The following is a 72,089-nucleotide window of genomic DNA, read 5'->3' as shown; positions in this document are numbered from 1 at the left end:
TGGAATGTTGTGAGCAGAATCAAAACAGAAATGATGAACACTGCAACATTTCCAGCAAAATATAAATAGGATGGAGGATCTGTGTATTCACATTATTTGTAAAACTCTCCTTATTCCTGTGAAGCGTGTGCTTTACATCGAGGCTTATTATGCTAAGCATCGACGCCACAGTACTTCAACCAATCAGACAATGTTTATTTGGGGCATTTGATTTATTTTTACTCAGATTTTGGAATATTTTAATCGAAATTATAGAAAAATTGAATATTGTTAGTACATATAAAATAGAAAAAGATGAATACTTTTAGCTAGAGATAATTTGGATGGGGGTTCTGTGTATTCACATTATTTGCACAACTCTCCTTACTGATGCCATATTTTGGAATTTCCGTGACCTAAATGGTTCGCGAAAATTAATATTTTTATATATAGTATAGTAATCAGGGACATATAATACATAATGTATTATATGTCTCTGCTTGTATCAAATGTGGATATTATTTTAATTTCATCAAAGATTTACTAAACAAATCCTGGATTTCATTGATAAAGATGTGCGTGTAACTATACAAATCCTTGTTGTAACTAATTCATAATTGTATATATTTTAATTAATTTTATTGTAAATTTAGTGTCTCGCAATTTTATGAAGGCTGGCTATCGATCTTTGTTTTAACTGTAAGACCAATGTGCGACACTATAATGAAATAATCATTATATTCATCTTTTATATTTAATCTCAATTACCAGATTTAAATTTCACACCTAATTGAACATTGCAGATGTACGCTGACCACTATGTGTATATACCAAAAAAACTGCTAGGTGTGAAAATAAGATGTGTCAATTGTATGAGGACCTGTACGGGGGTCCTTAATTCTATAATTGTTCAGTCTTTTTCTGTGTTCTTTATATATATAAGCACTTCGTCATTCTCTATTCGTTATCTTTTTCTCTATGTTTCTGTAGTCATTATTTATTTTCCTTTATTCGGCACTTTTAACCCATTATTCACTATTCATCGACCCCATCCTGACCCTCTTTTTTAATGAACCGTTAGCAAATACGTCTTGAAGGTGGCAGCATACATCACAGTCCACGACATTATAAACTAGTAAGGCACACATACTGCTGGTGATCAACCTTTGATTTATAAACTAGAATAAATATACTAAAAAAATTTAAAGATAATATATATTTTTTACAATTTCGTTGGTCCGTTTTTTTTATCGACAAATGGTTCAGTTTTTTTCCGCAGTTTTAAGTAACGTTATAATATATATATTTTATAGAATAGCTTAAAAGCAGATACATATCTTTATTTCGTGTCAAACCATTTCTTGGAACTTGTGAAGCTTTTTATGATAAATGGAATATTTTTTTCCCCGATTGACCTATTGATATCCATAATTTGTTTTATAAACCAATTGAAATACCAAACACACGACGAAAAAACAGTCGCCGAAAAAACATATTCATAGTCAAACTGTTTGTACACACGTGCGTGATTAGCGGTCCATGGTTGAATGATCATGAATTTCAATCGATTACACAGACTGCAATCAATATTGAACGTGGCATGTGTCGATAAAACATTAAATTTTGTAATTCTTAAAGATGTTATTAATATAAAATATTGAATTATTTATTTTGAAATAGTTTACTTCTATAATTCATTCCCTAGTGCCAATTATATCATATCGTCTGGTCCCTTGTACTTGCATCACTTTTTATTAAAATTGTCATACTACTAGTATACGAAATCATTCAATTTTGCATAAAGATGATAACTCTAACTTTAAAAAAAAAAACGTTCAGAAATATGAAAAGGAAAAGATGGACTTCTTTCTTGGCCAAAATACAAAACTAGTAAACGGTGAATGTATATGTACTACTGTAGACTTTGTTATGACAGAGACATATAATACAAGAGATTGGCAACTCTAGTAGAGTCTGTATAACGGCCAATGAAATCACTTGGCCACCGGAAGTGCTTGTGATTATGATGTGACCTGGGATGAAGGAGGATCGAGGTGAGAAAATTCCGCCATTGTTGTTAAAAGAGACGATACGCTTACAGATTTGTTTTCTCGTTTATGTCGATTGCTTTCACAGCTAAAGCATGTAAGTATATTCAAAAGATACATTTAACTAGTTCTACCAATTTGTGTATACTATAATGTGCTGAGATGATGATAATAATCAAATGCAGACCATTGGCAATTTAAATTCGGTCCATTCAGCTTCCCCTCTTTATTGCTGTAGAACCGGTGTGGCCCACCATTTTTTTTCCATAAACTTTAAAATTTACGATTTTATATACAATTTTAAAGTGTTATTCTACTCCCGATTGTTATCCCGTTAAAATAATACTATTTTCGTATATTTTTTATCAAATAGTGTTTTCATAAAATACCATCAAAGGTGATTTATTTTTTTCACATTGATACCCAAATCCAGCTATGCGAGAATTACCTTTTTTTCATAAAACTTAGAAATTATCGAATAAATATGCAATTTAATGAGCCTGTATAAATTCCAAATGTTATCTTGTTAAAATAAGATCAGCGGGGCATATATGTGTATACCATGGACATGTACACATTCCCAATATATTCTTCTTTTCTTTATAAATTTTGCCCATTATTCTCTATTCTTTATTTATTTTAGCACCCCATCATTCTCCAATTTTGATATTTTGATAAAATGTTTCCTCTTGTCTTTACTTTTCTGATTTCAATTTATGCAGTTATTCCAATACTCCTATTGTATGAATGTAGGCCAGTGTCAGAAAGTCACAGGGCAAAAGTCACAATTCATTTTTTCTGATTATTTCTTTGAACAAAAAACCGCTTATTTCTATTCTTGAACAATTGTATATAAACCAACTTTGTAAACAAAAATTATCAAAAACAATTAAAAAATGATCAAATAATTGTTGAAAAAAAAAAATGTCAAAGTGGTTTGCCACTTAAATGGCTTCATGGTGCCAAGAAATCGTTCTTTTGCATGATTAAAATTAAATAAATCTTCATTTTTCAAATATAATGACACATTTCTTAAACTTTAATATGAATATATGTATTAAAAAGTAAATATTTCAAGATATTTCTCTTATATATACAAACAATTGTCAACGGATTATTTGTGACTTTTTGTCCTACCAAATTTGTGACTTTAATTTATGTCCTGTGACTTTCTGTCCGTTTACCTTTTGTAAACACCTTCCCATTGGCGGATCCAGCCCCTTTTTTTTTGATGATCAATGAATTTGAATGGGGACATGTGGTTGGAACCCCCTTTACCCTGGGTTGATCCGCCCCTGCTTCCAAACCCTCATGAGATAGAAGCAGACACTAAGTAAAGTTGATGTCAGCAACTTACATTGTATGTTCACTGTACGATGTTTAACAATTGACAAATATATCAAATATTTGTTCCTAATAGCAAGCTTGAAAGGTCCATACATGGCAAAATGAAATTTAAAATAGATTAAGCATAATAAAAACCTGCAGAATGTTGTATGACATACATGTAGGAAGTAAAGTTTAAAAGTAAGACAAATAGATGTTGTATAATAGGCTCTACAAATTCAAATTTCTTTTCAACTCTAAAATTATGGTTTTTTTTTAATTTAGAATGCCAATAGAGGAAAAGATGTAGTAAGTTAACAAAAGGAGTTAAAAAGAAAGGTAATCCTCGACCATGGACAGCTGTTGATACCATTATGGAGCAGATATCTGTTGCAGTTTCAATCCACACTGAAGATGAAAAGGATCATCCAATTATGACACATCTCTGGTCGAGTTTGTACGTTCTGGGGAAATTTCTATTACATCAGAAGAAGTCAAAGGAGAACTCTTGTTAGATGAAAATTCAGACCACACTTATGCAGCAAAAGAACAGCCATTTGAGAATAAAAATATGTACGTTTGAATTTGATTGTCATGCTGATTTTTTTCTTGCACCACTGGAAGGCACAGAGCAACTGATTACACAATACATTTGTTATTGAGATATTTGCAGTGAATGAGACACACAATGAACATGAAGAACCTTGCCTTTCTCCCATTCTCCCTTTCAGACTTTATGCAATTTATTACAAGTTAGCATCAATGATACATGTACATATATCCTTAGCTGTACAGATACCAAAATTTGCATACAGTTGAACTGTACCAGATCAGTTGCAGGGAAATTAGCACGAAGCTCTCAGTTATCATTGACAGTACGTAACATTATAAGTGAATGTTTGATAATAAAAATATTAATTATACCTCGAATGAGTTTTGTTCTCTTATATCTTGGTTTAATTATTGAAAAAGGATGGAATGATGTGTAGTGATAGTCTAGATATATTGTATACATAAATACTTGTTCTGATTCTCAGTCTGACTGGTCCTTTTCATTTCAGAATAATGGGATGTATGACAGTGGTTTTATACAGAATGATGTAATTTGGTTTATCCAAAAGCCACACCAAATTAATTGGTTTATATGATTTATAGATGCTTACTGTGGGGGGAAAAACATAACAAACAAAAAACAAACAAAAACATAAAATTGTACGGCTTGTGATAATGGTGAAATATATTATCATGCCTTTATTATCTTTGTGTCTTTCCAAAGTAAGAAGCCTGTAATTCACTTGTGGTTTGTTGCTGTATATCATATTTGGATTATTTTGTACATAAATCGGGCGGTTAGTTTTCTTGTTTGAATTGTTAAACCTTTTTCATACATGTAAATAGACCTTGTATAGTTCGCAGTGCGGTATAAATTTTACTCATTGCTAAGAGCCTTATGGTTACCTACAGTTGTTAATGTCTATCATTTGGTTTCTTGTGGAGATTCAATATTATATTGCATATACTGTACAGAAAAGAAATGTCATACACTCGCACATCAATATATTAAAAATATGCCATGAAATATTTTCCACTGGACGTTAGGCAACCATCAATTAAATCAGCCTGATCAACAACAAAGGTAGGCGCATTTTCGTGCAGTTTGTATAAAGTAAAACAAAAAGGTTTTAACTTACAAATCAAGTCAAATAGTTGTAAAACTATTTACACATGTGCATGTCCGTTTCAAAACTAAAAGGAGATTTTAACTAGTCCAAAAGTTAAAAAGAAAGAAAGAAGGGAAACGTGTACATTTCGAAACATTTAGATATCAATGTGGCATTGAAAAAGGGGTATGCTTTGAAGTCAACTTACCAAGCTGACAGAAGTATAACATAGTAAAATGTTTCTTCTTACAAAAATTGTTACATGAAAAGGCAGCAATGTATACCTGCTGCTCTGAGTCTTTATCGTATATTTATCAGTTCCTTACACTTAAAATATGGTTTAATCTCTTTCTATTCGAGGTCAAAAGTGAGACTTATATTGCCATTTTCTATTAAATGATCATTAAATGTAAGTCCTAAATACACAATCCGTGAAAAGGAGAGACCATAAATAAACCGACAACCATACAAAAAAAAAAAAAACTCAATGTAAGCTCATAATGTAGATTTTGAAAAAAAAACACACTTAGAAAACAATTTACCAACAATCATAGAAAAAAACTTAATACAAGACAATTAATAATGAACACAATAAGTATTCAATTTTTAATGATCTATATAAATTATGAATATAAGACGAAGTCGATCATGATTAACGACAAACAAACAAATTAATTATTTTTTTCTACACTGACATTAATTAGTTTTATATATTTTGTAAATAGTATTTTCGGAAATAGTGTGGACACCTGTGGTGTAACAACTTCTTGTGTACCAGGTGTCAAATAAAACTCTTCAGTTTTAACAGGTTGTGATTTACCTGACCATCGAATAATTCAAGCCTAATATACATGTTACACTGTGAAATTATGTCTCCGAGACAGGTGTATATTTAATAGAAACCTACTGTGAAAGTATCAAATAAAATGAACTCTGATACAATTTATTAAGTGTTAATTATTTAATATTGTTTTTTTTTTAATTCAATATCAAATTATGTCTCTTTTTCAATAATGCAAATAATACAAATAAAAATTAAAAGGACATTGAAATAAATAATTATGAATGTATGAACTCAAATTATTTAATTAATTATGTTAAATTTAACACTGAAACAGTTAATTTATGCTTAAACATTCACCATTACCTCGAGTACTTTTAATACTTTGATAATAACTCTATTACCCAAAGAAATCTCGCGAGATTTAAATGTGGCCGTGTGATATTACGGGATTTCGCCGAGTTGCCAATCTCTTGTATTATAGGCAGCAGTCTTTTTGCGCCAATTACTGTTTTTCAGGGGTATCATTTGCGCCAAATTTTATTTTCAAAATGTATCAATTGCGCCAATATTTGGAACTCATTTGCGCCAATTTACCTGTACATATATCTATCATAAATATTAATGATTACTATATATGTATTCTTATTTTTGCCCCAAAAGGTATCACATGTTAGGAGATATTTCACCATAAAGACGAGTTTCTGAAGAGCATTAGACAGTCAATGTACAGAGAGAGAATAAAAGTTATTGCTTTGCTTAACAAAGATATGCCAATATAGACAATAGAAGTTTTTGCTCTTTATGTTTTAGCCACAAATGTTGATGACACAGAGCTTTGTTCCCCCCATGCGTATGGGCTTTATTATTATAATGAACTATTATTCACTATTTTATGGATTTTATCCTTCAATGTTTGTGTTTTTGGACAATAAAAAGAGGTTAAAAGCTACTACATACATTAAATTGAGAAGTACCCATGCAGCAGCAGTTATAAAAACATATGTTTCAGAAAAGGAAACATGTGCCGTGTTACACTGCCGGTTCCAAGTCCGAATAAAGGAGTAAGGAAGTAATTTTATTTTAACTGGCGCAATCGTATGTTTTATTTTCGGCGCAAATGAAACCATCTAATTTTACAACATGTGGCGCAAACGTAGCATTTGAGAAAAAAAGTTGTGGCGCAAAAGGACGCATTTTTGGCGCAAACGGATCTCTCCCGTATTATATGTCTCTGTCATAACAAAGTCTACAGTAGTACATATACATTCACCGTTTACTAGTTTTGTATTTTGGCCAAGAAAGAAGTCCATCTTTTCCTTTTCATATTTCTGAACGTTTTTTTTTTTAAAGTTAGAGTTATCATCTTTATGCAAAATTGAATGATTTCGTATACTAGTAGTATGACAATTTTAATAAAAAGTGATGCAAGTACAAGGGACCAGACGATATGATATAATTGGCACTAGGGAATGAATTATAGAAGTAAACTATTTCAAAATAAATAATTCAATATTTTATATTAATAACATCTTTAAGAATTACAAAATTTAATGTTTTATCGACACATGCCACGTTCAATATTGATTGCAGTCTGTGTAATCGATTGAAATTCATGATCATTCAACCATGGACCGCTAATCACGCACGTGTGTACAAACAGTTTGACTATGAATATGTTTTTTCGGCGACTGTTTTTTCGTCGTGTGTTTGGTATTTCAATTGGTTTATAAAACAAATTATGGATATCAATAGGTCAATCGGGGAAAAAAATATTCCATTTATCATAAAAAGCTTCACAAGTTCCAAGAAATGGTTTGACACGAAAAAGATATGTATCTGCTTTTAAGCTATTCTATAAAATATATATATTATAACGTTACTTAAAACTGCGGAAAAAAACTGAACCATTTGTCGATAAAAAAAACGGACCAACGAAATTGTAAAAAATATATATTATCTTTAAATTTTTTTAGTATATTTATTCTAGTTTATAAATCAAAGGTTGATCACCAGCAGTATGTGTGCCTTACTAGTTTATAATGTCGTGGACTGTGATGTATGCTGCCACCTTCAAGACGTATTTGCTAACGGTTCATTAAAAAAGAGGGTCAGGATGGGGTCGATGAATAGTGAATAATGGGTTAAAAGTGCCGAATAAAGGAAAATAAATAATGACTACAGAAACATAGAGAAAAAGATAACGAATAGAGAATGACGAAGTGCTTATATATATATAAAGAACACAGAAAAAGACTGAACAATTATAGAATTAAGGACCCCCGTACAGGTCCTCATACAATTGACACATCTTATTTTCACACCTAGCAGTTTTTTTGGTATATACACATAGTGGTCAGCGTACATCTGCAATGTTCAATTAGGTGTGAAATTTAAATCTGGTAATTGAGATTAAATATAAAAGATGAATATAATGATTATTTCATTATAGTGTCGCACATTGGTCTTACAGTTAAAACAAAGATCGATAGCCAGCCTTCATAAAATTGCGAGACACTAAATTTACAATAAAATTAATTAAAATATATACAATTATGAATTAGTTACAACAAGGATTTGTATAGTTACACGCACATCTTTATCAATGAAATCCAGGATTTGTTTAGTAAATCTTTGATGAAATTAAAATAATATCCACATTTGATACAAGCAGAGACATATAATACATATGTATTATATGTCCCTGATATAAGTAACAAAATAAACGAATAAAATCCTTATTAAAATGCTAATATTCTGATGATGGATATTATAATAAAATTGTCAATTGAAATTATCTTTGCAAAAGAAAATAAAGGTATATAAACTTGGGAATTTTTTTTGAAACACATCACAGTAACCTTTATGTAAGAAACAAATATGCACAAAGAAAGACAAAAATAATACTGAAGATATATTGTTTGTAAATCATAATTTCATAAAAACTTTTTTCTTCTAATAAAAAAAACTATTTATTGTACGAGCTAAAAACTTTTGTTTGTATTTACAGTTCATATGAGCAATACATCTTTTCTCTGTGTTCATTCTGTCAAAGTTAATATGTTCACGTGATGTTTTAAAAAGTTCATATCGGAAGTCTGTATATAAAAGACAGACCATTAAAACATGTATTTCGTTTTCCACACAGTTCGAACTACAAAATTTACAAAGTCTATCATTAAATGGTATCTGCGGTATGGAATATCGTTCCGTCTTAACGGCTGGCAAAGTTATGATTTCGCAGAAAAAAATATGAAGATGTTAAATAAAATTATTTAAACCTTTCTCACAGACTTTTTCCCAACGTGTACACTTTGATTACATTTTTGTGACTTTCGTCCTACTTATAAAAACATGTGCGACTTTTCCCTCAGCATACATGTAAATCATGGGATTCGTAGAAATACTACAAAGGACCTCCTTAGTGCACTAAGAACAAAATTGTACACTAATGACCTGATGGAAAGATACTATCACAACGGATATGGCATCTAGAAAAAGACTTTGTACGGGCGATTTGAACTCTGACTTACTTACTACGCATAATAACAAACTGATTGACACATTAAATTTGTTCAATTTAACCAATGTTATTGAATTACCTACTAGAGTAACGGACCATAGTAGTACTCTGTTAGATCCGATTATTATTAGTGACTCTATGTCATGTTCCTTTTCAAATGTTCTAAAAACTCCATCTGCAATTAGTGATCATGATGCACCTGTTGCATTTCTCGAATGTCCAATGTCCGATTTTAAATCTTTTAAAAGAGAAGTATGGCTATACGATCGGGCTGATAAAGCCAAATTTGCTGAGAAATTAGACGAAATAGACTGGAATACTATGCTTCCCGAAAGTAAAACCACTAATGAGATGTGTGAATGTTTTACAATAGAATTTTTGAAAATAGCTAAAAAATGCATTCCTACTAAAATAGTAACACGTGAAATTCGAATCCGAGACAGATTAAGAAAAAAAGCGATTAAATATAATTGTGAAAATAATATTATGAAGTACAAAAAACAACGAAATAAGGTAAATAATATGAAAAAAATCGCCAAAGAAAATTTTGAAACAAATTTGGACTGTCTAATATCAAAACAACCCTCAAACTCAAAAACGTATTGGAAATTAATGAAAACGTTAATTAAATCCAAAAAAGGTTCAGAAACCATACCCCCTCTCCAAAATATTATAAATGATAATGAACTGAATGATACTGTATATGAAGATGAGGAGAAATGTAATTTGTTGAACAAATATTTTAGTATGATTTCAAAATTAGATGAGGATCATGTTGATTTGCCCGAATTTGATACAAAAACTAATAGTAAGTTTTCAGATATTCAAGTAAATATAAAAGAAATAATAGATATTATTCAGATATAAGATCCAAACAAAGCATCTGGTCCTGATGTGATCAGTCATAAGATGCTAAAGCTGTGTCCAGAAAAGGTAGCAGTTCCACTCCATATTATATTTAATAAATCCTTAAGAGAGGGAATATACCCAACTAGCTGGAAGATAGCAAATCTGATACCCATTTTCAAAAAAGGAGATTCATCCTTGCCATCAAATTATAGACCGATATCCTTAATTAGTTGTGTAGGAAAAGTTATGGAAAGAGTAGTGTTTAAGCACTTATACAATCATTTAAAAGCTAATAAATTAATTTATGAGTATCAATCAGGATTCCTCCCTAAAAATTCAACTGTTCATCAACTCTTAGAAATATATAATTGCATATTAAACTCTTTGGAAAAAAAAGATATAAATTGTTTTGTATTCTGTGACTTCTCTAAAGCTTTTGACAAAGTTTGGCATAGGGGTCTTATATATAAAATGAAAGCTTATGGTGTTGACGGAAACGTATTGAATTGGTTTCAGGATTATCTACACGACAGAAAACAGAGAGTAGTATTAAATAACTCGTCTTCTTCCTTCTGTAATGTCTCAGCTGGTGTCCCCCAGGGATCAGTTCTGGGCCCTCTTCTCTTTGTCTTATATATTAATGATATTGCTGATAAGCTTACTTCACTGTGTCGGCTATTTGCTGACGACACATCATTCAACTATTCTGGTAACGATGGAGAACAGATTAGATCTGTTATTGATCGCGACTTGAAAGAGCTGGATGTTTGGTCTTCTAAATGGCTTATGTCATTCAACCCAGATAAAACCGAAATTATGATTTTTTTCAAATATTGAGACTCCAGACCTCAGCTTTTCCTTAAATGGTAAAAATATACCTTTAAGTACATCTCATAAGCACCTGGGAGTTAATTTCAGTAGTGACGCAAAATGGAACAATCATATTGAAAGTATAATTACAAGTGTAAAGAAACACTTAAATGTTTTACGTAAACTTAAATATCGATTATCTCGAAATAATTTAGAAAAACTATACTTAGTTTTTATTAGACCCATTTTCGAATATGCCACGGAAGTGTGGGATAATTGTGGAATAGGCTACTCAAATAAATTAGAAAGTTTACAATTGGAGGCCGCAAGAATAGTAACAGGTCTACCAATATTTACAAAAACTGAAACTTTATATTTTGAGGTTGGCTGGGAATCTCTTTTTGAAAGAAGAAGAAGAAGAAAATTACAGATGTTTTATAACATGAACCAAAAGCATGCACCAGAATATCTATGTAATCTTGTACCTCCTTGTGTACAAAGTACAACCAACTACCCGTTGCGAAATGGTCAAGATATTATTGTTCCATTTTGTAGACTTTCCCTTACTACTGAATCGTTTATTCCCTCTACTATACGTGAATGGAATAAACTTGATCAAAAAATTCGCAGTGTCGACTCTATTTCTAAATTTAAGAAAGAATTAAAAAACGATAGTCTAGTATGTAAAATTGAAACGTTTTATTTGTACGGCCCAAGGAAATTAAATATTATCTTAACGCAATTGCGATGTTCCGCTTCATCCTTAAACAATGACCTATTTAGAGCTAACATTATAAATGATCCCTCTTGTCATTGTGGGTCCGATATTGAGGATGTCTACCATTACTTTTTCGTTTGCCCAAAATACACATTATGTAGGAAAAACTTATTCGATAACCTTAACTGGCTATCTGAAAACTTTGTTTTAGATACAAAACTATTAATTTGCGGACACTTGGAACTTTCGAACGAACAAAATATTCAAATTTTCAAACATGTTCAGAATTACATAAAAAGGTCAAACAGATTTCTTATGCCTTGATAGAGCGTTATTATTGCTGACACAGGACGTCATCGTTGCCATCAATCCACAAGTCATCGTCACAGAAGTATACGATTTTTCAAACTTTCTTTTTCCTTTTTTACTTTGTCTCCTCTTTGTTCACCTATGAAAGCTAGTATTATATTGTATAAACTGTTTGTTTTATATGCATGTCCGTTATATTATACTATTATTGTAACTTTATATTGTATTATGGAGAAGACTTCATAAGTATGATTTACTTGTGTCTAATCCATTTTGCTTTAATTCAGCAAATAAAATATGTTTAAACTAAAAAGACTTTGTAAAAAATCATAAAATCAAATTTTATAATTATGTCATTTTTAATTAGAAAGTTATCTAATATTTTCTCGACACGTGCTTCAATCGGTTGATTGCCACCTTTAGTGTAATCAGTAGAAATTCATGTTCGCTCAACCCTGTCCCGTTTATAATCCGCTTGTATATACCGATTTTAACATGTATACTAGTATATATGGTATTTCAAATTGTTCTCTTGGTTTTTGTTCGTTTGTTTGTTTCTGCCGTGTTTATTCTGTCTGGTAAATTTTTTACTTCTAAGGTAATAGCGTCTTCTCAAATATTTTCAGTTTTGGGAAATGTTTATCCTTTTTATTTTTATTTTAAAAATACAAATAATTGTAAACACTTCACGGAAAGGTGAGGTTTAATACTTGGTTGCTTAACGTCCAGTGGCCTATACTTCACTTTTTTTTCTGATGTCAGAAACCATGCCTCACCGCAAGGTTTTTAAAAGGATAGAACACAGGCAAATGCAAAAAGATTCTAATGACTATCTTTGCTGCCTAGGTCTCTATATAATGATTTATGTTTTATGGGATACTAAACTCCTGTTCTACAAAAACAAATATATTCAGTTTAAGTGAGGTTTTAGTCTGATCTAAGTTCTGATGTGATTTACTGAGAATGTTTCACTTATTTATAAGAGGCAGTACCAAACATGTTTATCTTTAACATGTGGTCAGGTTAAATACATATAGGGTTAAACACTTTCCTCGACATGTTTAGGAGAGGAACATATTTAGGGTACGAACTTGTTTACAAATGCATTACAAGTATAGATATGTGTAATTTGATGTTCAGGCCCCGGCTAAACACATTTTTAGACTGTAAATATGACTTATTTATTTCTTACAGCTACTTCAATTTCAACGTTTGTGGATAGGTGTTTCATTGACAGCCAAACCACATCTCCTTTTGCTTATTTTTGTTGTATATATTTTTTTTCATTTTCCTTGTCTTTTAGAAAATATTCCATTATAAATTTTATTTGATGCCGAAAATAAGAATACGAAGAGTTATTTGTTAAATGCTATAACTAAGCGAAGTAAAACAACCATTAATAATTGTGTATAAGAGCATCATATATATTTATAAAAAAAAATCAAATACAATATTTCCAAATCTTAAAATCTTATATTTCCACAGTTGTCCAGTTCTTTAGCGTCTCTTAATAATGACAGAACGGGCTTTAGAGTCATATGATTAAGTTAACTAAATTATTTAGTTCTCCCATGCACATTGTGAATTATATTTCTTACATCACTGCTTATTACATTATACAATAAAATGGTATTCATATTCAATTGTTGAATAAAGATGAATTGTTAAAAAAAAGCATTGACATCAGTTTTAAAGTTATCGTTCATAGAAGACAGTTATGATTTATATTCTCTTTTAAAAACGTAATATAGTATTTACCCCTTGGAGTTTTTCTATATTACTTCTGTAATCGAATTTGAAGAACCCCACGGACGCCACATACTCTCATATGTCTCTCAAGGTATAATGATAGTCTGTAAAAGAAGAGGGACGAAAGATACCAAAGGGACAGTCAAACTCATAAATCTAAAACAAACAGACAACGCCATGGCTAAAAATAAAAAAGACAAACAGAAAAACAATAGTACACACGACACAACATAGAAAACTAAAGAATAAACAACACGAACCCCACCAAAAACTAGGGGTGATCTCAGGTGCTCCGGAAGGGTAAGCAGATCCTGCTCCACATGTGGCACCCGTCGTGTTGCTTAAGTGATTACAAATCCGGTAAATAGTCTAATTCGGTAGGTCATATTCATGAAAGGGAAGGGGATTGTAGTTACGACGTAAGGAACATATCCGATATCATTTGTGAAACGGTTATTCCATAACGGTCAACCAACTCGTGATGGCGTCCGTAAAATTTACGAAGGGATGATTTCAACTTCACCATTTGGAACTCTTGGTTTAATAGCTTCCTTGTGAGCAGCAAACCTCTATCAAGAAAATCATGATAGAAAATGCAAGCACGGGAATATCGTATCAATTGGGAGATATATACCCCGTATGCAGGTGCTGCTGGAATGTTGCTACTTAGAAATGGAAAGTTCACAATTGGAAAGCTGAAATCATCTCTTTTGTCGTAAAGTTTTGTTTTCAACCGACCCTCATTGTCAATTTCTAGATGTAAGTCAAGATATGAAGCCGACTTAACTGTATCTGTAGTATCTTTTATCTCTAGTTCGATTGGATAGATGCGTTCCACATAGTCACCAAATTTTGAATTGTTTAGTGAAAGAACATCATCTATATAGCGGAAAGTAGAGTTAAAGGATATTGCTAACTTCTTATCTTTCTTCCTAAGAAGTTCCTGCATGAAGTCAGCCTCATAATAATAAAGAAACAAGTCGGCGAGTAGAGGGGCACAGTTTGTTCCCATTGGAATGCCGACAGTCTGTTGAAAAACACGTCCTCCGAACGTAACAAATATGTTGTCAATCAAGAAATCAAGCATCTTGATAATATCAGTTTCAGAGAATTTTTTATTTGAATCAGAGTGATTCTTTACAAAGTAGGATTTATCCCTCCCTAAGACAAGATACTTGTATCTACGTTGGCCATTCTTTTTTATGAAGCAAAGTAATATCAACTCTTTCAATTTGTCTTTTAGTTTGGAATGTGGAATACTTGTGTATAGGGTAGAAAAGTCAAATGTTTTAATACTGTTACAAGATGAAAGAGAGTTAGATTGTATGTACTCTAAAAGATCTTTTGAATTTTTAAGTATCCACATCTGATTCACGCCACCTCTAGAATAGGCAGTTTCACAATAACTTTGAAGGCCGTCTTTGATTGCTGATAAAATAGATGTTAATAATTTAGAAAGAGGTTTCGTGGAGCACTTGGAAGACCCAGCAATATACCGTTGTTTGTAAGGACACTTATGTAGTTTAGGTATCCAATACAGTGATGGAAGATCCAGTTCTTCATCTTTGGTTGAAATTCCAAAGGAACATAGAACAGACCTATGATTATCCCGGATTTCCTCTTTGGTAAGTGTCGTGAGGGTATATGTTGAGTTACCAAGTGAATTGTCAATACCTAATTCGTTTATCAAGCAGTTGATGTAGTGACTTTTACACACAAAAACGATGTTATTTGGGGCTTTATCTGCAGGGACAACAACATATTTGTCATGGAGGTCGGATAGGTGTTTTGCAACATTTGGGTCTTTAAAGATTGACGTAGCATGGGCATTGATGGACCCATTCAGTTTCTTAATTCTGATTTGTATCAACGACCTCACTGCCTTAATCCATTCGGAAAGAGTGTCTACGTCTTCCTTCTCGCGCTTAGCCCATTGCCGGGCATAATCCTCGACTGAATCCATCAAAATTTTAAAGTCTAGTGTTGTAAATAAGGAAATGAAATCGCAAAAGCTTTGTTTCTCACTTTGTATCTCAAAATTGGCTTCTTTAAATAAACAAAGAAGCTTACATAGCAATTTCCTTAGAAACAAAATAAAACAAAGGCAAAGTAAACACCAAAATTTTGAATTGTGGTTCCATTTTGCAGGCTTTCCCTGAATCGTTTATTCCTTCTATAGTTCCTGAGTGGAATAAACCTGATACAAAACATTGCAGTGTCAACTCTATATCTAAATTTGAGAAAGAATTGAAAACAAAAACCAATATCTTTTGGTAGGAAATTAAATATTAATTTTTAACGCAATTGCGATGCTCCGCTTTATTCTAAAACTATGAAATTTTTCCAGCTTATATTACAAATGACCTGTTTTGCAAATGTGTGTCAGATATTGTGGACCGGTACGTCTAAATAACAACACAGGACTTCCTGTACGAATAGGGACATAAAAAGTATACCCAAGGCAAGTTATAGATATAGGAAGATGTGGTGTGAGTGTGAGATATAGGAAGATGTGGTATAGATATGCATTCGGCACTTTATTTATTTCAAAAAATATTCGTGTATTGAAAAATTTGTGTAAATTAATTAGAAATATCAATATAGACGTATGTTCTCCAGGTTGATCCCCAATCTCTCATTCTTGTTGCTCGTTTTGTGCAAACTTGTCATGCGCAAGATCTGTATGTTATTATATGTAAAAATATCGTTCCTTGTACCATTAAACTTGGTTTTATAAGAAATAAAGAATCTTGATAGAAAATTTAATTTTTGATCTTATACTTTTTGTTTTGATAAAATCAATTCAATATTTGAGAAGCTATTTACAAAAAACGTTAAATACACTTTTCGTTTTGTTTCAACTTTATAATGAAACTCGTCCTCAATTTCACCTAATTTTACATAAAGTATATATACTAAATAAAATGTTCTCTTTAACTATTTTGCCATCTACCAATTTCAATAGACATTTTTTTAATTGTGTTCAAAGTTCTAAATCTACAAAAGAATAACTATTTTTGTAACATTGAATACCAAATAAAGCTTCGCAAGTTAAACTGTTTTTTGGCATAATATACAATTACTGTCTTTTGATGAGGTAAATGTGTGGTTTTATTGACTTTTGAAAAACTGATATTCACTGAGGCCAACGGCCGAAGTGAATATCCGTTTTTCAAAAGTCAATAAAACCACATATTTACCGAAACAAAAGACAGTAATTGTTTTATTCCATATTCCGTTAGAAATGTATGTAAAGGAAAATATTTTCCAAAATCAATTGTACATCAAACGTTTTTTACCAAAATTATACACGTAAAATCACGCGACGTTTTGCGCGGTGAATATTCTTTTTCGCAGGTGAATATGCTTATTTATTCAAAATCCAATTCATATAGAAAAACCTACTAAAGTTTTAGCCATATGGAATAATTGATTTTATTCCCCCTTTTCTGAAACTCCTGATAGAATAGAACATCACAAAATAGCTTATACACATGCACATTTGTTTAAAAAAATATTTTTCGCCATTAAAACTCATTCTTGTCCCGTATGACATTTCCTGAACGAGTGAAAATCTGAAATAATTATTTTATTAAGCTTATATCTTTATTGCGGTAGCCTATTATTGAAAAAGGGTATAATTTTAGATTTCATGAAGTAAGATTCATACCACCAGAGACATTCAATATACTAGTAAACAAAAGAAACGACACAAGGCAATACATTAATCATATAAAATAAAATTAGATACAAAAGCTTTGCTCATTGTGGGAAGCCGTAAGGTGAACTACATGTATAGTTGTTAATTTCTATGTCATTCGTCTCTTTGGCAATCATACCACATCTTCTTTTTTTTATATAAATTTGCGTTCATCAGCTTCATGTGGACCTTGGTGGAAAGCAATAGTTTGAAGTTGTCTCATTCACAATCGAACCACATCTACTTTTTATTCTGTCCAAAACCGGGAATGATAGCTGCAATAGGCAGCGATTAAAAAACAACAGCATAAAGCATCGTAGTGGCCATCTTAGTCTGTTAACTAATTTTCACGTTGGTAGGAATAGGGGGGGGGGGGCTTTACTTTTTCAGCAAGGTTAAGTCGAAAGTCGAGCTGATGAAGTCAAGAGTGGACAATATTTCTGTGCTCAAGTCTACCCTTTGGGTTCGAAGAAAGGGATTAAGAGTAAATATTGATGAGACAACAACCCAACAACACAGACAATCAAGATATTGAAAGTTTTTTTTACAGTCTTTTGGGTTTTTTTTTTTATTATAGAGAGATCCCTATAAACCTTATCAAGCCAAACAAAAACGTTCCATGTATAAATATAGTAAGGAGCTAATTTCATATTACCTGCCATTAAAAATATCACAAAAGGCAAATACATATTTTGTGAAAAGTTTAACCATACCATTTTTATAATATCAATTCGTGGAAATCAAACCAAGTACATGAAATAAAAATCAGTACAAGGAAAATACTTCTCTATTTATTAACGATTTAGTAGATATATAATGAACGTTGGATATGCCTTATATCCAGACCTGTCCAGAGACAAATTCAAGTTCCAAATGTTATACTGAATATGAACCCTGTTCTAGACTGATAGTGTCGAGAAAGATTTTTAACGTGCTAGTTCACAAGGTAACACTCCGCATTTGGACATCATTTAGCCACTCGAGCATACCAGTCTCTTTTTACAGATATATCATGTAATGGAGGAGAGGTGTAATTAAATTATCAATTCCACTTGCTTAGCGGAGGAACAGCAATTTTAAATGTTGACGTATTTGGATTGACCAGGCCGGGATTTGAACCCACGATTTCCCGCACTAAGTGCAAAAACATAACCAAGAGAAATCTGAAATATAGTATCATACTAAAAAAACTAAAGTGCTATAAATAATCCAATCTAAAAGAACTCTCCCTTTTATTTAAGCCATCAAAATGCATTTAACCAGTTGATATTATTAAAAACTGTACTTGAAAAACGATGGTCGATTTAAGCATAGATTTCATGCACGGAAGACTTCTGCACATTTGGTACTCTTGCACAATTAATTGAGGCAGCTCTGTTTTTTATTCAATATATCCTCATTTTGCATTACCATTCCAAGTTCCATGTCCATTCTCTCAGTCGACCTTTTATATTTGCTATGAAAAGCCTATCTATTGTGTTCTCGTTATGAACATACATGTAATATTTAACACAGGACGTAAAACAAACAACATTTATTAAACAGACTCATTAATAATTAATATCATGAAAACCATATACGAAGGCAAGATTTGCACAATCCTATAAAGTAATATTTCCATGTATCCGTTTCGATAATTATTGAAACTATAACGACCCTTTTCAGGGTTGCGTTCAATATCGTAGCAGCTACGTAGTGCGACGTAAATTTATGACTATTGAACGAGAAGCTAGCTTAGCTGCTATTAATATCTATGTAGCAGCTAGGCTAGCCACCCGTTCAAAGGTCATAAATCTACATACCCCTATATAGCCGATAAGATATTGAACACAACCCAAGGTCGTGTTCAATATCGTAGCGGTTACGTAGATGGGTCGAGTTCAATATCGTAGCAGCTACGAAGTGCTACGTAGATTTTGACTATTGAATGTGTAGCTATAGACTAGTTGTTACATAAATATTGATAGCAGCTACGTAGCCGCTACGTAGCTGCTACGATATTGAACCCAACCCTGGGACGCGTTCAATATCGTAGCAGCTACGTAGTGCTACGTAGATATTGACTATTGAACGTGTAGCTATAGACTAGTTATTACTTAGATTTTTTATAGCAGCTACATAGTCGCTACGTAGCAGCTACGATATTGAACTGATCCCTGGTATCAATATCTATGTAGCAGCTAGGCTAAATACAAAGGTTGAGTTCAATATCGTAGTAGCTACGTAGCGACTATGTAGCTGCTATAAAAAATCTAAGTAATAACTAGTCTATAGCTACAATTGTTAACGTTTGTAAGATACCAACAAAACTGACGAATCCATCTTAGATGACAAAACGTATCAAAATTTAATCCTATGGGAGAAAAAATAATCCTATAGGACAAAGTTAATCCTAAGGGAAAACAAAATATCTTACAGGACAAAATTTATCCTAAGGGAGAGAAAAAAATCCGGTAGGAGAAAAAAATATCCCATGGGAGAAAAAACATCCCACAGGACAAAATAAATCCCTTAGGAGAAAAAAATATCCTAAGGGACATTAGTTTCTGTCAAAAAGTCTTTCATGATAATCCTATAGGATAAAAAAAATCCTATCGGATTTAACACTTTTTTTGAAAATCCTACAGGAAAAATGATTTCTTTACCAAATTACTTAAAACCTATACTTAATTCTTCCCTAGATAAAAAGCTTTGTTGTACCTGTAGAAACTTATTTCAAACGGAAAAGAACATCCTTATTTTTACGGAAATATTGTTTACCGTTCCCGGAAATTTAGAAACGATCCTGGTATACTTATCGATCCGTCAAATAAACTTGTTTTAAAAAGTTACCAAATCAACACTGTATATTGTTTTCATGGGTATCAATATCGATTTTATTATCAGTTAAATTAAAAGCAAATTAAATATTACTATTATGTTATATACATATACAAATTCATAAATCTACGATCTGTCGATACCTGTATCGTCATAACACAAGGTTATGTTTTTCTCTAACTGTTTATGACGTTTTTACACTAAATCCATTGGATGTTGGATGTGTACTGAGATTGATAAGTTAGTCTCAGATGCATTATTTTTTCATTAGTTGTTAGTGGCTTTGAACTAACGGTCAGTAACTGCGAGTACTATAAGGTATGTACTCAGTGTCTTTTCTTGTTTTTAGGATGTACAAGTACCAGGCCCCGTCCAATCGTATTTTCAGTATTTGTATTTTTATCCATCTGCTGAGTTAAGATTTGTTCAAATGATTTGATAGTTCGTTCTTATATTATACTGTTATACCAATGTCCCAGGTTAGTTAGGGTTGGGATCCCGCTTAAATGTTTAACCCCGCCACATTCTGTGTGGATGTACCTGTCCCACGACAGGAGCCTGTAATTCAGTAATTGTCGTTTGTTCTTGTGTTTCAAAATTTGTTTTTTCGTTCATTTTTTGTACATAAATTAGGCTGTTAATTTTCTCTTTTGAATTGTTTTACATTGTTATTTCGGGGCCTTTTAGAGCTGACTAGGCGCAATTGGATGTGCTTATTGTTGAAGGCCGTACTGTGACCTATAGTTGTTATTTATTTTGTCATTTGGTCTCTTGTTGAGAGTTGTCTCTTTGGCAATCATATCACATATTCTATTTTATATTTCCAAATTGCAAAGAATCAAACAACTGTTAATATAAACAACATTGATTTAAAATCAGAATGTTTGTTTCGCTAAGTTCGTATATTAATGTGAAAAGAATTCTCGTCATAAGAATGTCATCTTAAGGAGGTTCGTTACTTGGTTTCAAAATAACAAGCTTTTCATAACACTAGTATATATTGATAGGAGATTGACAAAGGAACCAAAACAGCAAAAATAAAATAAAGGTCAATGTGCTTCTTTCAATGTAAGCCATTGAAATTTTAGCGGGAAAATGTTCTCTGTTGGCTTTCATAGATTTATCATTGACAATTTTAAGTTATCTAAAGCTGTTAAAGATAACAACGATTTTATAAGACTTTTACAGATGGCTTATAATCATACAGGTTAAAGATTTATAAAAAGAAAAATTGGGATCAATGAGCAAAATGTGATAGTACATTCAAATGGATAAAACCAGAAATTCTGACGGAAATTTCTAAACATGACAAGCGAACGTCTTTAATATGCTCACTTCACAAACATTTTATGCAAGTGTAGATTTTGTCTAGTTCATCTCGCAACATCAGTATTCGAAAATTCCTAATCAGAAAAAATCTACTACAACAGGAAACATCTTGACATTAAACATAGTTAATGTTTCAATAAGTAAAAATAAACACAAATATGATGCTAATAAGTTAAGTGAAATAAAAAGAACAAGCAGAAAACAAGCATACATCTGCGGGAATGTGTCGCGCTGTTTGATATTGCAGAGTTGTAGAAGAAATCAAGTAGTTGTTTGGATGTTGATCCTTATGACATATTTGGTCTACAGTTTTACTATTCTTGATTCATGATACTTAGAAAAAATTTCAAACATCTTGCAAAGCGCGATCTCCTAGAAGTTTTTAACTAGTCTAATAATGTCTATCAACAAAATGCACTTCAAGAATCTTATATTTTTTTAACCTTGTAAACATCGTTACAATGATGATTCAATTCCTTTATCAGGGGACTATCATCATCATCGGCTGTTTCGGCACTATTCAACACCAATCTCCAGAGGTGCGCCGGCTCAGTCAGACTCTGAAACTGGATGGCCTACGCTGCACCCGATATGTCAGCTGATGTAACTTTTGCACTGTCACTGAATGATGCTTTCACCAAAGCTGTTATAAAGTCTCTTCTATCATTAGTTCATTATTTCCACTAAATGTCTTCAAATCATTTAATATCTCTAATTGCCACTTTTACAGATATCATCTCTCTCCCCTATCTTCACTATGATGACACTTCCACTTGTCTATACAATTCTAAAATAATTTTCTCACTATCTGCTCCTCCCAACCCTAAGGTTCTTAGAGCTTGTCATATTGTCTATTCCGGAAAGACCACTGCACACTTCTTCATTAGCAAACCACCAAGTTCTCCATCCCTGCTGTTGGCAATTTGATACAAGGTGCTGGACTTTTACCCTCTTCTTTTCGTGTACCTCATACATCATTTCTTCACAAAGGACTGTCAGTTCCAGCAAGACTGTCTGAACAGTTCCCTGTGACCATAAAACCATATCTGGTCTTAGCGATGTTGCTGCTATTGCTGCAAAAAAGCTCATACATTGCTGGATATATGTAGTACTAGTAATCTTCCAGTCTGTTGCTCTTGTATGGATCCCATGGCCTTCAGGTGTGCTGACATGCTCTCAAAGGTGATGTGTTATATTTACCTTTTTTTTCTTCCTCCTGATGAAGTACAACCTCGCTGCTAATGTGTTCAGTGCACTATATCATGTCTCCATGTGTTCCTAAAATATTTCAGTGCCACTTGACAAGATGACGACAACACACGTTGTAGAGATGCTGGTTCGTCTTTGCAAAAGGTGCACATTGGATCTTCTATCAACCCCTATCCATAGGGATTCGATGGACTTGGTAGTACATCATACACTGATCTCAGATTGAAGCTGAAACGGTATCCCTTCATACTCCAAATATCGCTCCAGGCAAAAGGCCCCGCTTCTAGTTCCTTGCTAAATAAACCATCTACCTTGCTGCTTCATGACTTCCGCCTTGCTATTCCTGCTCTATTATAATATCTGTCGAACTTCCTGCTTCCTGCTTGTCCGGATCTTCACGTTGGCATCTTTGCTGTTCCTCCTTTGTAACTTTAAACTCTTAAGTCCACGCATTAAGTGAGTGGTGATTTCTGTTTAGTCACTGCATTGTACAAGTCAACGCTGCTGACACTTCTTATTACGCCAAACCAACGTCACTATTTTTTTCTTCAACTTTGGACACGGAAAACTCATATACCAAGAACGGCCATAGTGTTCTTTGCAAGACACCATGTTGATACATCCAAGCTTTGTATCTTCCTGGCAGACAATTTGGTCTGTCTTCTACAGCCAATCTACCTATACCAGCTGCCTTTGTATTTATATGGTGGTTTTTCTGTCTACTGGTGCCAAACTTTTCCCAAAGCATTTTATCTTCAACTGTTATTAGAATTTCCCTGCTAATTCGAAAGTTTCATCTCTCACTTTGCCTTAACTCATAACTAAACTTCTTGAATTTACTGGGTTTAAATTTCATTGTTGCCCAACTTATCATTCCTGCCAACTCCTGTAAGGTCCATTTTCCCTCTATTTTTGGGTTTGCTGTAACAGTCCTGTCATCTATAAATGCTCTTATTGGTGGTTGTCTTCTACCTGATTACATTAATGGTCCTCTTCTTGGTTTTTCCACTGACTTCATAATGAAGATTCACAGCTGCTGCAAACAATATTAGGACAATGTACATCCCGTTAATATTCCTTCTCATAGTCTTGGCCAATCTGTGTTGAAATCTCCTACTGTAAATACTTCTCAATGTGATAAAAGTATTCCTGTAGCATTGTCCTTTTGTGGTTGGCACAAAGTACCTCTGCAATGTCAATTTTACCAGTTTGTGATAAATGAATCCGTACGCATAAGCAAGATATAGCCAAAGTCGCTTTTCTTCTCCTTTGATTCTCTTGAGATCTGTGTCAAAACACTAGTATGTTCAATACATCCGTATACCTCGGGCATGTCTCATTTCTGAACCGATAAGTCTATGCGTTCATTACTTAGCAGAAACCTTGTTGTTCTTTGCTAAAACTGGTAGGATTTTACCCTCGATGTTCAGTAAAGAGATGGTTCTAAACAGCTTAACTTTTATGGAGTTATCTCCCTTCTGAATAAAACATCCATCTGTTTTATACCATACATCTATCATCTTTCTTCTTTTCCAAACTACTCTCAAAGACTTCTACAATCGTCTGCCGGTTAGCTTGGGACATTTCTTGTACCCGATACTGAATACTATATGGCCATGGTACTGATGCTGATCTTGCTTTCGTCAAAACATCCTGCACTTCGTTAAACTTCAGTTCTGACTCATCAATTGCAAATAGTTATATTGGTTCCTCTGGTGTTGCCAGTTTCTAACATTCTTCCAGATCTTCCTCCCGCCTTTCATCACTTTGTGTCTTTCTTTGGTGTTCTTCGACTTCATCCTTTGAGTTTCCCAATAAACCAGATCCTCTTGCTCCAAATAATCTCTTCATATGCAGAAAAGGTTGTGCTGTGAATTGAACTCTTTCCTTTGCCCCTTTCTTTCTGTATGTTACCAGTATATGTGTTTTTGCTCTTGTTAGTGTTTGAAATTTTCTTAGGTTTCCTTCCCTAACTGTTGTTACCTTTCTTACTCCATAGCATCTCTATACCTCTTCTTTAACCTTCTGAAGTCCACTCTTAGTTCCTTTTTCTTCGACTGTCTGCGATTACTCTGAAGTTGTGTTCTTTCTCTTTTCCCAGATGTAATCAACCCAAAATCTCTCCTTTCCTACGAAGTAAGTAATGGACGTCACTGCTCTTACCTTTTCCTGCTAATATTGCTTTTAAGATGTTTTCGAGATCACCAGCGAAAGCTTTCCATATCACTGTGTCTGCACTAGTTGACTACTTAATATTTTCCTTCCTTGGCTGTAACATTTCTCTTCTGACTGTTGGTTTTATCAGGTTAATCTCTTCTCCTTCTGTGAGGTGTTCTATCTCTGTAAGCTGATCTGTGTCTTATCCTAACCTTAGTTCGCATGGAGGTTATGATCACTGTGATTTGCTTTCTGAATGGTCTGACTAGATATCACTGTGCGTCGATTGCCAGAATGTGGTGGTACACATTTCATTCCACATTGATGGATCTTCAAATATCTAGCATTCTTGCAATATCGAATTATGGTTATGTGATGGATGTATAGAGATATTTTCGATATCAAATCGAAATCGATTCGACTATGTCGATATCGTCGATATCGACATCTGGTGTGTCTGAGTTTGTCATAGATGTCTTATGAAAATTTACTATCATGTCGACATTGTTGATATTTACATCTGGGTATGTCTTGTTGTGTCATGGATGTTTGAAGCAAACATCAATATCGATACGATATCGTGTCTACATTGCCTATATTGAAAATATTGATTTATTGGCACATCTTGGATATGATTGACTTAAATGCATCATCTACTAGTAACCAGGACAACTTTGTGCCTTAAATTGTATATGTATCTGATGTTGTTCGGAGCGTTTTCGCATACAGATTTATTTTAAGGAATTAAAGCTTTGCCATAGGGATTTTTATATGAATTAAAGAAGGGAGGTGGTAGGGTCACCATACCCAAAAGTTGGACCTCAATTAAAAATGTCCATCACTATACCAACTCGGGTCTTTGCATTCATGCAACCTTAGCCAAGAGCCTATCTAGTGTTCCTAGTGTGGACAGAAGCTTTGCCGAAGTGACATTGCTATGAATTAAAGAAGGGAGGTGGTAAGGTCACCCGACCCCAAAACTGGACTTAAAAAAAAAGTTCAGTAACTTTACCCACCTGGGTCCTTGAACCCAGGCAACCTCAGCCTAGTGCCTATCAATTTTACCTATTGGGGACGAAAGCTTTACCGTAGGGAATTGTTTTATGATTAAAAGAAGGGGGATGGTATAGGGTTACCCTACCCCAACTTTGGACCTAAATTTAAAAAGTTCATTAACTTTACCCACCTGGTTCTTTGAGGCCAGGCAATCTTGGAAAATTGCAAATCAATTGTATCTAGTGGGGACAAAAGCTTTGCCGTAGGTTTTTTTTTATGAATTGAAAAAATGGGCTAGTAGGGTCACCCTACCCAAACTTTGGACCTTAAACAAAACTTCCGTAACTTTAACCACCTGGGTATTTAGGCCCAGGCAACCTTAGGCAAGTGCCTATCATTTGAACGTATCGGGCAAAAAAATCATTGCCTTAGGGAAAACTTGATGAAGGAAGAAGAGGGATGGTAGGGTCATCCTACCCCAACTTTGGAACTAAAAAAAATCCGTAACTTTACCCACCTTGGTATTTAGGACCAGGCAATCTCAGACAAGTGCTTATCAATTATACCTAGTTGGGAAAAAATCTTTGCCGTAAGGAATTTTTTTATGAATTAAAGAAATGGGATAGGTCACCCTACCCCAACTTTGGGCCTCAATTAATAGTTATCAAAAGTACCAGGATTATAATTTTATACGCCAGACGCGCGTTTCGTCTACATAAGACTCATCAGTGACGCTCAGATCAAAAAAGTTAAAAAGCCAAATCAATACAAAGTTGAACAGCATTGAGGATCCAAAATTCCAAAAAGTTGTGCCAAATACGGCTAAGGTAATCTACTCCTGGGGTAAGAAAATCCTTAGTTTTTCGAAAAATTCAAGGTTTTGTAAACAGAAAATTTATAAAAATGACCATATAATTGATATTCATGTCAACACCGAAGTGCTGACTACTGGGCTGGTGATACCCTCGGGGACGAAACGTCCACCAGCAGTGGCATCGACCCAGTGGTGTAAATAGTTATCAAAAGTACCAGGATTATAATTTTATACGCCAGACGCGCGTTTCGTCTACATAAGACTCATCAGTGACGCTCAGATCAAAAAAGTTAAAAAGCCAAATCAATACAAAGTTGAAAAGCATTGAGGATCCAAAATTCCAAAAAGTTGTGCCAAATACGGCTAAGGTAATCTACTCCTGGGGTAAGAAAATCCTTAGTTTTTCGAAAAATTCAAGGTTTTGTAAACAGAAAATTTATAAAAATGACCATATAATTGATATTCATGTCAACACCGAAGTGCTGACTACTGGGCTGGTGATACCCTCGGGGACGAAACGTCCACCAGCAGTGGCATCGAACCAGTGGTGTAAATAGTTATCAAAAGTACCAGGATTATAATTTTATACGCCAGACGCGCGTTTCGTCTACACAAGACTCATCAGTGACGCTCAGATCAAAAAAGTTAAAAAGCCAAATCAATACAAAGTTGAACAGCATTGAGGATCCAAAATTCCAAAAAGTTGTGCCAAATACGGCTAAGGTAATCTACTCCTGGGGTAAGAAAATCCTTAGTTTTTCGAAAAATTCAAGGTTTTGTAAACAGAAAATTTATAAAAATGACCATATAATTGATATTCATGTCAACACCGAAGTGCTGACTACTGGGCTGGTGATACCCTCGGGGACGAAACGTCCACCAGCAGTGGCATCGACCCAGTGGTGTAAATAGTTATCAAAAGTACCAGGATTATAATTTTATACGCCAGACGCGCGTTTCGTCTACATAAGACTCATCAGTGACGCTCAGATCAAAAAAGTTAAAAAGCCAAATCAATACAAAGTTGAAAAGCATTGAGGATCCAAAATTCCAAAAAGTTGTGCCAAATACGGCTAAGGTAATCTACTCCTGGGGTAAGAAAATCCTTAGTTTTTCGAAAAATTCAAGGTTTTGTAAACAGAAAATTTATAAAAATGACCATATAATTGATATTCATGTCAACACCGAAGTGCTGACTACTGGGCTGGTGATACCCTCGGGGACGAAACGTCCACCAGCAGTGGCATCGAACCAGTGGTGTAAATAGTTATCAAAAGTACCAGGATTATAATTTTATACGCCAGACGCGCGTTTCGTCTACACAAGACTCATCAGTGACGCTCAGATCAAAAAAGTTAAAAAGCCAAATCAATACAAAGTTGAACAGCATTGAGGATCCAAAATTCCAAAAAGTTGTGCCAAATACGGCTAAGGTAATCTACTCCTGGGGTAAGAAAATCCTTAGTTTTTCGAAAAATTCAAGGTTTTGTAAACAGAAAATTTATAAAAATGACCATATAATTGATATTCATGTCAACACCGAAGTGCTGACTACTGGGCTGGTGATACCCTCGGGGACGAAACGTCCACCAGCAGTGGCATCGACCCAGTGGTGTAAATAGTTATCAAAAGTACCAGGATTATAATTTTATACGCCAGACGCGCGTTTCGTCTACATAAGACTCATCAGTGACGCTCAGATCAAAAAAGTTAAAAAGCCAAATCAATACAAAGTTGAAAAGCATTGAGGATCCAAAATTCCAAAAAGTTGTGCCAAATACGGCTAAGGTAATCTACTCCTGGGGTAAGAAAATCCTTAGTTTTTCGAAAAATTCAAGGTTTTGTAAACAGAAAATTTATAAAAATGACCATATAATTGATATTCATGTCAACACCGAAGTGCTGACTACTGGGCTGGTGATACCCTCGGGGACGAAACGTCCACCAGCAGTGGCATCGAACCAGTGGTGTAAATAGTTATCAAAAGTACCAGGATTATAATTTTATACGCCAGACGCGCGTTTCGTCTACATAAGACTCATCAGTGACGCTCAGATCAAAAAAGTTAAAAAGCCAAATCAATACAAAGTTGAAAAGCATTGAGGATCCAAAATTCCAAAAAGTTGTGCCAAATACGGCTAAGGTAATCTACTCCTGGGGTAAGAAAATCCTTAGTTTTTCGAAAAATTCAAGGTTTTGTAAACAGAAAATTTATAAAAATGACCATATAATTGATATTCATGTCAACACCGAAGTGCTGACTACTGGGCTGGTGATACCCTCGGGGACGAAACGTCCACCAGCAGTGGCATCGAACCAGTGGTGTAAATAGTTATCAAAAGTACCAGGATTATAATTTTATACGCCAGACGCGCGTTTCGTCTACATAAGACTCATCAGTGACGCTCAGATCAAAAAAGTTAAAAAGCCAAATCAATACAAAGTTGAAAAGCATTGAGGATCCAAAATTCCAAAAAGTTGTGCCAAATACGGCTAAGGTAATCTACTCCTGGGGTAAGAAAATCCTTAGTTTTTCGAAAAATTCAAGGTTTTGTAAACAGAAAATTTATAAAAATGACCATATAATTGATATTCATGTCAACACCGAAGTGCTGACTACTGGGCTGGTGATACCCTCGGGGACGAAACGTCCACCAGCAGTGGCATCGACCCAGTGGTGTAAATAGTTATCAAAAGTACCAGGATTATAATTTTATACGCCAGACGCGCGTTTCGTCTACATAAGACTCATCAGTGACGCTCAGATCAAAAAAGTTAAAAAGCCAAATCAATACAAAGTTGAAAAGCATTGAGGATCCAAAATTCCAAAAAGTTGTGCCAAATACGGCTAAGGTAATCTACTCCTGGGGTAAGAAAATCCTTAGTTTTTCGAAAAATTCAAGGTTTTGTAAACAGAAAATTTATAAAAATGACCATATAATTGATATTCATGTCAACACCGAAGTGCTGACTACTGGGCTGGTGATACCCTCGGGGACGAAACGTCCACCAGCAGTGGCATCGAACCAGTGGTGTAAATAGTTATCAAAAGTACCAGGATTATAATTTTATACGCCAGACGCGCGTTTCGTCTACATAAGACTCATCAGTGACGCTCAGATCAAAAAAGTTAAAAAGCCAAATCAATACAAAGTTGAACAGCATTGAGGATCCAAAATTCCAAAAAGTTGTGCCAAATACGGCTAAGGTAATCTACTCCTGGGGTAAGAAAATCCTTAGTTTTTCGAAAAATTCAAGGTTTTGTAAACAGAAAATTTATAAAAATGACCATATAATTGATATTCATGTCAACACCGAAGTGCTGACTACTGGGCTGGTGATACCCTCGGGGACGAAACGTCCACCAGCAGTGGTCAATTAAAAATGTTCCATAACTTTACCCACCTGGGTCTTTAGGTTCAGGCAACCTTAGGCAAGTGCCTATTAATAGTTCCTAGTGGGACAAAAAATTTGCCGTCGGGATTTTTTTAAGAATTAAGAAGGGGGATAGTAGGGTCACCCTATCCCAACTTTGGACCTCAAAAAAAAATTCCGTAACTTTACCCACCTGGGTCTTTAAGTCCAGGCAAGCTTAGGCAAGTGCCTATCATTTGTACCTAGTGGGCAAAAAAGCTTTGCCGTAGGGAAAATTTTATGAACGAAAGCACGGGGATGACAGGGTCACCCTACCCCAACTTTGGACCTCAAAAAAAAATTTCCGTAACTTTACCCACCTGGATCTTGGGTCCAGGCAAGCTTAGGCAATTGCCTATCGAGTGCACCTAGTGTGGACAAAAGCTTTGCCGTAGGGACCTGCCTATGAATTAAAGAAGGGGGAGGGTAGGGTCACCCGACCCCAACTTTGGACCTCAAAAAAAAAATCCCGTAACTTTACCCACCTGGATCTTTGGGCTTAGGCAAGCTTAGGCAATTGCCTATCGAGTATACCTAGTGCGGTTAAAAGCTATGCCGTAGGGACTTGGCTATGAATTAAAAAAGGGGGAGGTAGGGTCACCCGACCCCAACTTTGGACCTCCGAAAAAAAATTCCGTAACTTTACCCACCTGGATCTTTTGACCCAGGCAAGATTAGGCAATTGCCTATCGAGTGTACTTAGTGTGATTAAAAGCTTTGCCATAGGGACCTGCCTATGAATTAAAGAAGGGGGAGGGTAGGGTCACCCGACCCCAACTTTGGACCTCCGAAAAAATAATTCCGTAACTTTACCCACCTGGATCTTTGGGCTTAGGCAAGCTTAGGCAATTGCCTATCGAGTGTATCTAGTGTGTCTAAAAGCTTTGTCGTAGGGACTTGGCTATGAATTAAATAAGGGGGATTGTAGGGTCACACGACCCGAACTCTGGACCTCCGAAAAAAAATCTGTAACTTTACCCAGCTGGATCTTTGGGCTTAGGCAAGCTTAGGCAATTGACTATCGAGTGTATCTAGTGTGGCTAAAAGCTTTGTCGTAGGGACTTGGCTATGAATTAAATAAGGGGGATTGTAGGGTCACCCGACCCCAACTTTGGACCTCCGAAAAAAAATCTGTAACTTTACCCAGCTGGATTTTTGGGTCCAGGTAACCTTAGGAAAATGCTTATCGAGTGTACCTAGTGTATACAAAAGCTTTTCCGTAGGGACTTTGCTGTGAATTAAATAAGGGGGTGGTAGGGTCACCCGACCCCAACTTTGGACCTCCGAAAAAAAATCCGTAACTTTACCCACCTGGATCTTTGGCCTAGGCAAGTTTACGCAATTGCCTATCAAGTGTACCTGGTGTGGTTAAAAGCTTTGCCGAAGGGACTTGGCTATGAATTAAAGAAGGGGAAGGGTAGGGTCACCCGACCCCAACTTTGGAGCTCAGAAAAAAAAAATCCGTAATTTTACCCACCTGGATCTTAGGTCCAGGCAAGCTTAGGCAATTGCCTATCGAGTGTACCTAGTGTGGACAAAAGCTTTGCCATAGGGACTTTACTATAAATTAAATAAGGGGATGGTAGGGTCACCCGACCCCAACTTTGGACCTAAAAAAAAAATCCGTAACTTTACCCACCTGGATCTTTGGGCTTAGGCAAGCTTAGGCAATTGCCTATGGAGTGCACCTAGTGTGGTTAAAAGCTTTCCCGTAGGGACTTGGCTATGAATTAAAGAAGGGGGAGGGTAGGGTCACCCGACCCCAACTTTGGACCTCCGAAAAAAAATTCCGTAACTTTACCTTCCCGGATCTTTAGGCTTAGGCACGCTTAGGCAATTGCCTATCGAGTGTACCTAGAGTGGTTAAAAGCTTTGCCGTAGGGACTTGGCTATGAATTAAAGAAGGGGGAGGGTAGGGTCACCCGACCCCAACTTTGGACGTAAAAAAAAAGGTTCCGTAACTTTACCCACCTGGATCTTTGGCTCCAGGCAAGCTTAGGCAATTGCCTTTCAAGTGTACCTAGTGTGGACAAAAGCTTTGCATTGGGACTTTACTATGAATTAAATAAGGGGGATGGTAGGATCAACCAACCCCAACTTTGGACCTCAATAAAAATAGTTCCGTAACTTTACCCAGCTGGATTTGGGTCTAGGTAACCTTAGGAAATTGCCTATCGAGTGTACCTAGTGTATACAAAAGCTTTTCCGTAGGGACTTTGCTGTGAATTAAATAAGGGGATGGTAGGGTCACCCGACCCCAACTTTGGACCTCCGAAAAAAATTCCGTAACTTTACCCACCTGGATCTTTGGGCCCAGGCAAGTTTGAGCAATTGCCTATCAAGTATACCCAGTGTGGTTAAAAGCTTTGCCGTAGGGACTTGGCTATGAATTAAAGAAAGGGAAAGGTAGGGTCACCAGACCCCAACTTTGGACCTCCGAAAAAAAAAATCTGTTACTTTACCCACCTGGATCTTTAGGCCCAGGCAATCTTAAGCAATTGACTATCGAGTGTACCTAGAGTGGTTAAAAGCTTTGCCGTAGGGACCTGCCTATGAGTTAAAGAAGGGGGAGGGTAGGGTCACCAAACCCAAACTTTGGACCTCCGAAAAAAAAATCCGTAACTTTACCCACCTGGATCTTTGGGCCCAGGCAAGCTTAGGCAATTGCCTATTGAGTGTATCTAGTGTGGTTAAAAGCTTTGATGTAGGGACTTGGCTATGAATTAAAGAAGGGGGTAGGTAGGGTCACCCGACCGAAACTTTGGACCTCCGAAAAAAAAATTCCGTAACTTTACCCACCTGGATCTTTAGGCCCAGGCAATCTTAGGCAATTGACTATCGAGTGTACCTAGTGTGGTTAAAAGCTTTGCCCTAGGGACTTGGCTATGAATTAAAAAAGTGGGAGGGTAGGGTCACGCGACCCCGTAACTGTACCCACCTGGATCTTTGGATTCAGGCAACCTTAGTCAAGTGTTTATCATTTGTGTATAGTGGGGACAAAAGCTTTACCGTAGCTATTTTTTTTTATGAATTAAAGAAGGGGGATCGTAAGGTCACCCTACCCCATCCGGGTCTTTGCCGTACGGAAATATTTACGGATTAAAGGTATTTTACATAGGTTTGATTCTAAATAAATTGTTATTTAGATTAACCAAAATATTTATGTCAAATCGTTTTCATTCTATTTGACGTAATTCGTGTATTCGTGTGTAACTCTTACACGTATCGCTCTTCTTATCGAAATGTTATAAATAAATTACAAGAGTGACTATTTACTTTTGAATAATTACGTGAACTAGCTATTTCTTTGGCGAAAAGTGAATATAATGGTTATCAGTTTTTCTTTTTAATCGTATAATTATATAAGCTTGAAGATTTTATTGTTTCGCTACAGTAGTATAGTGTAACCTGTTGTTATCAATTGTTATTATCATTATACAGACAATAACCAATCCCTTATCAAAGAGAAAGGAGAAAGTTTTTTTTTAATTCCCGGCCTTAAAAAAAAGTTACTAAATACACAAATAAATTATTAAACTTTTCTGTTTTTAAATGGAATTGCATTTCATCTTCCTATTGGAAATTGTTTGTCATCATTTTTATTTATTTGTCATCCGATTCGTATTTATAAGTACGTGTCGTGTTATTGCAAATCTTCGGTTTTTAGGCATGATCATGTGGGTGCGTTTCTTATTGTTCGCTGGCTTATTGTTCGCTAGCTTGTCAGTCTGGTTTCAAATCTTGTGAAAGATACTACAGTTACTGTCCGATTTTGTCATGCATGATCTCCAATAAAACTTCTATTTTGAAACCAAATGCCGTTATTTAATGACATTTCATCAATTAAAAAAGTGACAACATATCGGTGTTTCCTTTAAAATTTCCTTTATAAATTTTTAATTTTGCAATATTTTTTTTTGCATGCCGAACCGATGTGCACGCAACTGCGTGTTCGCGTATAGGGAGCTACGCGCCTGTTCATTGTGTTGACCAACTATCCTACACCTCTTGATTCATTCACATTATAAATCACATTTCAAAAGCACACTATCGGTTTGCGATCTCAAAAATTCCGGATAAAATGTCAATGAATACGGAGTCAAAACATTTAATGTAGGCCGTTTGACATTCAAATTCAACTATTAGATTAAGATATGTGATGATGCAAATGCGTATTCTTTTCCTGAGTATCAGTGAGATGCTTTCTATTTACTATTTCGTGCGTTAAGATACTATACTTGCATGAAATACTATTAAATTCACTCGTGAAAGCTTATTTTCGTTTTTGTTATCTAAATTCAGAACACGGCAGAAAGAGCTTCACATGTGACTTTCAAGCACGGTCATCATTTCTATCGGTATTCTGACCTCGAGTTGTTTCTCTTTTGAGTCACTGTCCTATTATAAACTTTGACCTTTTCGAAAAGCTAAGGATTGTCTACCAAAGGAATAGATTCCTTAACTTTGTAATGTATTTAGCTTTTTAACTTTTTTAATTCGAGCGTCACTGATGCTTTTTTTATATCTACTGAACTCGTGTCTGGCGTGCATCATTTAATTCTGGGTTCTTTTTATATCTACATACCTTTTTATATAAATCGGTTATTTTGAAAGTGTGTACAGGTAATCATAAACTTTTGAATTAATAAATTCTTCGGCAAAACTAAGTTTCACTGTAGAATGTTTGAATTGATTTAAGTAAAATCAGGAAATCCTTAAAATTTCAGATGTTTTATTGGACCAAAATAAGTCTCTTCATAAGAGGTCCCAATTAATTGCATGCCACAGGTTTCACCGCATACAACATCTACCGTGAGTAAAGACAGCTTCAAATACGAGTTGAGAATATAAAGGCATTCATGTAGGAAACAAAATATAAAGATATGATAGATAAAATAAATGCATCCAGAATTCCACATTATAAAGCAAACTGAGTAGGTTTGTGCAATTTGCATAAGTCATCCGATTAGTAGAAATTAGGATTTGCAAAAGGGATATAATCGGAAAAATTATGTACATTCCCAGGTAATAAATAAAATAGTCGAGCTTTAAAATAACTATTCAAATAGAAGCTGTAAATATATACTTTCAACTGGCTTCTTATATTCACAGTCAATTATTTCAATTCTAAAGCAAACACAAATTTAGCAGTGACAATCTTTTGGTGACCCGGCAGTCAGCGGTCTTAGGTTCATGTATTGCTTTTCTTTTTTTTTTTTAAAGAAAGCAACTTGTTTAAATATTGAATAGTGAATAGTGAACTATTTCATTATTCATTATTGAATTTTGAATAATGAACTATGAATAATGGACGTACTTCAGCGCGGTGTTATATTCATTTGATATTTGCAGTTTAACTCGTCAAGTCAATGCACCTATTAAAAAGTTATTTTATATCTAAAGACAAGCAAAGGTATAAGTATGTTTCCAAATATAAGCCATATATGTATATATACATGATGTATTTAGTTACATTCTAATTAATATAATTTCAAAAATCATTTTTTCTCATTTTCACATCATTTGATTTACATTAATATGCATAAGCGATAAGGAATGCTATTTTGCACTTGATGATTTCAACGTAATTATACGAAATACGTTTGGTTATTCATAAAAAAACGCAAGTAACGTGGGTACAAATGTCAGTTAATTTCCAAATTTAAAGTCCGATCTCGGCAAGGTGAAATCAGAAAATCCACAAGCTACTATGCGAAAATCTGTTTCTCTGATGATTAAAAAATAAATAAATGTTGTTAAGCGAAATCTCCTTCGGTAACCTTCCACATTTCACAAACTTGTCAATTTTATTAACACCAACTACTTTACAAAAAGATTATATTGGAATAAACCCCTTAAAAAGCATCTAACGTATCCGAAAATCACGAGTTATATCCAGAATTGTGCATACTCCTTTCCACCGTATACCGTGGGCATTGTATGTCCACGGCTGTCCTCGGTATAGGGTGGACACCACGCCCACGGCTGTCCTCGGTATAGAGTGGGCACTACGCCCACGGATATCCACGACATAGGGTGGGCACCACGCGCACGGCTGTCTTCGGTATAGAGTGGGCACTACGCCAACGGAAATCCACGACATAGGGTGGGCACCACGCGCACGGCTGTCCTCGGTATAGAATGGGCACTACGCCCACGGAAATCCAAGACATAGGGTGGGCACCACGCGCACGGCTGTCCTCGGCATAGAGTGGGCACTACGCCCACGGAAATCCACGACATAGAGTGGGCACCACGCGCACGGCTGTCCTCGGTATAGAGTGGGCACTACGCCCACGTAAATCCACGACATAGAGTGGGCACCACGCGCACGGCTGTCCTCGGTATAGAGTGGGCACTACGCCCACGGAAATCCACGACATAGAGTGGGCACCACGCGCACGGCTGTCCTCGGTATAGAGTGGACACAACGCCCACGTAAATCCACGACATAGAGTGGGCACCACGCGCACGGCTGTCCTCGGTATTGAGTGGGCACTACGCCCACGGAAATCCACGACATAGGGTGGGCACCACGCGCACGGCTGTCCTCGGTATAGAGTGGGCACTACGCCCACGGAAATCCACGACATAGGGTGGGCACCACGCGCACGGCTGTCCTCGGTATAGAGTGGGCACTACGCCCACGGAAATCCACGACATAGGGTGGACACCACGCCCACGGCTGTCCTCGGTATAGAGTGGACACTACGCCATCGGAAATCCACGACATAGAGTGGGCACCACGCGCACGGCTGTCCTCGGTATAGAGTGGGTACTACGCCCACGGAAATCCACGACATAGGGTGGGCACCACGCGCACGGTGGACAACGGACGGGTACAGAGAGTGGACGGCATTGGTTTGTCCACCGTGGGCTAGTGGAAATGACAAAGTCCACTTGGACTTCAAAAATTGTCAAATAGATATAGGAAGATGTGGTATGAGTGCCAATGAGACAACTCTCCATTGTATGTTTCATTATTTTACATTAATTACTCTGTACAAATATAAGTAATGTACTCAGACAATCACTTATTTTGTAAATATATACACAAAAATTCCTATGTACCCTCTCTAACATGCATATATGTTGATAACCTCCCCTTCATGAGACAAAATTCCATGACAATTAATCTGTCTATGAAATATTGTCTCAATACTCACAAAATATAACCAAAATATCACCTCCCTTTAACAGAACAAAATTGCATAGTATTCATCTGTGAAATATTGTCTCAATTCACACAAAATATAACCTCCCTTTAACAAGACAAAGTTCCATAGTATTCATCTGTGAAATATTGTCTATATACAGACAAAATTTCACCATGAAAATTTGTCCTTCTCTGGACATTTTTCCATAGACAAGGACAACATGGACAATATTTCATGATACATAGTTATGAAATATTGTCTTGTGCCGGGTACAATATTTCATAGGACAATATTTTGCTTTACACTAGAAGCCTGTGTTACTCTTTCCATGAAAAGCGTAGTGTGCTCCTTGAAAGTAAATAAACATTTAAAAGTTGTAAAGTTTACCAAACTCATAGGCTGTAAATAGATATACATTAATTAAAGATAATGCATATATATATAGTGACTGGAAACAGATCATGTAAATATAACGTAACCAAATTTTACTGGATGAACTCCAGGTTCTCCTGATAGAGGAGGGATTGACAGAAGGTAACAGGTAACTAAAAATTTATATTTATTATTTTTGGCGATCAAACGGGGGCCCGGGGGGGGGGGAGTCGTTCGTCCGAGCTACCCCCCTTTTCAAGTTCCCTTTGAATCAACCGTTTTAAAAGGACACAATCAGTGTTTCACATTATTCCGAGGTGTCTTTTGAAAAGTGTTTAAATGTTTGAATGGGCCCAATCAGTGTTTCAAACTGGTCCGATTTGTCTTTTAATCTAATCCGCTTAGCCTTTCTTTAAAACTGGTCCGAGTTTTCTTGGTCCGATTTGTCCCAATCCCGTTATTTTGTGTCTCGTCATGACAACGTTGCTGGCTATCGACAAACTGCAAACAACATTCTTTTAAGTCTTTTTAACCCAAGAAGACATCATTTCAATGACTTTAAAGGGTAAGTTAGAAATATTTCTGTTATATCTGACTCATGTGAAGAAATGACATACTCATTTTAGCTCATTTATAAATATTTTTCACATGTTTGACACAGCAACAGATCGATGGACATATTTCCGGGTTTTCATATAAATCTCTTCTTCTTCACACTAAGACGAAATGTTCTGAACAAGTACAGAAGAAATGTTTAATTAATCATTTAACTAAGTGGTTTAATTTTCTTCAAGGTAAAATTGTTTATAGAAACAAATTTGTAAGTTAAAAAGTGCATTTGAAAAGTGTAAGACTTTTTAGACACCAGGCGGCGCTGTTGTTTGTCAGTGTTAACAAGTATTCTTTTTTAAAAAGCTTGTCTGAACCTTCATTTATAATTGGTATAGAATCAAAATTGTGCATACAATATAAAATCTTTGTATTGAAAATTACAAAAAGTTAAGAACTGATATTAATGTAGCAGAGTGATTGTTCTGATCATTTATATATAATATTGTAGAAAATCATATATTTAATTGCTATATTTATGAGAGGGTGGTAAAGGGGGTGTCTGAACACGGAAACATGTGAAATAAAATCGTAAATATTAAGGAAAAAAGTACTAGAAGTTATATCAACCGTTCTTAGAGATCATGCAGTCATTATTAATGGACACAAAGACCCTGCGGTCAACTTTTGCATCTGATTTGAAAAAATTATATTAAAATTTATTTATGAAAGTTTGATGGACTCTATTACGTTCCATACATATATTTATCATAGAATTGCATAATTTAAATAATATCCGGGCTGACTTTGAATTAGTGCCGGTTTACTTTTTAATCAAATGCAGGACAAGCATGACAAGCACGAGAAATTAAGAGTATCGACACGAAACACAGAAAATAAATAAGGGGAAACACGAAGAATGCATATGAAACCAAACACGAGAAAACGAGAAATAAAACATCAAAAGACGAAAACATGTAAAATAAAAAGGCCGAAAACGTTGTACGAAAATAACCCTTTACCATCCTCTTATGACATTCAGGGGTACTACTTGTACAAGTATTTACTTGAAGAAGTAAAAAAAAATATACTTACATGAGTAAATTTGTAGGATACTTATACAAGTGAATTTTATTTACTTGTATAGGTAAAAAATAAATTGACTTTAGTTATGTCCCTTAGTCATTCAGATTTTTTTACTTATATAAGTAAAAAAGTCATCTTATCTTCATTCTTTAAATTCTCAAGATTTCTTTGCTCTAATAGAATTTTGATTTGTCTGTCCATTGCAGATGTCTTTACTAATCATTTAAGTGTAATTTCATGAACAATGAAAATCCCATTTGTCTGTTATCTTCAGAACACTGCTCATTTACAAGCCCCAAAGGAGCAATTTTAAGATCTTTGTGCAATCAGTTTCTTTGTTGAATTAATGAGATGAAACATTGAACTCTTATCAAAAATTATGAGCTAACCTGGGAAAAATCATTAGCACATACTTACAACTTCTCGTCCAATCAAATTGCTTGAATTTGCCTTCTAATTTTCATAGTACATACTTTTTCCGTGTACTAAGTAACTACGCATGAATGACCTCAAGGGTAAGATTTCATTGTATCGTAATCAAGATATTAGAACAACAATTGCTACTGGCTATTTTGAAAAAATTCTGTGTTCCAAATTTAAAAAAATAGTTTGTAATTAGTTTTCAAACAGATTCTTAACATCCTACTAATCGTCTTTTGATCCAATTTGTTTTTTTTTACAATTAAAAGTTTCTTTCATTAAAATAAAGAGTAACACTTATGGTTCTTTATACCTTGATCTCCATCTAAAATCTGTAATCCTTTATCTTCCATGCAATTACTTTGTACACAAAACGAGTCAACCATGAATCTTTTGAAGGGAAATTATTAATAAAGCAATTTGATATATATAATATCATAAATTGGTCGATTATTGGTTGCCTAATGACCAGTGACAAATATTTCATGAATGTAAACTATCCACTGGACTACCTATGGGAACATACCAGGGGCAGATCCAGCCTTTTTTAAAAGGTGTTTCAACCAAAGATTAAAAAACTGTATGGGAGGGGGATCCAACTGTTTGTACTCATTCAAAAGCATTTTCAATATAGTTTGAGTTTTTACGTGAATTTAAAAAATGTTTTCAAGAAGTTAAAGCTTTCACTGCAATTTAAGAATTGTCTAGCTAGCTGCTCTTGTTCAATTTATTTTGTCATCTTACCATGTAAATATGTACATGTATAGTAAAACACCGCTTTATATCAATAAACATACTTACACCAGCAGCTACCTAGCTTCTTTTCATTCTAAAGTCAAGGGTCTTTTGAAATCCAATTTTTACAATGATATTAGTGAGTAGATTTACAAAACTACGTTAATGAGCTACATCTAGTCAGCCAAAACATGTCAATTACACTAATTACAGGATTACTCAAGTTGTAAATATGTGCTAAATTGGATATTGTATAGAAAGGTATATATAATATGAAACTAAGAGCTCGGGGGCAAGCCCCTCGCTCTAAGTTTCATATTATATACCTTTCTATACAATAACCGACACTTAAAGGCATGATTTTACATCTTAAAACTTGAGAAGTCTCGGTTATTGTATAGAAAGGTAAATACTATGAAAATTAGAGCGAGGGGCTTTGCCCCAAGCTCTTATTTTCATAGTATATACCTTTCTATACAATATCCAATTTAGCACATATTTACAACTTGAGTAATCCTGTAATTAGTCTATTGATATGTTTTGGCTGACTGGATGTAGCTCATTTACGTAGTTTTGTAAATCTACTCACTATATATAATATCATTGTAAAAATGGGATTTCAAAAGGCCCTTGACTTTAGAATGTAAAGAAGGTAGGTAGCTGCTGGTGTAAGTATGTTTATTGATATGAACGAAGCTTTGTTTTACTATACATGTACTTATTTACATGGTAAGATGACAAAATGAATTGACCAAGAGCAGTCAATTCTTAAATTGCAGTGAAAGCTTTACATTCTTGAAAACATTTTTTTTATTTCACATAAAACCTAAAACTATCACAAACAGTTGGATCCCCCTCCCACATCTTTGGTTGAAACACCTGTTAAAAATGGCTGGATCTTCCCCTGGTATGTACCCATAGGTAGTCTAGTGGATAGTTTATATGCATGAAATATTTGTCACTGGACATTAGGCAACCAATTATCGACCAATTTATGACTTAACATATCAAATTGCTTTGTTAATAATTTCCCTTCAAAAGATTCATGGTGACTCTTTTTGTGTACAAAGTAATTGCATGGAAGATAAAGGATTAAACATTTTAGATTGAGTTGTACTTTAATCAAGGTATAAAGCACCATTATAATTACTCTTTATTTAAATGAAAGAAACTTTTTTAATTGTCAAAGCAAAATTTAGATCAAAAGATTGATTAGTAGGATATGTTAAAAATCTGTTTGAAAACTAATTACAAACTATTTAGTTGAATTTGGAACACATCATTTATTTCAAAATAGCCAGTAGCAATTTTTGTTCTAATATCTTGATTACAATACAATGAAATCTTACCCTTGTGGTCATTCATGCGTAGTTACTTAGTACACGGAAAAAGTATGTACTATGAAAATAAGAAGGCAAATTCAAGCAATTTGATTGGACGAGAAGTTGTAAGTACAAAAATGAAGTATGTGCTAATTTTGGTGGGATTGTAAAAAAAATTTACTTGTATAGGTAAAGTTTTTAGAAAATTAAGGGGAGATTATTCAAACATTATAATTTACTTATATAAGTATATTTTTGGAAAGTTTGCTATAGCTTGCTATAGCTACTTTCCATTGGCGTCGGCCTCAACTTCCTGTGAGACAGACTATCACAATGTTCTGCTCCTAGCAATGCCTAGATAATGTAGTACTAGTGTTCGAATTCTGATTCTTGAATATTTTAAGTTGCTAGCTACTCTTTTGAAAAGATTACAGCTTGAATAAAAAAGGAATGAATGTTCATCGACAATTCAGATGAATTTAACTTCATTTTGAAAATAAGTATCACAAACAATACTTTGCGGATCAGCCATTGGCTGAAGAGAAATCAAAAGAAATTTACGCGAGACCGAGTTTCATTCATGAATATTTCATGAATGAACATTTTCCCGCACTATTTTTTACTATGAACGACATTTACAACTGTTTATTATTGAATAAGTAAAAGCCAGAGTGTATCGAAAGAGTCCGGTATGCGAGAACAAGTTGATAATTGACCAAGTTGTCGGATAATTGACAAGTGATAATGGTTTAATTTATTTAAACAACACACAGGTGATAGAATATAAAATAAACGATAATTATATGGCTTATGTCTCACGCCAAGAACATTATTACCGGCTTTAATAGAAAAGTGCATTGTTTTTGTCAAACTGACATCGATCTGAAAGTTTTGATGCCAAACATCATTTGAAAACTTCTGTTATTTAAATACTATAAATTGTTTCATATTCCAATGTGGATATAAGGACCTTCACTTGTTCAGCATGCTCAAGTGTATCAAACTGACAATAGAAAAACGTATTAATGACAATTAGTATCATATCATCCGTATAATTTAAAATCAACTGAGTCATCATCTACTTCTTAGAATATTACAATGTATAGTTCAGTGTATCAAGACCGAGATCAAGCTAAAGACAAGTGCTGTAGAAATTATTAAAATGAGTTCATAACATTTGTCCATGCATGTACTAGCAAAATGACTTTCTTAGTGCTTAACAATGCAGTGGCGGATCCAGAACTTTTTATCCTCACACTTTATTCCTGGGGCAGTATGATTCTTTAAGATTGACCTACAGTACATGTATAATTAACAATGTGTCGTCCTAACAATGATGCAATGATTACTAGTATATCAAATAAATGGCTTTAAACTAAAATTTTAAATGTCATTGCCTCAATGGTAATTACACGTACAGCAGCAACTATATATATAAAATGTGTTGTAGGGTTATAAGCACCTCAGAGCAACATTGTATGAATCTAGTGTATATAAACTTTTTATTCCTGAGGTCATACTACTATTGTTATGCCCCCACTATATTGAGTTTTATCCTTGTTTTTTTCTGTAAGTATGTACGTCCCTTACTTGTACGTACGTCCATACATCCCAAAATTGATTTCTGTTCTCTTACTTTAGTTTGCCTGAACCAATTTTTATGAAACTTATACGCAATGCTTATAACTGTTCCGGACCATATGAGTATTTGGACCATACGCGTATGGTCGGGGTAATTGAGACTCTGTAACAGTTTACTTTTAATACTTCTAAACTCTTCATATGGTATGACTGTTCATTAAAAAGACGCTATCATATAGGTAATTTTATTATTATATTATAATGAAAAGATTAGCTAAATAAAAATTAGAAGTTTCACATATTTAATTTTACTTACTTGTCAAAACTATAATGAACACATTTTATACAGATGGTCATTACCATTTGTTATTACGAGTGAATGACAATATGTCGACTTAAAAAAATAAATTCCAAAAATTTAGTAATGAACTGTTACACAAAGAGTCACTGGAAAGTAAAAATAATACATTGCCATGTAACCATCATTGTTTCCACATAATTAATATTGCCAATAATTACCAAGTTCTGGGTCGAATCCAATACCGATACCAATAGTACATGTAGTATATTCACTGGTTACCTATTACCTAATTATCTGTACGTGTCTTATCTGACAGGCGCAACACCAAACGGTGTATTTCAGATTTTGCTATATACACGGGTCATAATGACAAGGTTGACACTGCTAAATTCAATCATTGTCAAATTGTTCCCTATTGTAGTATTTTTAGTAGTAAAACTTTCTAAGGTGACTATTCGAATACTAAAAATCTGGACTTAAAATAAGGCGTATAGGTACAGTTTTCAATTTGTTAGCGAGCATGACATAAAACAGCGAATCAAAGAGTTCAACATTATTTATAACTATAATTTTTATTAATAAAAATAGGACAATGCTGTTGATTAAAAAATAATCCATTCCAGGACCTTTTGTTTTCCAAATAATTAATATTAGGCCACATTTAAAAGAATGTCTGTTTCCCCTCCCCCGGGTCTACCCTTTGTAAACAGACCAGGAAGGCAGGTTCTTTTTTTTATTTTTTTATTTAACTGGATGTGATTGTCATATCATGGTCACATGAATGGTTTGACTTGTCAAGTCCAGGCCACTTATCAGTTGTTTGTGCTCAGTTTGAGTGTATTTATTTAGATTATCAATCCTTCTGCTTTCAAGCACTTTCCAAAAATGGAAACAAATCATTTTCAGGAAGAAAAAAAAATCGATTTTTTTGTGGAAAATAATTTTTTGACATGGGGGCTTATTTTTGACCCGGGTGGGGGGAGGGGAAACAAACATATTTTTAATTTTGGCCTTACTAATAATTGATAAGTTCCTGGTCGACGGATTCAAACCGAAAGATTTTGAAAGGAAAGAAAACTGCATCTTATATTCGGTATGACTTTATCAGATGACAATCCCAATACTTAAATAAGGCTTTCGCATAGTTATATATACTTTAATTCAGTCACGGACCCAAGATATCACGGGTGTGTTCCAGTGTGTACTAAGTTTCAAATTGATTGGACTTCAACTTCATCAAAAACTACCTCGACCAAAAACTTTAACCTGAATGGGACAGACAGACGAATGGACGGAAGGACGGACGAACAGACCAGAAAACATAATGCCCATAAAAGGGGCATAAAATGTGAATTTTGAAAATTGCTGGTGAGACAATGGTTTAGTTTGAAAAATCAAAACTTTGATTAAATACATATTTGAAATAATACACGTCTATAAACTACATGATCTACAAAAACATGTACAGTGAAACCTGACTAAACCGAATCCTGCATAAACCGAAAACATGTCCAAACCAAACATGTTCGTAAGCACTGTCATATCAAATTATGTGCGCTGTGAACCTGATAAAACCGAACATCGGACAAAACCGAACAAAATCTTAAGTCCCGATAAGGTTCGGTTTAAGCAGGTTTCACTGTATTTGAAATAATACACATATATATACACTCACAGTTGCAAACTTTCCAGAGGTGCTAACCAGCACTTTGATTTTTTACTTCTTCAAGTAAATAAAAATTAGTAGTACAAGTAGTAAACCAGACTGTATGATAAAAGCTTAATTGCATATTTTGAATATTGTATTTTAGTTTAAATTACATGTATTACTTGTAAACCTTACTTTTGTGTATAGTAATATTCACTTTATTAGCATAGTCAGGAGACAAAAGGAGGTACACAAAAGATTTCTTCAAGAACGATAACTCAGAGTTATTAACCCTATAACAAATTTGGCCTTGAACCACTTTTAATACCTGGCACATGTTTTACTTTCAACTGGGGATATTTTGACTGATCACAAAATTGAGGTTGGCAAGGGATAATTAATCAAAATTACACATTTATAACAATGCTAAAGCATAATATTAACGATTTAAATATATGTTTTGTAAAAAGCAAAAGTGTAAAAGTGTTATTATTAAGGTTTAATTTTTGGTTGAAATGAATGGGGCGGATATTGTAAATGTGTATGTAAAAAAAAAATTGTTACAATGACAATAATAAATAATAATAGTTACTGATGTCATGGATGTAAAGATTAATGAATGAATAGATATATTTTGAATGAAATCTATACAAGAATGAACCAGAACTGTGGTTGTTGTCTCCCTTGAACAAGCTTGTTATATCAATTTTATACTAGAAATTATTTAATTTGAAGTTTAATCATGATAAATTATACAACAATTAATAAATAGTCTCAAATCCAATCCAATCCAATCCAATCCCAAATCAAAATCAAAATCAAAATCAAAATCAAAATCAAAATCAAAATCAAAATCAAAATCAAAATCAAAATCAAAATCAAAATCAAAATCAAAATCAAAATCAAAATCAAAATCAAAATCAAAATCAAAATCAAAATCAAAATCAAAATCAAAATCAAAATCAAAATCAAAATCAAAATCAAAATCAAAATCAAAATCAAAATCAAAATCAAAATCAAAATCAAAATCAAAATCAAAATCAAAATCAAAATCAAAATCAAAATCAAAATCAAAATCAAAATTTACAGCAGGATATTAAAAGCACATACATGACATAAGCAAATAAAATAATACTGTTCATGCAGATAAAAAATAAAATCATAGCGAGCTAATTAAAGTATTTAACAAAAAGGGGGGAGCAAAGCTATGCTCAAATCACTAATGGCATGCATTACATTGGCATGAGCTGCCAATTTTTACTTCCAGTTCTGTATTAGATTGGAAAATTGAGTTAAATAATTTCCCTGTCTTATGTGGTTTTGCAGCTAATTCCATAATTGTGCATCACTGAAACGAAATGATTTTAACCCGTATCTTGTAGTTTTAACTTTCGGTATGTCAGCTGTTTCCTTTAATGATCTTTAATAGATCTAAAATTATAACGTTGAGTTTTAATATTTATTAGGTCATGAAGATAACTTGGAATTTTCTTGTGTACAATTTTAAATGTTTCAATTCAAATGGTTCTAAGTCTGCTTTCAAATGGTTCTAAGTCTGCGAATTTTTAAAGATGGAAGTTTAGAAGTTAAAAGTAAAATTTCATAACTGCCAGGGACAAAACTTAAAGGGAACCCAGTCGCCCATGGCTCCTAGATTTAAGCTGGGTCCCTTAACTTTCAGGTAAAATTCAGTTGAACATATAGTCTTCATATATGAAGCAGAGAGCTCTTTCCTGTATTTTTCAATTTTTTGCGTATTTGTTTCACTACAGAAATGCCAAATTACTGGACAATAATCAAAATATGAAACAATGAAAGAGTAGTAAGCTGTTAGACATCCCAACCTGTTAAGATATTTGCCAATATGTTTAAGAATGTTTAGTTGTTTAGAAGCTTTTTTACAAATTTGTGAGATATATGTTTATCAAAATTTAGTTCAAAATCTACCGTTACACCAAGTCATCACATGAAATTTTATTACCTTCTAAATTAAAAGTTAAATTATAATTTTTAGTCTTTTCCCCAATCATGCCAATAGCAATGGCCTTGAACATATCCGGATTTGCTTTCATTAAATTTTGTGAAAACCATTTTATCATTTTTTCACTCATTTTCAAGTATTTTTACTAAATTATCTAAATTATTGTCACAGTAAGACAGGGTATTATCATCTGCATAATTATATACATGTATTGTACTGTCTTGAACACAGTAGAAAATATCATTTATAAAGACATTAAACAACACTGGGCCAAGAATTGACCCTTGGGGGACCCCTTTATTAGTATTTCTCAGTCACTGTAAGTGTTGCCAATCTTTACATACGTTGCCTCCTATTTTAAGGTAACTTTTAAATAATTTTAACGAGCTTTCAGAGACGCCATAAGCCTCTAATTTTAATAGAAGTAAATCGTGGGGCAAACAGTCGAAGGCTTTTGATAGATCCATTAGTATGGCAGCAATATATTTATTTTCATCGAGAGCTTTTTTCCAATCTTCTATAATTTTTAATAACGCTGTTTGACAACCAAAACCAGAACGAAAAGCTGACAAAAGGGGATTAAAATGTTTTTTTTAGAAATTCCATTACTTGATGGTCTTGATCGTGAATTTCTCGCTCATGAAATTTTGAAATAGCTGGCAGCACACTTACAGGACGGTTAATTACCTTTTTCTAGGGTGTTGTTCTTTTTGAAAATTGGGGCCACTTTGGCAGATTTAAGTTTTTCTGGGAAGACTGAGTTTTCAAAAGATTTATTAATAAACAATTTAATAGGACTTGCAATAGCTGATTGTGCTAGCTTAATGATTTTAGAAGAAATACCATCATACCCTGTAGCCTTTTTTACATTTAAATTGTTATCTGTTTATTGACAAAATCATCTGTTACTGGTGTAAAAACTATAGTTCTTCTTTATTTATTCTGTTCTTCTCAACTTGTTTAATGCTTGGATGGTTTTTATATCGACATGATAGTTAGTATGTATAATTTAGTTTTAAAAAATATTTATCAACATTCAGTTATTTATTGTCTATTTTGATTTGAAATATTTAAATTTTTGATTTACTAAAATTTAGAACTTTTGATATTTTCATATATATAGTTCTTGATTCATTAATGATACAATTCACGATCTGCAAGACCCTTATGGGTATGAATAAACATTGAAAACAGTGGGTAGTCAATTTCGATATAAACTACCCTTGTTGATATACAAGTCATCGTGCTAGACCATCATGAGTATAGTCAAGGATGTCTAAACTGTCCTCGTCGTCGATACAAATAATTTTTCCGTCCTTGCAAGACCCTCATGTGTAGTAAAGGATGTTTAAAAAAACAGCCTTGTACTTATGCATCCATTCATAAATTTCATGCAATTCTTATTTATTTATAAGGATAATCAGTTGAGGTCTGGTTTATCATTTTTTCAACCAATCGCTCAACATATGAATGGAAGTGACGACGCCCCTAAACAATATTTAAAAATATGCTTTTAAAGAAATATCAAATATAAATGACTCTCTTATAGTTGTGGCCTGTTAATATCTATTTAAGAGATATATCTTTATCACGCTGCAAGGAGTAAGATACGAAAACGTAATACAAAAACTGATTTAATTTGATTGGCTTATCCAGCATCATATGATCATATGACGATATGTATTATTTTTACATGATTCAAATTTGATGTTAACGTTTATTTGCAGATTGTTATTGACCTGTGGCAGCTGGTATTAACGCCATGATGACACCCTTTGGAATAAGCTGAAGTTGCAATTGGAGTTTTATGAAGGATAATTTGTAGTCATTGACAGTTTCAGGACTAGAACCAACAGACTTCTGTTTGGGACTTTGGGTACTTAATCATACTCGGTATATATATATTTCTGATGAATAGGTGTAAGTGTCTCTTTTTGGACATTCACTACATCGAGTCTTTTTATAAGTAATATATAATATCTTATTAGCTTTGATGGCATGAGCCAATAAATAAAAACTTTGTCAGTGCAAGAGCTAGACAGACATTATTTAGGTGGTCGGACATGCTAAAGGAGAGATAATCAAATTAACTCACTTCAATATATTGTCCAAATGTCTGTGTGCCTTGTCGTTGTAACAGCTAGACAGATTTTGTGTTTGTTGGTCTAACATGTTAAAGGGAAGATAATAAAATTAACTTACTTTAGTATAACTGTAAATATTTCTGTGTGCCTTGTCATTGTAACAGCTGGACAGATATTGTGTCTGGTGGTCTAACATGTTAAAGGGGAGATAATCAAATCAACTTACTTCAATATACTGTCCCTATGTCTGTGTGCTTTGTCAGTGTAACAGCTGGACAGATATTGTGGCTGGTGGTCTAACATGTTAAAGGGGAGATAATCAAATCAACTTACTTCAATATACTGTCCCTATGTCCGTGTGCCTTGTCAGTTTAACAGCTGGACAGATATTGTGTCTGGTGGTCTAACATGTTAAAGGGGAAATAATCAAATCAACTTACTTCAATATACTGTCCATATGTCTGTGTGCTTTGTCAGTGTAACGGCTGGACAGATATTGTGTCTGGTCTAACATGTTGAAGGGGAGATAATCAAATCAACTTACTTCAGTATACTGTCTATATGTCTGTGTGCCTTGTCAGTGTAACAGGTGGACAGATATTGTGTTTAGTGATCTAATATGTTAAAGGGGGGATAATCAAATAAACTTTCTTCAATATACTGTCCGTATGTCCATGTACCTTGTTTGTGTAACAGGTGGACAGATATTGTTTCTGGTGGTCTAACATATTAAAGGGGGGATAATCAAATCAACTTTCTTCAGTATACTGTCTGTATGTCCATGTACCTTGTTTGTGGAATAGGTGGACAGATATTGTTTCTGGTGGTTAAACATGTTAAAGGGGAGATAATCAAATTAACTGACTTCAGTATACTGTTTGTATGTCCATGTGCCTTGTCGTTGTTTCTTGATTAAACTGTCTGTATGTCTATGCCCTGTTAGCACATCTCCTGCTAATAACAGCTTGATGGATATTAATTTTCCCCCGCGTAACGCATTGCAAGGGACATGGAAATACAGGGCGTCTGTCTGTCTGATCTTGTTAGCACTCTCACGAGTTGTGCTCCTTGGAAATATTAAATTTATGGAAAATGGCCTCATAAGAACTCTCAGGGGTACAATTCTTGCCACATTTATATAAACCTTATACAATAGGTTAATATCAGCAATATATCTGACATTAGTTCTATAATGGTGGACGATCGACTTTGTATGCCCCTGCCGTAGCGGAGGGGGCATTAAGTTGTACCCTTGTCCGTCTGTACATACGTCAGTACGTCCCAAAATTGGTTTGCCTTAACCACCTTTTATGGAACTTATAAACAATGCTTATTACCACAAAACACAGGTCAAGTTTGAATTTTTGTGTCATCACTTTTACCATTCTAGAGTTATGCCCCTTTAAAAATGGAAAAATTGCTGTATTTTTCGTTTCTGTTCTCTAACTTTAGTTTGTCTGAACTAAATGATATGAAACTTATATACAATGCTCATTATTGACCACAAAACACAGATCGAGTTTGAATTTTGGTGGCATCACTTTTACCGTTTAAGAGTTATACCCCTTTACAAATGGAAAAATTCATGAATTTTTTTTTGTGTTCTATTACTGTAACTTTCTTCAACCAAATGTTATGAAACTTATACATAATGCTTATTACCTCGAAACACAGATAGAGTTTGAAATTTGGTGGCATCATTTTTACAGTTCAAGAGTTATGCCCTTTCACTATAGGAAAAATTGCTGAATTTTTCATTTCCGTTCTCTAACTTTAGTTTGCTTCAACCACATTTTATGAAACTTATACACCATGCTTATTACCACAAAACACAGATCAAGTATGAATTTTGGTGGCGTCATTTTTACCGTTCTAGGGTTATGGCCCTTTACAAATGGAAAAATTGCTGAATTTTTCGTTTCTGTTCTCTTAAGTTTGTCTCAACTAATTGTTATGAAATGTATATATAATTCAGTGGTTGCCGTTTGTTTTTGTGTAAACACGTATTTGTTTTTTGTTCATATTTTGTACATAAATTTAATTAGGCCGTTAGTTTTCTCGTTTGAATTGTTTTACATTGTCATTTCGGAGGCCTTTTATAGCTGACTGTGCGGTATGTGCTTTGTTCATTGTTGAAGGCCGTACGGTGACCTATAGTTGTTTAAAATTTCTGTGTCATTTGGTCTCTTGTGAAGAGATGTCTCATTGGCAATCATACCCAGGGGTTTATCTGGGTATTTTGGGAAAAAGGACCCTGGCCAGTTTTGGGAATTTTTTAGCGCTGTTTTCAATGAAATTGGGAAAAACAACCAATATATATATATACCAGATGTTAGTTTTAGTGTGTTTAGTTCATTAAATTTGTTTTTAAATATATAACAACATGGCATTAAAGTTTATTTGAGTATCAAAATAATGAGTTCTAACTTTTTAAAGGATTGTTTTTTTTTTTTATTTTGACATGAAAATTTGTGAACTAAAATATTTTGAGTTCTGTATAAAATATATCCTGTTTCTATTTTCTTTTATATGTATCTTTTACTTTTCAATTTTAGTGTTGCTATGATAGCTGTCACATGTTTGGTTCTTTTCATTTTTTATTAACTGTATTTGATTGACAAACCCGGAATTATATGCTTGTTCGTTTCCGGATTTGATCTGGTTTTAGTATTTTCCCACACTTCCTGTTTATTTAAGGCAGCCATTGTTTGTCAAATGTTGTTTGTCATTCAATATGTTTCAACTTGGATTTACACATTACTTGTTGACGATTTTTGACATAAAGCTAGCTGTTGAACAAAATAAACATCTCTGTCATGAAAAATAAAGATGAAAATAAATTTTGTGATCATTTGGGAATTTTACTCCCAAAGTTGGGAAAAATGTAGGGTTTTTGCTGTTGGGAATTGGTCCGAAAACCAGACCCTGTGGAATGCTAGAAAAATCCATGATACCACATCTTCTTTTTTTATATATAATGCTTATTACCACAAAACTCAGTTTAAGTTCAAATTTTGGAAGTGTCACTTTTACAGTTCTTGAGTTATGTCCCTTTATAACTGAAAATGCTGGCGGGGGCATCATCTGTGTCCCTATGGACACATTCCCCATTTATTTTTTAAAGAGTTATGCCCCTTGGAAATGTTAAATTTATGGAAAATGGCCTTGTTAGCCCTGTCACGGGTGTAGTTCTTGCCAGATTTTTATAAAACTTATACAATAGGTTAATATCAGCAATATCTCAGACAAGTTCTATATTGGTGGACGATCGATTTTTTTTAAAAGAGTTATGCCCCTTGGAAATATTAAATTTATGGATAATGGTCTCATTAGCGCTCTCAAGGGTACAATTCTTGCCAGTTTTTTTTATACTTATACTATAGGTTAATATCAGCAGTATCTTGGACAAGTTCTAAAATGGTGGACGATAGACTTTTTTAAAAGAGTAATGTCCCTTGGAATTATAAAATAATTGCAACATGGGGGACATTGGAACTCTGTTCTTTTATTAAACTTAACAAGGTGAAGAAATTGGAACAATCAAAAGAATGGCATCATGCCTAACTTAATGCTTGAAATATATTTATAGTTTATTGAGATTTAAAACCTCCTGTAAATTTATTTTTATTTCCTTTTTTGCAGGATATAATGGCAAGTTGGGATCAGGTAAGATTTTGTTCTTATATTTCAGAGGTCATGTGACCGATGTTGTCTATAGACTACACAAAGATACACATGGTCCAAGGACACAGTTATCGTCCTTTGGTTTTCGTTGTCTACAAATATAGTCCCTAGGGTAAACAGTGTCTATAAAGGCATGCTGACTTTCAATCTGACAGCTTTTTGGTTCCTGATATTTGTGTTGCTATGCTTAAATCAAATTGAATTAACCATTTGTGAACTCTGAATGTAGAGAAAAGTAGATTATCACAGAAAAAAAGTGCAGCATATTTTGTATTCATGACACCGGTTAAACGGACTAATTGATGTATGTAAAATGTGAAGAGCTTTGTACATCAAATCTGTAGTCCATCTTAAATATTTCACTAAATTTTGTAAAAAAAAGCTCTTTACAATATTCAATACACCTTACTCCTTTCATAGGCTACCATCAATTTTTTTCTGTATGATAGTAAGTGGTCCAAATTTATGCCTATTGAGACTAAAACTAAATGCAAGTTTTCCATTGAAAAGTGAAAAAAATGGCCATCAGACCATATTGTCTTTCAAAGAATTTAAATGCAAGAGTCCTTTTGCAATTAGACTTCTTGTATCATAACACCTTAGCATAGAATATATATGTCAATATGGGCTACCGCCTAAATCGACCCTTAATAATTCTCAGTACTACATGGCCCAAGACCATTTTATACTCATATAGTATGCTTTTTGTAACTTTTCTATACATTTAAAGTACATTTAATATATATGAAAGAATAATTTAGGCTTAAAAAACTTTAAAAACTTCAAATTGGTGGAGAAAAATGCATATTTATATAAGGCTTCCCTGAATTGGAAATTCTCTATTTTCAGGCATAGGATCATATACATTTGACTTTGGAATAATTACAATACATCTGATAAATAAAATGAGTGTTCAGATGCTTTTAATACTTAATAAATAATATTCAAGAGCATTTAAAAAGCAAATTTTTGCAAAATTAAAAATTTTTTGGCCAAAATCTTGACAGTTGAAGATATTTAGTTTATACGTCAAAAATAAACATCCAAATGTCAATACTAAAATGACCCTAGTTTCTCTAATATATGCCATATGGCCATGAAACTTTACAAATTATCTCATGATTGCCTAAGCTTAGGTTATGCAAAGTTTTATAAAGATTGGTCAAGTCTTTCTGTCCTATTAGGTCCAAGGACACAGTTATCGTCCTTTGGTTTTCGTTATCTACGAATATAGTCCCTAGTGTAAACAGTGTATAACTTGCATGTTTTATTTGATACACTTTCCCAATTTATTTCTTGATAAAATAAATGCATGAAATATTAAGTAGGGAGGTGTAATTACATGTTAAAAAAAAATGGGTGCTGAATCTTTATGTTAGTAAGTAGTGATTTGGTCCAGTTCAAAAAGGTCAAATTTTATCACGTCTGAAGCTGTCAAACTGAATTTTACACCCCTTAACACAGAATTCTCTATATTTTTAGTTAGAGCTGGTAGAAGTTTCTATAATTTTGATATTATTTGTCTCACTGGTAGTACACTACACTGTAAAAATCTTTTTGAGAAAGAGCAGGTGCGATTTTTTTAATTTGAATTTATTGTCTTAAAGAAATGCACTACGAAATAACTGTGTTCTCGGGCCTAAGAGATGGATTCCTGAAATCTAGATTCTGTACTTTGGCAAATTTCCTGAATGATTTGCTGGTTTCAATTTGTGAAACTCAATCAAAATTAGTAAAGGATTTACATCTTTGGTTTACAGAAATTCTGTTGAAATGTGCCATTTTGGCATTCTACGGCTATAAATAAGCATTTTAAAGCAGTTTACATTTTATGCATAAGAGGCATGCTGACTTTCTATCTGACAGCTTTTTAGTTCCTGATATTTGTGTTTCTATGCTTAAATCAAATTGATTTAACCATTTGTGAACTCTGAATGTAGAGAAAAGTAGATTATCACAGAAAAAAATTACAGCATATTTTGTATTCATGGCACCGGTTAAACGGACTTAGAATAAATTGATGTATGTAAAATGTGAAGAGCTTTGTACATCAAATCTGTAGTCCATCTTAAATATTTCACGAAATCTGTAAAAAAAGCTCTTTACAATATTCAGTACACCTTACTCCTTTCATAGGCTACCATCAATTTTTTTCTGTATGATAGTAAATGGTCCAAATTTATGCCTATTGAGACTAAAACTAAATGCAAGTTTTCCATTGAAAAGTGAAAAAAATTGGCCATCAGACCATATTGTCTTTCAAAAAATGTAAATGCAAGAGTCCTTTTGCAATTAGACTTCTTGTATCATAACACCTTAGCATAGAATATGTCAATATGGGCTACCGCCTGAATCGACCCTTAATAATTCTCAGTACTACATGGCCCAAGACCATTTTATACTCGTGTGGTATGCTTTTTGTAACTTTTCTATACATTTAAAGTACATTTAATATATATGAAAGAATAATTTAGGCTTAAAAAACTTTAAAAACTTCAAATTGGTGGAGAAAAATGCATATTTATATAAGGCTTCCCTGAATTGGAAATTCTCTATTTTCAGGCATAGGATCATATACATTTGACTTTGGAATAATTACAATACATCTGATAAATAAAATGAGTGTTCAGATGCTTTTAATACTTAATAAATAATATTCAAGAGCATTTAAAAAGCAAATTTTTGCAAAATTAAAAATTTTTTGGCCAAAATCTTGACAGTTGAAGATATTTAGTTTATACGTCAAAAATAAACATCCAAATGTCAATACTAAAATGACCCTAGTTTCTCTAATATATGCCATATGGCCATGAAACTTTACAAATTATCTCATGATTGCCTAAGCTTAGGTTATGCAAAGTTTTATAAAGATTGGTCAAGTCTTTCTGTCCTATTAGGTCCAAGGACACTGTCACACAGTTATCGTCCTTTGGTTTTCGTTATCTACGAATATAGTCCCTAGTGTAAACAGTGTATAACTTGCATGTTTTATTTGATACACTTTCCCAATTTATTTCTTGATAAAATAAATGCATGAAATATTAAGTAGGGAGGTGTAATTACATGTTAAAAAAAAATGGGTGCTGAATCTTTATGTTAGTAAGTAGTGATTTGGTCCAGTTCAAAAAGGTCAAATTTTATCACGTCTGAAGCTGTCAAACTGAATTTTACACCCCTTAACACAGAATTCTCTATATTTTTAGTTAGAGCTGGTAGAAGTTTCTATAATTTTGATATTATTTGTCTCACTGGTAGTACACTACACTGTAAAAATCTTTTTGAGAAAGAGCAGGTGCGATTTTTTTAATTTGAATTTATTGTCTTAAAGAAATGCACTACGAAATAACTGTGTTCTCGGGCCTAAGAGATGGATTCCTGAAATCTAGATTCTGTACTTTGGCAAATTTCCTGAATGATTTGCTGGTTTCAATTTGTGAAACTCAATCAAAATTAGTAAAGGATTTACATCTTTGGTTTACAGAAATTCTGTTGAAATGTGCCATTTTGGCATTCTACGGCTATAAATAAGCATTTTAAAGCAGTTTACATTTTATGCCTAAGAGGCATGCTGACTTTCTATCTGACAGCTTTTTAGTTCCTGATATTTGTGTTTCTATGCTTAAATCAAATTGATTTAACCATTTGTGAACTCTGAATGTAGAGAAAAGTAGATTATCACAGAAAAAAATTACAGCATATTTTGTATTCATGGCACCGGTTAAACGGACTTAGAATAAATTGATGTATGTAAAATGTGAAGAGCTTTGTACATCAAATCTGTAGTCCATCTTAAATATTTCACGAAATCTGTAAAAAAAGCTCTTTACAATATTCAGTACACCTTACTCCTTTCATAGGCTACCATCAATTTTTTTCTGTATGATAGTAAATGGTCCAAATTTATGCCTATTGAGACTAAAACTAAATGCAAGTTTTCCATTGAAAAGTGAAAAAAATTGGCCATCAGACCATATTGTCTTTCAAAAAATTTAAATGCAAGAGTCCTTTTGCAATTAGACTTCTTGTATCATAACACCTTAGCATAGAATATGTCAATATGGGCTACCGCCTGAATCGACCCTTAATAATTCTCAGTACTACATGGCCCAAGACCATTTTATACTCGTGTGGTATGCTTTTTGTAACTTTTCTATACATTTAAAGTACATTTAATATATATGAAAGAATAATTTAGGCTTAAAAAACTTTAAAAACTTCAAATTGGTGGAGAAAAATGCATATTTATATAAGGCTTCCCTGAATTGGAAATTCTCTATTTTCAGGCATAGGATCATATACATTTGACTTTGGAATAATTACAATACATCTGATAAATAAAATGAGTGTTCAGATGCTTTTAATACTTAATAAATAATATTCAAGAGCATTTAAAAAGCAAATTTTTGCAAAATTAAAAATTTTTTGGCCAAAATCTTGACAGTTGAAGATATTTAGTTTATACGTCAAAAATAAACATCCAAATGTCAATACTAAAATGACCCTAGTTTCTCTAATATATGCCATATGGCCATGAAACTTTACAAATTATCTCATGATTGCCTAAGCTTAGGTTATGCAAAGTTTTATAAAGATTGGTCAAGTCTTTCTGTCCTATTAGGTCCAAGGACACTGTCACACAGTTATCGTCCTTTGGTTTTCGTTATCTACGAATATAGTCCCTAGTGTAAACAGTGTATAACTTGCATGTTTTATTTGATACACTTTCCCAATTTATTTCTTGATAAAATAAATGCATGAAATATTAAGTAGGGAGGTGTAATTACATGTTAAAAAAAAATGGGTGCTGAATCTTTATGTTAGTAAGTAGTGATTTGGTCCAGTTCAAAAAGGTCAAATTTTATCACGTCTGAAGCTGTCAAACTGAAATTTACACCCCTTAACACAGAATTCTCTATATTTTTAGTTAGAGCTGGTAGAAGTTTCTATAATTTTGATATTATTTGTCTCACTGGTAGTACACTACACTGTAAAAATCTTTTTGAGAAAGAGCAGGTGCGATTTTTTTAATTTGAATTTATTGTCTTAAAGAAATGCACTACGAAATAACTGTGTTCTCGGGCCTAAGAGATGGATTCCTGAAATCTAGATTCTGTACTTTGGCAAATTTCCTGAATGATTTGCTGGTTTCAATTTGTGAAACTCAATCAAAATTAGTAAAGGATTTACATCTTTGGTTTACAGAAATTCTGTTGAAATGTGCCATTTTGGCATTCTACGGCTATAAATAAGCATTTTAAAGCAGTTTACATTTTATGCCTAAGAGGCATGCTGACTTTCTATCTGACAGCTTTTTAGTTCCTGATATTTGTGTTTCTATGCTTAAATCAAATTGATTTAACCATTTGTGAACTCTGAATGTAGAGAAAAGTAGATTATCACAGAAAAAAATTACAGCATATTTTGTATTCATGGCACCGGTTAAACGGACTTAGAATAAATTGATGTATGTAAAATGTGAAGAGCTTTGTACATCAAATCTGTAGTCCATCTTAAATATTTCACGAAATCTGTAAAAAAAGCTCTTTACAATATTCAGTACACCTTACTCCTTTCATAGGCTACCATCAATTTTTTTCTGTATGATAGTAAATGGTCCAAATTTATGCCTATTGAGACTAAAACTAAATGCAAGTTTTCCATTGAAAAGTGAAAAAAATTGGCCATCAGACCATATTGTCTTTCAAAAAATTTAAATGCAAGAGTCCTTTTGCAATTAGACTTCTTGTATCATAACACCTTAGCATAGAATATGTCAATATGGGCTACCGCCTAAATCGACCCTTAATAATTCTCAGTACTACATGGCCCAAGACCATTTTATACTCGTGTGGTATGCTTTTTGTAACTTTTCTATACATTTAAAGTACATTTAATATATATGAAAGAATAATTTAGGCTTAAAAAACTTTAAAAACTTCAAATTGGTGGAGAAAAATGCATATTTATATAAGGCTTCCCTGAATTGGAAATTCTCTATTTTCAGGCATAGGATCATATACATTTGACTTTGGAATAATTACAATACATCTGATAAATAAAATGAGTGTTCAGATGCTTTTAATACTTAATAAATAATATTCAAGAGCATTTAAAAAGCAAATTTTTGCAAAATTAAAATTTTTTTGGCCAAAATCTTGACAGTTGAAGATATTTAGTTTATACGTCAAAAATAAACATCCAAATGTCAATACTAAAATGACCCTAGTTTCTCTAATATATGCCATATGGCCATGAAACTTTACAAATTATCTCATGATTGCCTAAGCTTAGGTTATGCAAAGTTTTATAAAGATTGGTCAAGTCTTTCTGTCCTATTAGGTCCAAGGACACAGTTATCGTCCTTTGGTTTTCGTTATCTACGAATATAGTCCCTAGTGTAAACAGTGTATAACTTGCATGTTTTATTTGATACACTTTCCCAATTTATTTCTTGATAAAATAAATGCATGAAATATTAAGTAGGGAGGTGTAATTACATGTTAAAAAAAAATGGGTGCTGAATCTTTATGTTAGTAAGTAGTGATTTGGTCCAGTTCAAAAAGGTCAAATTTTATCACGTCTGAAGCTGTCAAACTGAATTTTACACCCCTTAACACAGAATTCTCTATATTTTTAGTTAGAGCTGGTAGAAGTTTCTATAATTTTGATATTATTTGTCTCACTGGTAGTACACTACACTGTAAAAATCTTTTTGAGAAAGAGCAGGTGCGATTTTTTTAATTTGAATTTATTGTCTTAAAGAAATGCACTACGAAATAACTGTGTTCTCGGGCCTAAGAGATGGATTCCTGAAATCTAGATTCTGTACTTTGGCAAATTTCCTGAATGATTTGCTGGTTTCAATTTGTGAAACTCAATCAAAATTAGTAAAGGATTTACATCTTTGGTTTACAGAAATTCTGTTGAAATGTGCCATTTTGGCATTCTACGGCTATAAATAAGCATTTTAAAGCAGTTTACATTTTATGCCTAAGAGGCATGCTGACTTTCTATCTGACAGCTTTTTAGTTCCTGATATTTGTGTTTCTATGCTTAAATCAAATTGATTTAACCATTTGTGAACTCTGAATGTAGAGAAAAGTAGATTATCACAGAAAAAAATTACAGCATATTTTGTATTCATGGCACCGGTTAAACGGACTTAGAATAAATTGATGTATGTAAAATGTGAAGAGCTTTGTACATCAAATCTGTAGTCCATCTTAAATATTTCACGAAATCTGTAAAAAAAGCTCTTTACAATATTCAGTACACCTTACTCCTTTCATAGGCTACCATCAATTTTTTTCTGTATGATAGTAAATGGTCCAAATTTATGCCTATTGAGACTAAAACTAAATGCAAGTTTTCCATTGAAAAGTGAAAAAAATTGGCCATCAGACCAAATTGTCTTTCAAAAAATTTAAATGCAAGAGTCCTTTTGCAATTAGACTTCTTGTATCATAACACCTTAGCATAGAATATGTCAATATGGGCTACCGCCTAAATCGACCCTTAATAATTCTCAGTACTACATGGCCCAAGACCATTTTATACTCGTGTGGTATGCTTTTTGTAACTTTTCTATACATTTAAAGTACATTTAATATATATGAAAGAATAATTTAGGCTTAAAAAACTTTAAAAACTTCAAATTGGTGGAGAAAAATGCATATTTATATAAGGCTTCCCTGAATTGGAAATTCTCTATTTTCAGGCATAGGATCATATACATTTGACTTTGGAATAATTACAATACATCTGATAAATAAAATGAGTGTTCAGATGCTTTTAATACTTAATAAATAATATTCAAGAGCATTTAAAAAGCAAATTTTTGCAAAATTAAAAATTTTTTGGCCAAAATCTTGACAGTTGAAGATATTTAGTTTATACGTCAAAAATAAACATCCAAATGTCAATACTAAAATGACCCTAGTTTCTCTAATATATGTCATATGGCCATGAAACTTTACAAATTATCTCATGATTGCCTAAGCTTAGGTTATGCAAAGTTTTATAAAGATTGGTCAAGTCTTTCTGTCCTATTAGGTCCAAGGACACAGTTATCGTCCTTTGGTTTTCGTTATCTACGAATATAGTCCCTAGTGTAAACAGTGTATAACTTGCATGTTTTATTTGATACACTTTCCCAATTTATTTCTTGATAAAATAAATGCATGAAATATTAAGTAGGGAGGTGTAATTACATGTTAAAAAAAAATGGGTGCTGAATCTTTATGTTAGTAAGTAGTGATTTGGTCCAGTTCAAAAAGGTCAAATTTTATCACGTCTGAAGCTGTCAAACTGAATTTTACACCCCTTAACACAGAATTCTCTATATTTTTAGTTAGAGCTGGTAGAAGTTTCTATAATTTTGATATTATTTGTCTCACTGGTAGTACACTACACTGTAAAAATCTTTTTGAGAAAGAGCAGGTGCGATTTTTTTAATTTGAATTTATTGTCTTAAAGAAATGCACTACGAAATAACTGTGTTCTCGGGCCTAAGAGATGGATTCCTGAAATCTAGATTCTGTACTTTGGCAAATTTCCTGAATGATTTGCTGGTTTCAATTTGTGAAACTCAATCAAAATTAGTAAAGGATTTACATCTTTGGTTTACAGAAATTCTGTTGAAATGTGCCATTTTGGCATTCTACGGCTATAAATAAGCATTTTAAAGCAGTTTACATTTTATGCCTAAGAGGCATGCTGACTTTCTATCTGACAGCTTTTTAGTTCCTGATATTTGTGTTTCTATGCTTAAATCAAATTGATTTAACCATTTGTGAACTCTGAATGTAGAGAAAAGTAGATTATCACAGAAAAAAATTACAGCATATTTTGTATTCATGGCACCGGTTAAACGGACTTAGAATAAATTGATGTATGTAAAATGTGAAGAGCTTTGTACATCAAATCTGTAGTCCATCTTAAATATTTCACGAAATCTGTAAAAAAAGCTCTTTACAATATTCAGTACACCTTACTCCTTTCATAGGCTACCATCAATTTTTTTCTGTATGATAGTAAATGGTCCAAATTTATGCCTATTGAGACTAAAACTAAATGCAAGTTTTCCATTGAAAAGTGAAAAAAATTGGCCATCAGACCATATTGTCTTTCAAAAAATTTAAATGCAAGAGTCCTTTTGCAATTAGACTTCTTGTATCATAACACCTTAGCATAGAATATGTCAATATGGGCTACCGCCTAAATCGACCCTTAATAATTCTCAGTACTACATGGCCCAAGACCATTTTATACTCGTGTGGTATGCTTTTTGTAACTTTTCTATACATTTAAAGTACATTTAATATATATGAAAGAATAATTTAGGCTTAAAAAACTTTAAAAACTTCAAATTGGTGGAGAAAAATGCATATTTATATAAGGCTTCCCTGAATTGGAAATTCTCTATTTTCAGGCATAGGATCATATACATTTGACTTTGGAATAATTACAATACATCTGATAAATAAAATGAGTGTTCAGATGCTTTTAATACTTAATAAATAATATTCAAGAGCATTTAAAAAGCAAATTTTTGCAAAATTAAAAATTTTTTGGCCAAAATCTTGACAGTTGAAGATATTTAGTTTATACGTCAAAAATAAACATCCAAATGTCAATACTAAAATGACCCTAGTTTCTCTAATATATGCCATATGGCCATGAAACTTTACAAATTATCTCATGATTGCCTAAGCTTAGGTTATGCAAAGTTTTATAAAGATTGGTCAAGTCTTTCTGTCCTATTAGGTCCAAGGACACAGTTATCGTCCTTTGGTTTTCGTTATCTACGAATATAGTCCCTAGTGTAAACAGTGTATAACTTGCATGTTTTATTTGATACACTTTCCCAATTTATTTCTTGATAAAATAAATGCATGAAATATTAAGTAGGGAGGTGTAATTACATGTTAAAAAAAAATGGGTGCTGAATCTTTATGTTAGTAAGTAGTGATTTGGTCCAGTTCAAAAAGGTCAAATTTTATCACGTCTGAAGCTGTCAAACTGAATTTTACACCCCTTAACACAGAATTCTCTATATTTTTAGTTAGAGCTGGTAGAAGTTTCTATAATTTTGATATTATTTGTCTCACTGGTAGTACACTACACTGTAAAAATCTTTTTGAGAAAGAGCAGGTGCGATTTTTTTAATTTGAATTTATTGTCTTAAAGAAATGCACTACGAAATAACTGTGTTCTCGGGCCTAAGAGATGGATTCCTGAAATCTAGATTCTGTACTTTGGCAAATTTCCTGAATGATTTGCTGGTTTCAATTTGTGAAACTCAATCAAAATTAGTAAAGGATTTACATCTTTGGTTTACAGAAATTCTGTTGAAATGTGCCATTTTGGCATTCTACGGCTATAAATAAGCATTTTAAAGCAGTTTACATTTTATGCCTAAGAGGCATGCTGACTTTCTATCTGACAGCTTTTTAGTTCCTGATATTTGTGTTTCTATGCTTAAATCAAATTGATTTAACCATTTGTGAACTCTGAATGTAGAGAAAAGTAGATTATCACAGAAAAAAATTACAGCATATTTTGTATTCATGGCACCGGTTAAACGGACTTAGAATAAATTGATGCATGTAAAATGTGAAGAGCTTTGTACATCAAATCTGTAGTCCATCTTAAATATTTCACGAAATCTGTAAAAAAAGCTCTTTACAATATTCAGTACACCTTACTCCTTTCATAGGCTACCATCAATTTTTTTCTGTATGATAGTAAATGGTCCAAATTTATGCCTATTGAGACTAAAACTAAATGCAAGTTTTCCATTGAAAAGTGAAAAAAATTGGCCATCAGACCAAATTGTCTTTCAAAAAATTTAAATGCAAGAGTCCTTTTGCAATTAGACTTCTTGTATCATAACACCTTAGCATAGAATATGTCAATATGGGCTACCGCCTGAATCGACCCTTAATAATTCTCAGTACTACATGGCCCAAGACCATTTTATACTCGTGTGGTATGCTTTTTGTAACTTTTCTATACATTTAAAGTACATTTAATATATATGAAAGAATAATTTAGGCTTAAAAAACTTTAAAAACTTCAAATTGGTGGAGAAAAATGCATATTTATATAAGGCTTCCCTGAATTGGAAATTCTCTATTTTCAGGCATAGGATCATATACATTTGACTTTGGAATAATTACAATACATCTGATAAATAAAATGAGTGTTCAGATGCTTTTAATACTTAATAAATAATATTCAAGAGCATTTAAAAAGCAAATTTTTGCAAAATTAAAAATTTTTTGGCCAAAATCTTGACAGTTGAAGATATTTAGTTTATACGTCAAAAATAAACATCCAAATGTCAATACTAAAATGACCCTAGTTTCTCTAATATATGCCATATGGCCATGAAACTTTACAAATTATCTCATGATTGCCTAAGCTTAGGTTATGCAAAGTTTTATAAAGATTGGTCAAGTCTTTCTGTCCTATTAGGTCCAAGGACACAGTTATCGTCCTTTGGTTTTCGTTATCTACGAATATAGTCCCTAGTGTAAACAGTGTATAACTTGCATGTTTTATTTGATACACTTTCCCAATTTATTTCTTGATAAAATAAATGCATGAAATATTAAGTAGGGAGGTGTAATTACATGTTAAAAAAAAATGGGTGCTGAATCTTTATGTTAGTAAGTAGTGATTTGGTCCAGTTCAAAAAGGTCAAATTTTATCACGTCTGAAGCTGTCAAACTGAATTTTACACCCCTTAACACAGAATTCTCTATATTTTTAGTTAGAGCTGGTAGAAGTTTCTATAATTTTGATATTATTTGTCTCACTGGTAGTACACTACACTGTAAAAATCTTTTTGAGAAAGAGCAGGTGCGATTTTTTTAATTTGAATTTATTGTCTTAAAGAAATGCACTACGAAATAACTGTGTTCTCGGGCCTAAGAGATGGATTCCTGAAATCTAGATTCTGTACTTTGGCAAATTTCCTGAATGATTTGCTGGTTTCAATTTGTGAAACTCAATCAAAATTAGTAAAGGATTTACATCTTTGGTTTACAGAAATTCTGTTGAAATGTGCCATTTTGGCATTCTACGGCTATAAATAAGCATTTTAAAGCAGTTTACATTTTATGCCTAAGAGGCATGCTGACTTTCTATCTGACAGCTTTTTAGTTCCTGATATTTGTGTTTCTATGCTTAAATCAAATTGATTTAACCATTTGTGAACTCTGAATGTAGAGAAAAGTAGATTATCACAGAAAAAAATTACAGCATATTTTGTATTCATGGCACCGGTTAAACGGACTTAGAATAAATTGATGTATGTAAAATGTGAAGAGCTTTGTACATCAAATCTGTAGTCCATCTTAAATATTTCACGAAATCTGTAAAAAAAGCTCTTTACAATATTCAGTACACCTTACTCCTTTCATAGGCTACCATCAATTTTTTTCTGTATGATAGTAAATGGTCCCAATTTATGCCTATTGAGACTAAAACTAAATGCAAGTTTTCCATTGAAAAGTGAAAAAAATTGGCCATCAGACCATATTGTCTTTCAAAAAATTTAAATGCAAGAGTCCTTTTGCAATTAGACTTCTTGTATCATAACACCTTAGCATAGAATATGTCAATATGGGCTACCGCCTAAATCGACCCTTAATAATTCTCAGTACTACATGGCCCAAGACCATTTTATACTCGTGTGGTATGCTTTTTGTAACTTTTCTATACATTTAAAGTACATTTAATATATATGAAAGAATAATTTAGGCTTAAAAAACTTTAAAAACTTCAAATTGGTGGAGAAAAATGCATATTTATATAAGGCTTCCCTGAATTGGAAATTCTCTATTTTCAGGCATAGGATCATATACATTTGACTTTGGAATAATTACAATACATCTGATAAATAAAATGAGTGTTCAGATGCTTTTAATACTTAATAAATAATATTCAAGAGCATTTAAAAAGCAAATTTTTGCAAAATTAAAAATTTTTTGGCCAAAATCTTGACAGTTGAAGATATTTAGTTTATACGTCAAAAATAAACATCCAAATGTCAATACTAAAATGACCCTAGTTTCTCTAATATATGCCATATGGCCATGAAACTTTACAAATTATCTCATGATTGCCTAAGCTTAGGTTATGCAAAGTTTTATAAAGATTGGTCAAGTCTTTCTGTCCTATTAGGTCCAAGGACACAGTTATCGTCCTTTGGTTTTCGTTATCTACGAATATAGTCCCTAGTGTAAACAGTGTATAACTTGCATGTTTTATTTGATACACTTTCCCAATTTATTTCTTGATAAAATAAATGCATGAAATATTAAGTAGGGAGGTGTAATTACATGTTAAAAAAAAATGGGTGCTGAATCTTTATGTTAGTAAGTAGTGATTTGGTCCAGTTCAAAAAGGTCAAATTTTATCACGTCTGAAGCTGTCAAACTGAATTTTACACCCCTTAACACAGAATTCTCTATATTTTTAGTTAGAGCTGGTAGAAGTTTCTATAATTTTGATATTATTTGTCTCACTGGTAGTACACTACACTGTAAAAATCTTTTTGAGAAAGAGCAGGTGCGATTTTTTTAATTTGAATTTATTGTCTTAAAGAAATGCACTACGAAATAACTGTGTTCTCGGGCCTAAGAGATGGATTCCTGAAATCTAGATTCTGTACTTTGGCAAATTTCCTGAATGATTTGCTGGTTTCAATTTGTGAAACTCAATCAAAATTAGTAAAGGATTTACATCTTTGGTTTACAGAAATTCTGTTGAAATGTGCCATTTTGGCATTCTACGGCTATAAATAAGCATTTTAAAGCAGTTTACATTTTATGCCTAAGAGGCATGCTGACTTTCTATCTGACAGCTTTTTAGTTCCTGATATTTGTGTTTCTATGCTTAAATCAAATTGATTTAACCATTTGTGAACTCTGAATGTAGAGAAAAGTAGATTATCACAGAAAAAAATTACAGCATATTTTGTATTCATGGCACCGGTTAAACGGACTTAGAATAAATTGATGCATGTAAAATGTGAAGAGCTTTGTACATCAAATCTGTAGTCCATCTTAAATATTTCACGAAATCTGTAAAAAAAGCTCTTTACAATATTCAGTACACCTTACTCCTTTCATAGGCTACCATCAATTTTTTTCTGTATGATAGTAAATGGTCCCAATTTATGCCTATTGAGACTAAAACTAAATGCAAGTTTTCCATTGAAAAGTGAAAAAAATTGGCCATCAGACCAAATTGTCTTTCAAAAAATTTAAATGCAAGAGTCCTTTTGCAATTAGACTTCTTGTATCATAACACCTTAGCATAGAATATGTCAATATGGGCTACCGCCTGAATCGACCCTTAATAATTCTCAGTACTACATGGCCCAAGACCATTTTATACTCGTGTGGTATGCTTTTTGTAACTTTTCTATACATTTAAAGTACATTTAATATATATGAAAGAATAATTTAGGCTTAAAAAACTTTAAAAACTTCAAATTGGTGGAGAAAAATGCATATTTATATAAGGCTTCCCTGAATTGGAAATTCTCTATTTTCAGGCATAGGATCATATACATTTGACTTTGGAATAATTACAATACATCTGATAAATAAAATGAGTGTTCAGATGCTTTTAATACTTAATAAATAATATTCAAGAGCATTTAAAAAGCAAATTTTTGCAAAATTAAAAATTTTTTGGCCAAAATCTTGACAGTTGAAGATATTTAGTTTATACGTCAAAAATAAACATCCAAATGTCAATACTAAAATGACCCTAGTTTCTCTAATATATGCCATATGGCCATGAAACTTTACAAATTATCTCATGATTGCCTAAGCTTAGGTTATGCAAAGTTTTATAAAGATTGGTCAAGTCTTTCTGTCCTATTAGGTCCAAGGACACAGTTATCGTCCTTTGGTTTTCGTTATCTACGAATATAGTCCCTAGTGTAAACAGTGTATAACTTGCATGTTTTATTTGATACACTTTCCCAATTTATTTCTTGATAAAATAAATGCATGAAATATTAAGTAGGGAGGTGTAATTACATGTTAAAAAAAAATGGGTGCTGAATCTTTATGTTAGTAAGTAGTGATTTGGTCCAGTTCAAAAAGGTCAAATTTTATCACGTCTGAAGCTGTCAAACTGAATTTTACACCCCTTAACACAGAATTCTCTATATTTTTAGTTAGAGCTGGTAGAAGTTTCTATAATTTTGATATTATTTGTCTCACTGGTAGTACACTACACTGTAAAAATCTTTTTGAGAAAGAGCAGGTGCGATTTTTTTAATTTGAATTTATTGTCTTAAAGAAATGCACTACGAAATAACTGTGTTCTCGGGCCTAAGAGATGGATTCCTGAAATCTAGATTCTGTACTTTGGCAAATTTCCTGAATGATTTGCTGGTTTCAATTTGTGAAACTCAATCAAAATTAGTAAAGGATTTACATCTTTGGTTTACAGAAATTCTGTTGAAATGTGCCATTTTGGCATTCTACGGCTATAAATAAGCATTTTAAAGCAGTTTACATTTTATGCCTAAGAGGCATGCTGACTTTCTATCTGACAGCTTTTTAGTTCCTGATATTTGTGTTTCTATGCTTAAATCAAATTGATTTAACCATTTGTGAACTCTGAATGTAGAGAAAAGTAGATTATCACAGAAAAAAATTACAGCATATTTTGTATTCATGGCACCGGTTAAACGGACTTAGAATAAATTGATGTATGTAAAATGTGAAGAGCTTTGTACATCAAATCTGTAGTCCATCTTAAATATTTCACGAAATCTGTAAAAAAAGCTCTTTACAATATTCAGTACACCTTAGGCCTAAATTAAAATATTGTTTGTTTGCCCTTTTCCGACCCTATGTTTTGAAACAGGGTAGGTAGGTAGGTAAAATATTTTATTTTTTCCCCAAAAAATAACTTGGCTCAGTATATTATTTTTCATGGGTAGGCAGGTAGGTTTAATATTTTATTTTATATACAAAATCAGCATAATGTCATTTTTTAGATATAGAAATATCATTTTTGTCTGTTTTGTTTTTGCAAATAAGTTTTCTGGGACTATTAGTTTTGAAGAAAAAAAATATCACGTAGAATGTGAAGCACATATATTCATATGCACTACTATTTTGTTTTCAAATATCAAAATATAGAGCTGTGCCTCATATCTTCAACTTTTACATGCCTGGAACTTTGAACTTGCACTTATATTCTGTACTACGTACCTTGTACGCTTACCTAAGGTTTTCTGTAAGAGATAACTTTGTACTGGTAAGATATGTCCGGACAGACATACATTACTAGTAGAAAAAGTCCCTAGAGTGTTAAAAATTTCGTGTGTGCCTTTGTTTCCAATAAAAATGCTACAAGAATTAAAACTCAATTGTCACGTAGTTAACATCGCATTTATAAATGATTTGTATGGAAAACTTGGCGATTTTACTGCCAGATATTCTCTTCTTTACAGGGTTTTGTCACTTTTGGTTCATGTCAGATATAAATAATATAGCGGCATCGTTAACTTAATCGTCCTGATCTGCGCATCACAAAAGGCCATTCCTACATAGAATACAACGTCCGTTTACAAATTAGTTTGTACACATGTAGATAATTTTGTATCAAACAAACTTTTTTTATAAATGAACCCTGCTCTTTAAGTATAAAGCCTTAAGATACAGAGTAACGTACGTTATATCATGATTTCCTCAATCTCAAACAAATGCTTTGAAACTTCAAATGCAAGTGTTCATGTCAAACGCCCAGGTGATACCAAGCGGACTGGACCTTATACGTTAAAGATAAAACCCGAGGATTCCGGTAAAAAAGTTTTGAGCGGGGAATACAAATATAAGATTTTTGGTAGGAACGAAAAAATAAAATAAAATAAAATCTTGCTGGTAAATACAAATAAAAGAATTTCAGGCGGAACGAATTTATAGGGTCGGTCGGTAAAGGGCAAACAAACAATATTTTAATTTAAGCCTTACTCCTTTCATAGGCTACCATCAATTTTTTTCTGTATGATAGTAAATGGTCCAAATTTATGCCTATTGAGACTAAAACTAAATGCAAGTTTTCCATTGAAAAGTGAAAAAAATTGGCCATCAGACCAAATTGTCTTTCAAAAAATTTAAATGCAAGAGTCCTTTTGCAATTAGACTTCTTGTATCATAACACCTTAGCATAGAATATGTCAATATGGGCTACCGCCTAAATCGACCCTTAATAATTCTCAGTACATTCCCAAGACCATTTTATACTCGTGTGGTATGCTTTTTGTAACTTTTCTATACATTTAATATATATGAAAGAATAATTTAGGCTTAAAAAAATTTAAAAACTTCAAATCGGCGGAGAAAAATACATATATATATATAAGGCTTCCCTGAATTGGAAATTCTCTATTTTCAGGCATAGGATCATATACATTTGACTTTGGAATAATTACAATACATCTGATAAATAAAATGAGTGTTCAGATGCTTTTAATACTTATAAATATTATTCAAGAGCATTTAAAAAGCAAATTTTTGCAAAATTAAATTTTTTTTGGCCAAAATCTTGACAGTTGAAGATATTTAGTTTATACGTCAAAAATAAACATCCAAATGTCAATACTAAAATGACCCTAGTTTCTCTAATATATGCCATATGGCCATGAAACTTTACAAATTATCTCATGATTGCCTAAGCTTAGGTTATGCAAAGTTTTATAAAGATTGGTCAGGTATTTCTGTCCTATTAGGTCCAATGACACAGTTATCGTCCTTTGGTTTTCGTTATCTACGAATATAGTCCCTTGTGTAAACAGTGTATAACTTGCATGTTTTATTTGATACACTTTCCCAATTTATTTCTTGATAAATTAAATGCATGAAATATTAAGGGGGGGGGGGGGGTGTAATTACATGTTAAAAAAAATGGGTGCTGAATCTTTATGATAAGTAGTGATTTGTCCAGTTCAAAAAGGTCAAATTTTATCACGTCTGAAGCTGTCAAACTGAATTTTACACCCCCTTAACACAGAATTGTCAATATTTTGAGTTAGAGCTGGTAGAAGTTTCTATAATTTTGATATTATTTGTCTCACTGGTAGTACACTACACTGTAAAAATCTTTTTGAGAAAGAGCAGGTGCGATTTTTTTAATTTGAATTTATTGTCTAAAAGAAATGCACTACGAAATAACTGTGTCCTTGGGCCATGTGTGTAGTTCATTATAATCATAGCTGGAAATCGGAAGAAAAATCAAATGACACTAGTTATAAGAATTTCAATGTACAGAATTTGAAGGAGCAAACCTGATATAATATGCAAAGATACCAAGTCTTCTTTCTCAAAAAACTCAGAATTTACAAACAGCGGTTTAACTGTCTTAGTCAGTTGGTAGTTGTTGCATTTGAAAAGCAAACTGTAAAAGTGGACATCTTAAGCAGAATAACTAAAACTATAAACAAGTAGTTTGTTTATTTGAATTTATTTATTTATCATACATTATTATGTGCAGGAAAGAAATGCTTATGCTTTGTTTTACTTACAGAAACTTTGTGAAGCTGCTAAGGAGGGAAACATTAAAGATGTGGAATTATCTTTGAAGAATGGAGCTAATTTGGAAAATAAAAGTATTGGTGTAAGTGAATTAGAAATATTTAAAACATATAAAGATATTTACTGACAGTACACACAAGATGAATCATATATAAATCCCCCTGGTTCATGTTATTTGTTCTGAGTGATTCATTGATAAACAGAAAATATTGGTTATTACAGGTATTTCTGTATTGTACATAAGACTGGAGTAAGAAACATTGTAACACAACAGCAATACACCTAACTAAATTTATTAACAAAACATTGATGTATACCACACCTATCAACCAGAGGAAATCGTGGATAAATTACCAAGGAGGTAATAAAATTACAAAAGTATAAAGAGAATAACTTGGCAGAAAC

At 33.2% G+C, this 72,089-nt stretch overlaps 2 long non-coding RNA genes across 3 annotated transcripts; both read left to right on the top strand.

The window, feature by feature from the left end:
* Positions 1-1,968: 1,968 nt before the first annotated feature.
* On the top strand, positions 1,969-5,497 carry LOC143082073 (uncharacterized). Its single transcript, XR_012980261.1, has 2 exons — positions 1,969-2,124; positions 3,639-5,497. It is a non-coding gene; the product is annotated as an uncharacterized LOC143082073 (long non-coding RNA).
* A 32,700-nt stretch (positions 5,498-38,197) lies between these two features.
* Positions 38,198-71,784, top strand: LOC143082072 (uncharacterized). 2 transcript variants are annotated; one of them, XR_012980260.1, is made up of 4 exons: positions 38,198-38,286; positions 49,072-49,220; positions 53,071-53,094; positions 71,677-71,784. It is a non-coding gene; the product is annotated as an uncharacterized LOC143082072 (long non-coding RNA). The 2 variants fall into 2 exon arrangements; XR_012980259.1 differs by having other exon boundaries at positions 49,072-49,237.
* Positions 71,785-72,089: the final 305 nt, after the last annotated feature.

The sequence above is a fragment of the Mytilus galloprovincialis genome, chromosome 7 (genome assembly GCF_965363235.1).
Source record: "Mytilus galloprovincialis chromosome 7, xbMytGall1.hap1.1, whole genome shotgun sequence".
NCBI classification, from domain to species: Eukaryota; Metazoa; Mollusca; class Bivalvia; order Mytilida; family Mytilidae; genus Mytilus; species Mytilus galloprovincialis.
Note: the sequence above shows the minus strand (reverse complement) of the source record. Positions and strands in the feature narration are given on the sequence as shown.